Genomic DNA, 72,089 nt, shown 5'->3' on the forward strand with positions numbered 1-72,089 from the left:
GCCCTTAATCCCAACACTAGAGAGGAATATAAGACAGGAGAAGACAGCTCTCAGACACAGTTTCATTCTGAGATTCCTGGAGGCAGGATCACCATTTTGGACTCAGGTAGATGTAAGAGCCAATGGCTAACTGTTTTACTTTTCTGACCTTCAGGTGGAACCCCAATACCTGTCTCTGGGTTTTATTAGACACGCTACACCTAACATGATATAGCTCTCTTTTGTATAAGTACAAATACATTATAAATTTAGAATAGGTGACAATGTCCTTTTGGGAACATTTCTTTAGTGTCTGAAACTTGAGTATGATAACCATTGGTATTCTCACAATTGATGTTATATTACATGATAATGAATTGAGGGAAGAAGACACAAATATCCATACAAATGTATTTTTACAAATACAATAGAAGCGCTCTCGTCAACCAATTTTCTGATCATGCTCTTTCCAAGTCCCTGACTATTCAGCCAATTCATTAGCTACAGCCCATGAAACAGTGAACAACATCTGACCATTTCTCCTTCCAAACGAAATATATGACCACATGTAATGCCCGAAGCTCTGCCAGATGTGAAGGTTTCCCTTCATCAGTGTCTTCCAGGGCTGTCCCTGAAAGGGGTTGCAATCCACAGCTGTTCACTTCTGGGTGTGCCTACACAGCATTCAGAAACATTGGCAAACCAAGCCCTAGTCTTTTTCTTCCTCAACCAATTAATCATAAGGCACACCAAATATGATTATGGCTGCATACTTTGCATTGTAACAGGAGTAAAAACCATCGGCATTTGGGCAAGTTCTTTGTGGAACTTGCTCATGGCTTCAGAACCAGCTTGCGCCTGATCATTGTATACTATTTCCACTTGCTAATAGACTGCTGCTGTGCATATCCCACTTTAGGGCTTGGTGGGTCTGACAACACTCAGCTCATGATGGGAAGGAAGCTCAGGCAACCTAGAAACTCGGTGGCCCATTGTCAAATGTTCAGTTCTCACTAAAGGCCCCATAGTAGACCAAGAGCTGTCTTCTGAAGGAGAATCGTTGTTTGTAGATGATGGTAGAGCCTTGCTTCAAAATCCCAAAGGTCTATTCTGTGAGTCATCTACAGGAGCCTGCCAAAGGCTCCAAACAGCATCCCTATCTGCCACTGCCACTTCAAGTACCACCATGTCTACTGGATTATTTGGTCCAAGTGGCAGAGCAGCCTGCATAGTAGCCTGAACCTGTTGAAGAGCCTTCTCCTGTTTCAGGCTCCAGACCAACCTAGCAGCTTTCTGAGTCACTTGGTAAATGGTCCAGAGTAACACATCCAAGTAAGGAATGTGCTGTCTCCAGAATTCAAGTAGGCCTAGTAAATGGGCTTCTCTCTTGATGGTGGGAGGGGCCAGGTACAATCACCTTTCCTTCACCTTAGAAACAATATCTCTTCATGCCCCACACCTCTGGACTCCTAAGAATTTCACTGAGGTTAAAGACCCACACATTGTGGTTGGATTTATTTCCCATCCTCTGACATGCATATGTATTACCAGTGAGTTCACGGTGGTTGCCATCTCTTGCTCACTTTGTCCAATAAACACAATGTTGTTAATACAGTGCATCACTGTGATATTTTATAGAAGAGACAATCAAATTGCTTCTGGTTTATGGACAGGTGCTGAAAAGTAAGCATTTTCTAGGTCAATAGCTGCATACCATGTCACTCCCTGATTGGGTTTTCAGTAGTCGACTGTCATTCTCCACGATCTCCATGTCTTCTGTACTGGCCAGAGAGGAGAGTTAGTGGGGGGTGTGGGAGGAACCACCACTCCTGTACCACCACTTGATGGTGGCACTAATTTCTGTAATTCCTTCAACGATGCGATACTGCTTTAGAACCACAATTTTCCTTGGCAGAGACAACTCTAAAAACTTCTATTTAGTCTTTCTGACATAAAAGCCCTCATTCCATTGGTCAGGGAACTAGTGTGAGAATTCTGCCAACTTCTCAGTACATATATCTCAATTATACCTTCTTGAACTGGGAGAATAATCACAGAATACGTTTGGAGACCCACTGTACCTATTCTGAGTCAGACTTCAGACAAAACTCAAGCCCGTACTGTAAACTAGAGGACCATAATATTTCTTGGAATCTCCCAGAATCAGCATCAAGTCAGAACCAGTGTCCAATAGACCCTGGAAAGTCCGATTTTTTCCTTTCCCCCAGTGTACAGTTGCTCTTGTTAAAGGACCTAGGTCACTGGGGAAGGACTGAAGAAAGACTAACAATCAAACTTTTAGGTTGTTTATGAAGGTCCCTCCTCGGGGGAACCTGGCTGTCTCTTTATTCCAGGGGTTCTGGATCTCCAAGACTCAAGTCTGAAAACTGATTCATAGATTGAAATTCCCCTCTGCCATAATCCTTTGTAGCCTTCCTTTCATTTGCTTGAGAACTTTTCCCAATATAAATCAAATAAAAATTCAGTGGACTTCTTATCTATTTCATGCCTGGAAACACCATGATTGATTAGCCAGTACCAAAGGTCCATACGAGTCATGCCCCCATTAAATTCACTTTGCCTGTGATGACCATTTTAGCCCATTATGATGACTACAATCGCTTTGCTTTTGACAATTCAGTACCCCCACATGGCTCCTGCTACTTCAGAAACCAATTGAGCCCACTGCATTTAGTTCATCCCACTGAGCAACAGTGTCTTTAACCTTAGGTCTGGCACAGGAGAATGGCAACAAAAACTTTTCAAATGTGCAAATGCCGGTTCACCTTTTTGTGTCTTATAGGATTAGTGAAGGGTATGTCTTCTAGGTCTTCCCACTTGGAGCATTAGGTTTTACATAGCCTACCCACTGAAGTATTGCAGTTTCCCCAAGCCTTAAAACCCCTTCACCAACACTAAGCCTATGGCTGTCAAGAATATCCAGCTCCTCAGTAGATCATCTTTTGTCAAACACTTCGGGCAACCATTAAAACAACCTTTTGACACCTTTGTATAACTGTGTGAGTTTCCATGTTAAAACCAGAATCTCCACTCAGAGGGCCCATGTCAATAAATTCAACTTGATCAAATTTTATGTTTTTTCTACCATTATTCCACACCCTTCAAATCCATTCCCACCCATGTTCCCGAGACTTCTGCTTGAATGAGTTAGCAAACTCATTACACTCTTTAGTAGTGAAGAACACATCCTTGTGGACTACATTTTCTACCTCCCCTCTAGGAGCCTGCTTTGCCTTAAGTCTGGTTATAGGTCTAGAGGCAGCTATGATTGGGCCTAAGAGACAGCAGTGTTGTCTTGCCTGGTGTTTCCTTTAGAGGAAGTCACTGCTGGTTTAGCAAACAATGAAGGATTGATTTTTCCAGTCAAAGGTGAAAAAGACCATACTTAAAAGGGTGAGTTGCAGAGACTACTTTCTTGGGTGAGATAAACCCATGAGAATCCAAGGGTTTTGAGTTCTCAGCTTCAGTGGGGTTCTCATACACACATCTATCTTAAGTTACAGGTTCCTGCTCTTTACTAATTTAATGTCCGTTAACCATGCACACCCTTCAAGGCTGGAATTTAAATTTTCCCTGTAATTCAGCCAATCATATAATAATGGCTTCAGTTTGAATTTCAGCAACTATTTTTTTCAGCTCTGTGTATGTTAGAGAGAAGGTTTTCTTTCAGGGCACACTTAGAAACCTTTGGATGGTTTATATGCATCTGGAGGCAGGCATTTTTATCACCAAGTTCATTGTTCTCCTAATTACATACAGATTCTGAGATGCTCGAAATTGGTTAATTTTATCACAGAGCTCATCTCTATCCTTTGTCTATTTATCCAGAGATGCTAAGAACAGCCAACTGGCATCATCATTTTTCTTATTTTGCCTCAAACCATCTAAAGTTTCATACACAGGGTCACCAAATCCATTGCTACTTACAGTTGGTAAATCAGGATGATCAAATGTATTGATCTCTCTAAGTTTGAAATATAGTTCACATCATGGGCTTTTGGTGTTCTTCGAGTTCCCAGGAGACGATCCAGTAACTGGAGAGGCTTTGGAAACTGTAGGTGTTGGCAAAATTGAAAGGTCTGTTGCAGATATTTGAAAGATTCATTCTCCCACTTCTGTTGCTCTAGAACCACATCTGTAATAGGCAGTGTCTCACCTGGTCTTCACTCTATGCTGGAATCTCAAAGAAGTAGGATCTAATGCCAGTGAAGGAGTGAACTTGCTAGCAAGGTGAGGATAAGTAGGCAAAGAGCAAAAGCTCCCTTCTTCCATGAATTTATATAGGCCTCCAGAAAAAGGTTAAAGGTCTGTATCTTCCTGCCACAAGGTCTGGATTAGAGGCATATCTTTTTCCAGATGGAAAAATCTGAATTAAAGATCTTTCTACTGTCTTCGTTCTTCAAAGATTCAGATTAGAAGTAGATTAATTCAAATTAAGTCTAATAATAATAATGATGATGATAATGATGACGACAATAATAATAATAATAGAAATACCTTACAGGTGTGCAAATTAAGCAAAAAAAATTCTCCCCCGTGTGCCCTACAATTATTGGCTTTAGTTCCAGATGTAGTCAAGTTGAAAAGCAAAAATACCAATCACACATATCTACCTCAGAGTAAAGGACTGTATGCTAGAATGGAGGAAGACTTCTTCAAATGGTGGGTGGGCTAGGGGGTCACTGTAGAGAAAAGTGAGGGGGCTGCATTTGGGCTGAGGTTGAAGAGGGCACTAGACTTGGAATGAAAAGCAGTGGGTGTTGGATTGCTCATGCAGAAGTGCCTTGGGGCACTTGAAAGCATGTCTAGGAAAAAGAAATTATCATTTGGAACATCAAAAACAAGGTATATTGTGGAACAGTATACTCCAGATGCTTGGAAAATACACAGAAACTCTCTTTTACCCACCCTTGGAGACCAATCTTGGATATATAAGTGGGTGTCATGTATGTATGTATGTATGAATATATATAGGTGTCTGTGTGGGGTGTATGTATGATTATATATGGCTATATGTATGTACATGTGTGTGTTGTGTGTTATGGTATATATGTGGTGTCAATGTGTGGTATATGTTTGTGTATATGCATGTGTGTGTGGTGTGTAAGTTGTTTGTATGTGGGTGTGGGTGTAAACTAGTATAAAGCGGCAGAAATATTTGAAAATGTTGGTATAGTATTGGTGCTGTTCTTGCACCCTGAGCTGCCTTCTGCACCAGTGATTTTTGATTCTATCAAATACAATATCTTACAGATTGACCAATAACTTGCCTTGGATTCAAAGACAATAAACAATTTCAAGGATGGTACTTTAAAACATTAAATTTTTAAAATAAAGTGAAGCTTATTTTTTTTAAAGAACTCTAACCTAATATATTCGAGGGAAACTGATTGGTAGTTTCATTTCTTTCCATGCCCTGGTCCCGCTCATCTCCACAGAAAACTGTATCCTCATTTTCTCTACACCCACAATCTTCACTGAGGGTTCCGATGCCGCATGGGGGCAATTTCAATACCTTAGTGTTTTAGAAGGAGCTACCCCAGTCCACAGGCATTGCTCACGTCCCCAAGTGAATGTTTCCTTTTCCAGTTTATGAATAAATCAGTTTACTTAAGAGATAAAAGAATGGAATGATTTTTTTTAAAGAAGTAGTAAAACACTCAGCACTGGGGTCTGGGACCTAGCCAAGGAAGAACTGGGTCCAGGGTTCAGGCAAGAATTTTTTGTCAAGGATTATTCTCTCCAGCCCCCATGATGCCTGTTTTTGTTTGTTGTTATTGTTTTGTTTTGTTTTGTTCTTGGGTTTTTAAGATGGGATTTTTCTGTAACTTTGGAGCTTGTCCTGGAATTCACTTTGTAGACCAGGCTGGCCTTAAACTCACAGAAATCTATCTGCCTTTGCCTCCTGAGCACTGGCATTAAAAATTAGTGTACCTATTATAATATCTAACAAAATAGACTTCAAATAAAAATTAATCAAAAGAGATAGAGGACACTTTATATGTATCAAAGGAAAAATGTACCAAGATGACATTTCATTTTTTTCTTCTTTTAATTTTTTTTTGAGACAGGGTTTCTCTATGTGGCTTTGGTGTTTGTCATAGAACTAGCTCTTGTAGACCAGGCTGGCCTTGTACTCACAGAGATCCTCCTGCCCCTTCCTCCTAAGTGCTAGGATTAAAGGCATGAGTCACCACTGCCTAGCAGGACAAATCAATTCTTAACATCTGTACCCCAAACAAAAGGACACCTTCATTTGTAAAACAAACATTACTAAAGCTTCAACCACACATTGAACATCACACACTACAGTGGAAGACTACAATACCTGACTCTTAGCAATGGGCAGGTCATCTAGACAAAACTAAACCAAGAAATAATGAAGCTATCAGATGTTATAAATCAAAAGTACCTAACAGATATCTTCTGAACATTTCATTCAAACAGAAAAATATATACTTCCTTCTTAGCACCTCATGAAATATTCGCTAAAATTGACCACATACTCAGTCACAGAGCAAGTATCAACAGATACATGAAAATTGAAATAACCTCCTATATCCCGTCAGATCACCATGACTGAAGCTGGATTTAAATAAAAACAGAAACAACAGAAAGTCTGAAAACTCATGGAAACCAACCAACTCCCCATTGAACAACTCTTGGGTCAAGACAGAAGAGAAGAAAGAAATTAAAGACTTCCTAGAACTTAATGAAAAAGAATGCACACCTGAAAGTTCTGGAACAAAAAGACACAAACACACCCAAGTGGAATAGACAGCAGGAAATAATTAAACCAAGACTGAAATCAATAAAATAGAAACAAAGAGGACAATATAAATAATCAGTGAAATGAAGAGTGATAAAATCAACAAGATAGACAAATACCCACACTAACTAAAAGGCAGAGAGACTATCCAAATTAGCAAAATCAGAAAGGAAAAAGGTCATCCACTATGATCAAGTTGGCTTCATCCCAGGGATTCAGAGATGGTGGAATATATAAAAATCTGTCACTATAATCCACCATATAAACAAAGTAAAATAAAAATAAAACACATGATTATATCATCAGATGCTAAAAAAGTCTTTGACAAAGTCCAGCATACGATCATGGTAAAAGTCTTGGAGGGATCAGGGATACAAGAAATATAATTAAACATAATAAAGGCCATTTACAATAACCCTATAGCCAACTTCAAGTTAAATGAGAAAAAATCAAGGCAGTTCTGCTAAAATCAGGAACAAGACAAGGCTGTTCACTATCTTCATACCTATTCAATATAGTACTTGAAGTTTTAGCTAGAGCAATAAGACAAGAGAAGATAAGGGGGATACAAATTGGAGAGTGAGAAGTGAACGTATCCCTATTTGCAGATGATAATATGCATAAGTCACCCCCAAAATTCTATCAGGGAACTCCTCAGCTGATAAACACCTTCAGTGTAGTTGCTGGATATAAGATTAGCGAAAAAAAAATCAGTAGCCCTCCTATATACAAATTCCAAATAGGATAAGAAAGAAACCAGGGAAGCAATACTTTTTGCAATAGCCACAAGTAATATAAAGTATCTTGGTCTAACTTTAACCAAGCAAGTGAAAGACCTATATGTTAAAAATTTCAAGTCTTTGAGAAAGAGAATTGAAGAAGATATCAGAAGATGGAAAGATCTCCCATGTTCACAGATTGGTAGGATTATCATAGTAAAAATAGCCATCCTACCAAAAATACTCTATAGATTCAATTCAATCCCCATCAAAATTCCAACACAATTCTTTACAGACCTTGAAAGAGCAATATTCAACTTCATATGTAAAACCAAAACAATAAAAACAACATAAAATACTCCTGTATAATTAAAGAACCTCCGGAGGCATCACCATCCATAATTTCAAGTTGTACTATAAAACTTAGTAATAAAAACCAAATGAAGTTGGCCTAAAAATAGGTATGCTGGTCAATGAAATTGAATTGAAAACCCAGATGTAAATTCTTACACCTATGGACACCTGATTTTTGATAAAGAATCCAGAAATACACAATACAAAAAAGAAAGCATCTTCAACTAATGGTGCTTGCCCAACTGGAGGTCAGTATGTAGAAGAATGAAAATAGATCCATATCTATGACCCTTCACAAAACTCAAGTTCAAATGCATCAAAGACCTCAACATAAAACCACATACATGAAACCTGATAGAAGAGAAAATGGGGAATAGCCTTGAATACACTGGCACTGGGGACAACTTCCTGAACAGAATACCAATGGAACAGGCACTGAGATCAACAATTAATATATGGGACTGCATGAAACTGAAAAGCTTATGTAAAATAAAGGATACTGTCAACAAGACAAAATGACAGCCCACAGACTGGGAAAATCTCCTTACCAACCCCCATCTGGCAGAGGGCTAATCCAAAATACATAAAGAACCCAAGAAAGTATACACAAACAAACTAATTCAATTTTTAAATGGGGTACAGATCTAAGCAGAGACTTCTAAACAGAAGATTCTCAAGTGGCCAGGAAACACTTAATGAAATGTTTGACATCCTTAGCTATCAGGGAAATGCAAGTCAAAATGACTTTGAGATTCCATCTTATACCTGTCAGAATGACTTAATATTAAAAACACAAGTGACAGCTCATGCTGGAGAGGATGTGAAACAAGGGGACCAATTCTCCACTGCTGGTGAGAGTGCAGACTTGTACAAACACTTTGCAATACAATATTGTGGTTTCTCAGAAAATTGGAAATCAATCTACCTCAAGACCCAGCTATACAGCTCCAGGGCATATATCGAAAGGACACCCCATCCTATTATAAGGTACTTGTTCAACTATCTTCATAGCAGCTTTATTCATAATAGTCAGAAACTGGAAACAACCTAGATGTCTCTTAACTTAAGAATGAATAAAGAAAATGTGCTACATTTACACAATGGAGTATTATTCAGCTGTTAAAAACAATGACATCATTAAATTTGCATACAAATGGATGGAACTAGAAAAAACTATCCCGAGTGAGGTAAACTAGACCCCAGAAAGAAAAACATGGAATGTACTCACTTATAAGCGGACATTGGCTGTGAAGTAAAAGATAATCACGCTACAGTCCACAGACCCTAAGATGCTAAGTAAAAAGGAAGGCTTGAGAGGGCCCCAAAGATCTCTCTGAGAAGGACAAATAGAATGGACTTCCAGGCTGGACTGGGAATAGGTGGGGTCTGGAACAGGAGGGATCAGGCAGGGGAGAAAATACTGGGAGAAACAACTGGAATTGGGGGCATTTCAGGGGCAAGGTGGAAACCTAGTGCAATGGAAAAGCCATGGAACCTACAAGAGTAACCCCAGCAAAGAGGTCTAGAAATGGGGACACAGAGGTTGAACCAGCCATCTTCTGTGACCAGTCATGGCCTCATCGTGTCTGATTCATTACAACCTCTGTGCTATGCTCACAGGGAGCCTTCAGTCCATGGGGGAGAGAGCTTGGAAAATGCAGCTTCTGAGCAGACACACATCATCCGTTTGATCTGTTTGTCTGCCTCCTCAGCGAGTCCGAGATGTTCTTATCCACAGCCAAAAAAGCGAACACCATGTAAGAAGTGTTTTATTTTTTAGTGTGTGCATGTGTGTGTGTAACATGAGGGGCCTGCTAGTTGGGGTTTCTGTCCTACCCAGTTCCCACAGCCATTTAGCCCCAAAAGAACCACACAGAGATTCTGCATTAGTTATTACTGATTGGCCTCTTAGCTCTGGCTTCTTGTTAACTCTTATAAATTATATTAACCCATTATTCTTATCTATGTTAGCCAGATGGCTCAGTATCTTTTTCAGTGAGGTAGGTCACATCCTGCTTCTTTGGTAGTCTGGCAGGACTGCGAAGAATGGGCTTCCTCCTTCCTAGAATTCTCATGTTCTCATCACCCTGCCTCTACTTCCTGTCTGGTTGACCTGCCTATACTTCCTGCCTGGCCAAGTAGTGTTTATTTAAAACATGATTGACAGAATACAGACAATTCTCCCACGCCGTGTGTGTGTGTGTGTGTGTGTGTGTGTGTGTGTGTGTGAGAGAGAGAGAGAGAGAGAGAGAGAGAGAGAGAGAGAGAGAGAGGGAGGAAGGGGGAGAGAGAGAGAGAGAGAGAGAGGGAGGGAGGAAGGGAGAGAGAGAGAGAGAGAGAGAGAGAGAGAGAGAGAGAGCAGATGTCCCCAGAGGCTAGAAGACCATGTTAGATTCCTTAGAGATGGAGTTGCAGGTGGCTGCGAACCTAGCAATATAGGTGCTGAGAATCAAAATTGGGTCCTCTGGATGAAGAGTAAATGTTCTTAACCACAGAGCATCCGTACAACCTTCAAGAGTCACCTCCTATCCAGCACCCTTTCAAGCCACTTTGAATCACACACACCCCCCTCCCGGCTCTTTTGTAGCCTGTAGACACACCCTGTCCTCACAACCCTTGAATTTGAAATTTAGTTTGGATTTTCTTCCTGTGGAGGAATCTTGGTTTGTGTAGCCCCAGTTCCCACAGCATCTTCATGTCTCTGACCTCCTTTCTAGGGCAACACTTCTGCCTTTCAGCACCACGGTTTCCCCCTCATCACAATGTGTTTTAGAGACACTATTAAACTTCATGAGCAAAGTACTCTGCTATTCATTCTGATTCCTCTGGTAGAATGGGAGCTTCATGACGAGCAGGATGGGGACCTTGCCCTTCCCATGACTTCCTATATAGCTCTTTGTTTGGCGTAGCTGCTAGTATACAGTGGCATCCATTTGTAGATGGTTGGCTGGATAATAGGCAGATGACAAGCCTTCTTAGACACAGTAGCACCATAAAACCCCATAAACACACTCTATCTCCCAATTAAATTCCAGCATTTTAAAGAGAAGCATAATTAAAAGGGGATGGTGAGGCAACTGAACCGAACAGCACCGCTTTTCCTGTGCAGATACAAGCAGCTGCACTGATGGAGGACCAAGGCAATATTCCCAGCCAATCCTAACTTAGAATCACTTACACAGCATGAGTGAGGGACCACTGACAGGAGCGTAGCTGACCCCTAAGCAGCTGCCTCACCCACCCCATCACTGTTGGCGGCCTTGTGGGGCCTGCATCATAGAGTCCCTCTCTCAGTTAACTTCCTGCTTCCTTTATGCTCCAAAATAGCCGAAGATCAGAAGGAAGAACAGGAGGAAGAAATGGATGGAATCTCAGGTGAGGGTCCGGCAACCCTCCTGACTTAATCCCAGCTCCCTTACCAATACCGTCGGTATGGCTATCAAAATAGTGTTCTGCTTATTTCATTGTCATGGCTACCAGACCCAAACTACCCCTACTCTAAGATGTCAGCGAGATGATCTCACAAGGTGCTAGTGGGGAAAAGCCACAGTAGAACACACTGGCACGGGGAGACACACCTTGAATTCCTTCTGCCAGAGAAGCCCGAAGTGGCAGAAAGCATTCTTGGTTTAGAACGAGGGATAGCGCCATTTCCACATAACCCCTTGTAGTTCCCATGCTGAATCAGGAGTCACTGTGCCTTCTGGCCTCTACCCCCAGGTTCTTAGAGTCCCATGCACACCATGCTTGCCAATTAGAGGGAAAGCTCTATAAAATTCAGAAGTGAAATTGATTTCAAATGCTGTACAGCAAAAGAATAAATATGAAACACCAGGACACCACTGTCATGGAAACCTTTTTATGTCTGTAATGGCATTTTAATGTTTTTGCCAGGGACATTTGGGGGTTTACAGCACTGTAATAAAGCAATAAAGCATATACTCTCTCATCTGCTTAACCAACACATAGCTACCATGCTTTAAGCCATTCTTAGGGGCCACTGGAATTAAATTTGCTAATGTTTTTGTTTTTACTCTTTATTTTAAATGAAATATATTGTGAATCTACTACACCAAGAGGTGAAAGAGATTGGAACTGGAATGTTTCTCTGGTGTACAGCAGCCCTGGCTCTTATCCTAAAAGATTGTTTTGGAGACACAAACTCTACAGGATTCTTAAGTCAGGAAAATACAGTAACATGGGAAAATCAAGCAAGGGCAAGCTGAGGGGGTGCTGAAGAGACGGTGCAGCTGGGAAGTAGATGCGCTGCTCTTGCAGAAGAATGGAGCTCAGTTCCCAGCAGCCATGTCAATGGCTCACAATATTCTGTAACTCCAGCTCCAGAACCAGGGACCTCTGAAGGTACTCAGGTACTCTCTCTCTCTCTCTCTCTCTCTCTCTCTCTCTCTCTCTCTCTCTCTCTCTCTTTTATTTATTAAAGATTTCTGTCTCCTCGCCGCCAATGCCTCCCATTTCCCTCCCCTTCCCCAGATCAAGTCCTCCTCCCTCATCAGCTCGAAGAGCAATCAGGGTTCCCTGACCTGTGGGAAGTCCAAGGACCACCCACCTCCATCCAGGTCTAGTAAGGTGAGCATCCAAACTGCTTAGGCACCCCAAAGCCAATACGTGCAGTAGGATCAAAAACTTATTGCCATTGTTCTTGAGTTCTCAGTAGTCCTCATTGTCTGCTATGTTCAGCAAGTCCGGTTTTATCCCATGCTTTTTCAGACCCAGGCCAGCTGGCCTTGGTGAGTTCCCAATAGAACATCCCCATTGTCTCAGTGTGTGGGTGCACCCCTCGCGGTCCTGAGTTCCTTGCTCATGCTCTCTCTCCTTCTGCTCCTGACTTGGACCTTGAGATTTCAGTCCGGTGCTCCAATGTGGGTCTCTGTCTCTGTCTCCTTTCATCACCTGATGAAGGTTAATATTCAGGAGGATACCTGTATGTTTTTCTTTGGGTTCACCTTCTTGTTTAGCTTCTCTAGGATCGCGAATTATAGGCTCAATGTCCTTTATTTATGGCTAGAAGCCAAATATGAGTGAGTACATCCCATGTTCATCTTTTTGGGTCTGGCTTACCTCACTCAGGATAATGTTTTCTATTTCCATCCATTTGCATGCAAAATTCAAGAAGTCCTTGTTTTTTACTGCTGAGTAGTACTCTAATATGTATATATTCCATACTTTCTTCATCCATTCTTCCATTGAAGAACATCTAGGTTGTTTCCAGGTTCTGGGTATTACAAACAATGCTGCTATGAACATAGTTGAGCATATACTTTTGTTGTATGATAGGGCCTGTCTTGGGTATATTCCCAAGAGTGGTATTGCTGGGTCCAGGGATAGGTTGATCCTGAATTTCCTGAGAAACAGCCACACTGCTTTCCAGAGTGGTTGCACAAGTTTGCATTCCCATCAGCAATGGATGAGTGTGTCCCTTTTTCCACAACATCTCCAGTTAAGGCTATCATTGGTGTTTTTTATTTTAGCCATTCTGACAGGTGTAAGATGGTATCTTAAAGTTGACTTGATTTGCATTTCCCTGATAGCTAAGGAAGTTGAGCATGACCTTAAGTGTCTTTTGACCATTTGAACTTCTTCTGTTGAGAATTCTCTGTTCAGCTCAGTGCCCCATTTTATAATTGGGTTGATTAACCTTTTACGGTCTAGTTTCTTGAGTTCTTTATATATTTTAGAGATCAGACCTTTGTCAGTTGCGGGGTTGGTGAAGATCTTCTCCCAGTCAGTGGGTTGCCTTTTTGTCTTAGTGACAGTGTCCTTTGCTTTACAGAAGCTTCTCAGTCTCAGGAGGTCCCATTTATTCAATGAGGCTCTTAATGTCTGTGCTGCTGGGGTTATACGTAGGAAGTGGTCTCCTGTGCCCATGTGTTGTAGAGTACTTCCCACTTTCTCTTCTATCAGGTTCAGTGTGTTCGGACTGATATTGAGGTCTTTAATCCATTTGGACTTGAGTTTTGTGCATGGTGATAGATATGGATCTATTTTCATTCTACAGATTGACATCCAGTTTTGCCAGCACAATTTGTTGAAGATGCTCTCTTTTTTCCATTGTATACTTTTATCTCCTTTATCAAAAATCAGGTGTTCATAGGTTTGTGGGTTAAAGTCAGGGTCTTCTATTCGATTCCATTGGTCGACTTCTCTGTTTTTATGCCAGTACCAAGCTGTTTTCAATACTGTGGCTCTGTAATAGAGTTTGAAGTCAGGGATGGTAATGCCTCCAGAAGATCCTTTATTGTATAGGATTGTTTTGGCTATCCTGGGTTTTTTGTTTTTCCATATAAAGTTGATTATTGTCTTCTCCAGATCTGTGAAAATTTTTGATGCAATTTTGATGGGGATTGCATTGAATCTATAGATTGCTTTTGGTAGAATTACCATTTTTACTATGTTGATCCTTCCAATCCAAGAGCAAGGGAGATCCTTCCATATCTGGTGTCCTCTTCAATTTCTTTCTTCAAAGACTTAAAGTTCTTGTCAAATAGATCTTTCATTTCCTTGGTCAGAGTTACCCCAAGATATTTTATGCTATTTGTGGCTATCGTGAAAGGTGAGGCTTCTCTGATTTCCCTTTCTGCTTCCTTATCCTTAATGTATAGGAAGGCAACTGATTTTTTGGAGTTGATCTTGTATCCTGCCACATTACTAAAGGTGTTTATCAGCTGTAGGAGTTCTTTGGTAGAGTTTTGGGGGTCGCTTATGTATACTATCACATCATCTGCAAATAACGAAAGCTTAACTTCTTCCTTTCCAATACGAATCCCCTTGATCCCCTTAATTTGTCTTATTGCTATTGCTAGAACTTCAAGCACTATATTGAAGAGGTATGGAGAGAGTAGACATCCTTGTCGTGTTCCTGATTTTAGTGGGATGGCTTTGAGTTTTTCTCCGTTTAATTTAATGTTAGCTGTCGGCTTGCTGTAAATAGCTTTTATTATATTTATTATTATTGTATCCCTAATCTCTTTATCATAAAGGGATGTTGAATTTTGTCGAATGCTTTTTCAGCATCTAATGAAATGATCATATGGTTTTTACACACACACACTCTTAAAGACAGAGAACCAGGAAGCACTTTTAAGGAGAACCCAAAGGATGAACTCGTACAGGGTCCAGTACTTGATCATAAGGACCCCAGGTTCTAGAAAGCTGTGGAAACAATAGAAGCAGATGTGATGGGAGACATCAGAGAAAAGATAAATAAAGGCTTCTGAAAATTCTCTTTCCACAACAGCATCAAGAGCTCAGATGCTGGGCGGTGGTGGTGCACACCTTTAATCTCAGCACTCGGGAGGCAGAGGCAGGTGAATCTCTGTGAGTTTGAGGCCAGCCTGGTCTACAAGAGCAAGTTCCAGGACAGGCTCCAAAGCTACAGGAAAACTCTGTCTTGAAAAAACAACCAACCAAACAAACAAAAGAAATCAGGACAGACTACCTGAATCAATTTTTTCAGGACTCTGGGAATTACTCAAAAGCAACCACAGGAAGGAATCTGAGGAGCAATTCATCAAGAACAGTGTCTAATGGTGGCCAGGATAGTCAGTGCTGGGGCATTTCAATCTGCCTGAGTCGTTGCCCTTGGACCTCTGGTGCTGTATGATCTCTGACATCAGAAGCATGGCCGCTGCTGAGCGAGCAGAGCTGAGTGCTCCTTAGTGACTGGCTGCAGGGAATTGTCTGGTTGTTAAGACTTGATTTGGCGAGACCTGGCCCAGTGTTCACAGCAAGCAGCCTTTCCCCAGAGGGTGTGTGTCTGAAATGTCAGAGGGCTAGTTTTCATTCCTGAGCAGTTTCATGGAGTCATCAGGGGATTTGAACACCAGTAGCAGGTTTGGGGAATCTGGAAGGTGATATGTGTGTCAAGAAAGGCCTGGGGAAGCCCTGGATGCCATCTTTGCTTGACCTAGAGGCTCCAGGTAAAACAGAAAAGAAAGCTAATGGAGAATTGTAAGCTCCTGTTTAGAGTTTTGAAAACATGTTCCAATACACACACACACACACACACACACACACACACACACACACATCTATGCTTGCACACACATAGGTATACACAATACACTCACATGCACATGCATATACACATATACACACAGGTATTGTATACTCATGAACATACATAGTGCACATTACACATACACACACAGAACCTCAGCAAAAACTGGTTGGATTTTTGGTTTGAGACATTTCAGGGAGTGGCTGTCTTCTAAGATAGGTCACTGGGACTTAAGTGGACACATAACCTAAAAAAGAGGGTGCAGACTAAAAAATTGATTCAGGAAAGTCAATAGACAAGAACATTAATTATAACAAAACCAAGAAACCCTGGGGAGAAGAAGATCAATTTCCAGATTTACTACTTTGTATTATGTATAATGTGTGGTTTTCAAAATGAGGATTGTAAGAGACACAGAGAAACAAAAAATATATATAAATCAAATATATGGAGGAAGAAAAGGCAGGCCTGGGAGGGAGCCCAGACCGTGCAATTCTGGACTTCAGATACTTAAGTATGTTCAAGGAAGTAAGTGACAGGCAGCATGGCTAAACAATTTAAAATCAAAGTAAAAAATGTGTATGGGAAGACAGAATATCTATGACTGTAAAAACCTAAGGATTCTGAGTTGAACGATGTGCAGCGTGAGCTTGGAAGGTGACCAGGGAATGGAGATCTGAATAAACAGAAGAAAGAGTGAAGGAGATGGGTTGGATTACTCACTCTACACATGGAAAAGAAGCGACAGAGCCTCTGAGATGCATGGAAAACCCTTGGAAGACTCAGAGACTCAGGGAGACCTGAGAGACTGGGAGAGGATCACTGCAAACACCAAGATCTGCACAATAAAGGTGACCCACTAAAGAGAGGAAGTGGTGCTGAAAGAAACAGTGGCTGAAATTCTTCAAATTTGATTTAAAAATTTCATTAGTCTATACCAAAGATGCCAAAGGAATGTACTTTAAATTAGGTAAAAAGTAAGATTCTCACCTACACAAATTATAATAAAGTTATCAAAAGTAAGAAATAGAGACTGTTTTATCATTATCGTCCCATGCTGAAGACTGAACCTAGGACCTTGAGCATGTTAGGCAAATACTCTGTGACTGCCACTTCTGCAGCCCAGGAGATAACTCACCTTGAAAGGGTCCAGAGAGGCAGGGGGTTCAGTGTATACCACGGCTCTTCAGCAAGACTAAAAGGACTAACAACCAATTTCTCAGGAGCTGCCATAATATTCAGGAGACAGTGGGATATCAGGTTCAAAGTTTTGGCAGAAGAATCTCTCAACCAAGTAGTTACATTCCACAAAATTGTCCTGCAGTTAAGAAGTGAAAGCATCCCTAGATAAACCCTAGCCAGCAAGAAATGGACCTTATATAAAGGAAACTGAACTTGAATCTCTCCGACTGTAAGGAAAGACTTCCAAGAGTAACTGGAATACACTCATGTCTGCGTGGATAACAGGTAACAGGTGGTGCAAATTACATTCTTTCCCATCTGATGTGAAAATGAAAAGAGCACCGTAGGAAGTGGAAGCCATAGAGAGATCTGTGTCCATAGGCATGCCATTCACACAAGATGTCATTTGTGTGATAAAGCTGGACCATGAGAAGAGTGGCAAAGCTATGTGCAAACAAAGTCCCTATCTTTACACCATTGAACTTTCATTGGTTTTCACCAATCAAAGCTACAAATGAAAGAGTAAAATCCAGAGAACTCACAGACAAAAGCATAGCACTAAAACTTAGTTATCGGAGATTCAGCAATGGTTCCACAATTAGAAGTAACCGAGGAAAATATCTGTAAATTGGCACCGAAATGTAAACTGTTGCACATCAAGGGCACTGTCAAGAAAATGAAAAGATGTTTCACGGAGTGGGAAAAATATACATAGATCACATATCTGGTGCATGCTAAGGGATAACAAATATGGAACTGGTATAAACCAGTAAGAAAATGAGCAATTACCTAATAAAAACTGAGCCAATGTTTGAATACAGAGTTTCTAAATAAGCTAGGGGAATGGTAATGAACATGAGAAGATGCTTAACACTATTAGTTATTGAAGAAATAGAATTAAATCATGATGAGCTAGGACAACGGTGAGAGGTCGCATGGACCACAGCAGTGTGAGTGAGATGGGGAGGGATGTGGAGTGATGGGGACATTCGTGCATTGCTGCTGTGAACGTGAAACTTCAGTCACTTGTAAAACAGTTTGGAAGTTAATCAAGAGTTAAGCATAGAGCTACTCTACGATGAAATAGTCACTTCTAGGCTCATTCCCAAGAGAACTGAAAATATACCATAAAACACTTGTAGGGCCAAGTGTGCTGGCCCATGTTTTAAAACTCAGAACTTAGGAAACTGAGACAGAATGATCGCCAAGACTTTGAGGTCATCTTGGGCTAGCCTGGAATACACACCAAGATCCTTTCTATAACAACAGCAACAAATGCAGGGTGGGTATGTCGCTCAATGGTAGAGATCGGACCTGGCACATGCAATATCCTGAGGTCACTCTGCCACACAGCAAGCAAGCAAGGAAACAAACAACATTTGAAAACATTCAAGAAAAACATTAAGCTGCTGTGGAGGTGAATAGTTTTAATCTCAGAATTGGGGAAGCTGAGGTCAGAAGCTACAGACTAGAAGGCCAACCTGGGTTACATAGCAAGCCCCTGACTCAGACCAAACAAGCAAGCTAAGGCAATGACAGTGGTATGATTTAAAATAGCCGACAATACATCAATGTGACGTCCATCAATTCCTTAATAGAGAAGAAAAATGTGGTATCTCATGCAACCAAACACCCATATACACAAAAGGAAAGTCTTGACACATGTCACAACATTAGTTTTGAGAACATGGCACGAAGGGAAAGAACCTAGATACAGTGAACCACTTTGAGGACAGAGTAACACCCACTGCACTGCTTACTTTAAGAGCAGGTCTTGTGTGGTGAGCAAATTGCACCTCCTTGAAAAGGCATTTTGTGTAATGGGGCTCATTACTGACCAGGGCCCAGCACGCATTCCCTGAGATGGCCTGATGCATCGTGGTTGAGTCATCCACACAGTGCAGAGATGAGCAAATCTGGTTCACTTAGAAAGGAAGACTGAATGATGTAATCAGATAAAGATGGAAGTGGTGTGTCCTAGGGCAGGGTAATCAGTTCTGATGCTAATTTTCATTGATTTGATGTAGTTGTGTGGATTCTTGTGGAAACACTGCCATGCTCCATCTAGCCTTGCCAGGAAGTGGTCATGATGGCTCCAGGATAGTGTTTTTGTCTATTGTGTGTGTGTGTGACATAGAAGAAATGTTCATGATGACTTCACAGTAGTGCTTGTGTGTACCTTCGTGGAACTGGTCATGGCTACTCCTGGATTGTGCTTACATGTGATTTACTGTGGGGTACTCTGTCTGAACCTGTCTATGACCTGGGGCAGGTATTTTTTAAACACCTAATAAAAACCTCCTCAGGCAGGTGTGCTGAGTGTTCTTCAAATATCATGTAGATTTTAGAGCTCTGTAATTGTTAGATATAACTGCCCAACAGACACCTCCTTCTCAAATGAAATGCATACTTTTCAGAAGGAATTTTAAAAGCAAGTAATGCCAGTAGTGAGCATGCACAGACTGAGCTATTTGAGCTAAGACATGTATAAATAGCTGTGGTCGATGATCTTGCCTTGTTCATTTCTAAATCCAGTGCTCTCCCTGCTAGCATTTAATTATGCACTGTACTTGGATAAAAATGGGCATTAGAGAAGATTGGTTTTTAGGATGGATTTGTTGGGACCTAAATATGGTTTAAATCTCTGTGTCTGCATTTGGAAAGCCAACAAACTGCAGATGAATGCTCATTTCTCGTACAAGTGCACTGGGTTATATTTGCCCATGTATTATGTGAAGACGGATCTGTATGCCATCAGTATAGGCTTCAACACATGGCAAGAGAGATGTTGAGGCCTTCTAAGAAGTCTCTATTTCCAGCCAAAGTGTCCTACAAATGTTCCCTTACTCACTTGTCTTATCTCACTCATCCTGGAGAATATGAACAAGTCCACCAGCTGTTGAGGATGGATTTTAAATTCTCTTCCTTCTCTATGTCTGCAGTAGATGCTTATAGATGGAAATTTCTGTTCTGCCTGCTCCCAGAGCCATTCAGTCCCAAAGAAACACAAAGAGGCTTATATGAATTATAAACTGTTTGGCCTATTAGCTCAGGCTTATTATTAACTAGCTCTTACAAATTAAACTTACCCACAATTAATTTTGTCTGTTTAGCCGTGTGGCTTGGTACCTTTTCTCAGCAAGACATTCTCATCTTGCTTCCTCTGCATCTGGCTGGTGACTGCCTCTCTGTCTTTCCTCTTCCCAGAATTCTCTTGGTCTAGTCTTCCCACTTATACTTCTTGCCTGACTGCTGGCCAATCCACATTTTATTAGACTAATATGAAAGATAAATCTTTACAGCATATACAAGCATTATCCCACTGAGCAGGTGGCATTTCCTGTGAGGGTGTGTATAAGTTTTATAGATTATAGATTTATATAAAAACTCTCATTTCTTTTAAAGCAAAATGACACCAACAGTAACATAGAGACATCGAGAAAGAAGATAATTTAAAATCAAGCAGCCAGTAGACTTGCTCTTATCTATGTGGTAGTTATCATATGCCCGAAGCTGGGGCACATTTTGTAAATATTAATTCATTTGATTTTATTGATAGCATCATCGTTACTTAAGTTTTAGGATAAGACACAGTTGAGGTGGAGAGAGGTTGAAGAACTAGTTCCAATTATGCACAAAATTAGTAACCAATTAAAGTCTCACATCTAGGCTGTCTTCTGAGATACTTGTCTTTCCAGCCACTGTACTGTACCATGTCTCAGAATGCATACTAGCTGGGAAGATACTGCTATGTAGTTGACTGCAAGTATGGTTTGTTGCACCAAATAAAATGGCATAGTTTATCTGTAGCTTGCATTTTGTGATGAACTTCTCAAACAGCTTTTCAAAGTGCCATGACCATCATGCCACAACCTAATAGTTACGAAGCCATGACCCTGAGTGTGGATCTATTTGTCCCAGAATAAGTACTTTTCTGGTTGTATTGTCTTTCTGCTCAATCAAGAATGGGTTTTCTTTCTACCTCTATCTATGCTTTTGAGCATCTCCTTTGTCCTAGAGAGCCCATCCTTCATCAACCTTTGACATTTGTTCCATAATGTGGACTTGTCTAATGACCAGAAAGTACTCTCTGTTCATGTGGCACATATCTTGGTACTGGTGGAGTCATCCCACCCAGTAAAGACAGCTGAGTTTATTTATTGCCATGGTGTGCCTTCATTATGGAGTTATTTCTTCCAGGAGCTCTTACATGCTTTTACTTCATGTGCCTCTAGCTGCAGGGGTGCACACATAACTCATATGGTATGGCAGGGGTCTGGGGAGAGGGGCATGATTCTATCCTGAGATTTTGTACATTTGAATTGTCTGTTAGGAGAGAACATTCTTTGGTTTCTGGCTACACAGCTCTGAATGTGAAATTGTATGAAACTGACTATAATCTCCTGGAAATTGAAGTTTAGAACATTAAGGAGGAGGAGGGAAGGAAGCAGGGATGGGGAAGGATGGGGAAGGGGAGAGAGAGGAGATGATAGATAGATGCTAGAAAGATAGACATGTAAGATAGAAGATAGAAGATAGGAAGAAAGAAAGACAGATAGAGATAGATAGATAGATAGATAGATAGATAGATAGATAGATAGATAGACAGATAGATAGATAGATAGATAGATAGATAGATGATATCTGCTAAGAATGATTGAAAACCCTGGATTTAGCTGTTTCTATGACCAGTCTTCTCTTCTGGATTTCACTTGTGAGATATCATTCATAGTTCCTGCTTTGTAAACAAATGGCTTTCTGGATTTCTGTTACTTTAAGAAGTTTGACTAACACATATTGACACTACACTACAAAGGCCGTTGACATGCAGGTATGGTCCTGGAAAGGGATAAAGTAGAAGCCCAGGCACATAGAGGAAGCAAGAAAATAAAGTAGCATGTTTCATAGATTGACATGAAGAGTCATCAGTTCCATGATGGTTAGTTTCAACTGTCAACTGGACATAATATGGACTCAGTTCAGAGGGACTCTCAATATAGAACTGAATAAATTGTATTCATTCATAAATAAATGGTATGCTTATGTGGGATTATCTTGATTGTGTATCTTGACCCACCCACTGTGGGTGGCACCATTCCCCGGACTGGAGTCCTGAACTGTAGGAGAGCAGAGAATGCAAGCTAAGCATGGCATGCCTGTAGTCTAGTTCTCTTCCTCTGACTCCAGATATAACGTGACCAGCGGCTTCAAAATCCTGACATATTTATTTTCCTGTCAGCATGGACTGTAGCCTGGAATTGTGAGGAAAATAAGCCCCTTTTCCCTTATGTTGCTTATGTCGGGGTGCTTTTCTCACAGTGGCAGGAAGCAGGACTCAGACAAATACTAATAAGAACAACAAAATGAAGAAATAAAAATGGAGAACAAACCAGGAAGGCAGCTCACAGGCAGAATGTTTGCTAGGTGAACATGAGAGTCCAGTCATGTTTCCTAGAATACACATCGAAAGACAGACATAATGATACACGATGACAATTCCAGGTCTGAGGAAACAAAACCAGGAGGATCCTCGATGCTCACTCTCCAGTCAGTCTAGCAGAATTGGTGGAGTCCAGGCTAGTGAGCCAGAGACCCTCTCTCAGGAAAAAAAAGGGGGGTCAGCACCTTAAGAACAACATTCAAGGTTGTTTTCTAGCCTCCATATGCATCTGTACCCCTCTATACACACACACACACACACACACACACACACACACACACACACACACGCACGCACACCCTAGGATCTAAGTTATAGGGGTCTATTCTTTGTAACACATTGCCATGAAATTCAGAGGCTTAAAGGACTCCAAATTCCATGCATTCTGCAGTATCTATCAGGATCTGGAGTCCTAGCTGGGGCTTTCTGGCTAAGGGTCTCCCATGAAGCTACAAATAAAATGTTGTCTGTAGCTGAGGTCATCTAGAGGCTTGGCCGGCAACTGACAATCCCTTTCCAAAAGAATTCACTTGTGCGCCAATGGCAGAGGCACTCAGCAAGGGGCATCCTGGGCTTTCTCACAACATAGCATCCTGTGTCTTCCCCCAGAGTGCATCATCTATGAGAATATGGGAGCAGCAGTGATTTTTGCCACTTCAGTGATGTTCTGCTATTTCTGGGACTTTCTATGGGATAACAAGTTGGTCTTGTTCCATGCGAGAAGAGACACACAGCGTAGACACGAGGTGGAGACATCACAGGGACCATCTTCAAGACTGTCCACTCTGAGTTATCATTTGGAGGAGACCTTGTAACTATTTTGTATCTATTTAGAAAAGAAGATGGACAGTTGGAGGGATTTCAGTAGGTATAAACTCCATGGAAATGAAATCAGTAATGTATAGGGATAAATGTGGATCGATATCAGGTAGTTCCTGACACACATGGGCAGTGGAAATCAACTTTATAAAGGGTATGTTGGGCTGGGTTGTAGTTATGTGGTAGAATGCTTGCCTAACATGGTGGGTCACCATTGCCACAAACTTAACTTTGGATGAACTGTTGAAAGAGGGGCATTAGAGTGGGTAACTTCAGGAGTCAGTATTACTCATAAGATTTTTGATCTGGTTGTATAGATATACAGACATGCCTTTCTGCATTTGACTTATAAAATGTCTTTCTTTTATAGCTAAGGGGAGCCTGAGTCAGGAAGACTGTTAGTTTCAGGCCAGCATGGGCTGCACAGCACATCCAGGTGAGCAAAGCCAATTACAAGGTGAGACCTTATCTCAAAAAATGAAATAAATGAGCTCCATATAAACACCAGCAGAATTGTGAGGCCCCATCTCCTCTGAGGTCTGGGTAGACTGCGGTCATAGACAATTCATGTCTCTCTGTGATGATGTTTTCTCAACAACAGACTACTATTCGGGTACACCCAGAGAAGCAAACCCACTGCTGTTGCTACTTAGACGCAGCCAGCTAGCCCTGGCTGAGAAAGCAGGCCTGGAGCCTGACACCTTTGCTTCCCTCCAGCTTTACCGTCATATGACATCATCTGATCTCTAGGGGTGCATGCATCCTCAGAAATACATCAATATTAATCTATACCAGTGGACCTGAAACTCTGCACAGTTTCTGGGCATTCAGCCATGTGTTAGACTCGGAAGGAAAAAGAACGCAGTCAGTGTTTCTACATGGATAGAGAGGCTCCATGTATCATCTGTGGTCATTGCTGAGGCCACTGTGGTTGCTCTGCACACTGGAGAGCTCAGTGGACCCTGGCTGTGACCTGATGCCAGCACTCTCTTATTTCTCCATGTTTCAGCATTTGGTGGTTTAATGAGTAATTGATTAAAGAAATAATGATCTCATCTAGCTGAGGCTTCTCCATTAAGTCACCTTCCGGATAAGCTTAGCTGTTTTATTAGAGCTGACGTTACCTTCGCATTTCATTTATTGGGGATTCGAGGATCTGCTTCTCAGATGTTCCCTCTTCCCTGGAAAGCCAGGTAGCCAAGACAGAGAAAGGCAATATCTCTGGGTCCCAAAACCTATCACTAGTCAGGGTTTTCCTTCTGGTCTTTGGACTACTTCCAAAAAACCATAATCGCCTAAAATAAACTTCTGTGCTTAGCTTAAGTGCTCAGAAGAGCAGGGGTTCCAACCCCACTCTTCGCGTCCTGTCATCTCTGGAGCACTTTGACGGAGTGCTGCTGAAGTCTCTCTGGCATCACAAAAGGGAAAGATTAAATCTGGCCCATGACAGTCCAGGACAGACAGCTATTTCCATTAGCCCAAGTTCGGCACTGCGTGCCTGGCTTTCTGGGTGGCTTTTTCTACCACTGCCTCCCGAATTTATGATAATTGAGTCTCTGGGAAAAGTCCTCCCTCCAGCCCACATGTCCTCTCAGCCTCACCTGAGAAGACACAAGCTGTTTTCTTTTGTCGTTTAAAGTTTCTGTAGGCTGCTGCTTCTCTGTGGCATTCACTGAGGGGAAGATGAATGAGAGCTGCTTAGGCACCAACTTCCAGAGGGGCAGAGGATGGAAGGCAAGGTGCAGGCGTTTAGAAAGACACTTAGCTGCAGGCCGCCAGCTCCAAATCTTGTTTCTTCTACTGAATTCACTCCTCTTAGGCAGGGCGTGCAGGTAAACATGTGATCTGGCTTGAAAGACTACAAAACCAAGACAACATTCGCGCAAGCTCAAGTCTGTGGTGATTGCTAGTTACAGGTTGTTTTGAAGACCTGGCTCCCGAGGGTGCAGGAATTTCATCAGGAACTTTGGATTTAAGCTTTCAAACTGGTGACCCTCTTGCTTGGCCTCTCTGTGTCCTCTGGGCACATTACACATGCATCAGGATAGCCAAGGGGTTCTAAACACGAATTTAGAGTCAAGAAAACCTAATCCCAAATCAAATACTTAATTTTATATGTAGCAACTCTGTGCCTTGGATCAATGACTCGATATTCACCAGTCTGCTTTCTCATTGGGGAAGCTCTAAACCTCGAAGGGCTGTGGGAATATGAAACAAGATTTAAACAAGATAATGGGTTTAACATCCTTACCGCAGTGCCTGGAGCGCACTAAGCATTCAAATAGTAAATGTTATTATTGGTTTAAAATATGTACTAAATTTAATGGGCATACATATCACGTGTGTGTGTGTGTGGGATAGGGGAAGATGGCAGGCAGGAAGGAAAGAGGAAAGGAAGGCAGAGAGATAGACAGAAGTTAGGAAGGGAAGGAGTTTTATAGAAGGAGCTGTAGTCCCAGATCCTATTTTGCCTTTGACAAAGTTCTCTTGGATGAGCGGCTGACGGGCTGGACTGAACTCTAAAGAAGGACCGAGTATGCTTCTTGCAGAACACGAGCAAGCGGAAGACAAGCGGTGTTGGCAAGCTACTCTATTACAGCACAGAAACGCTCCACAGCAGGATGTGAAAAGAGAGTGGCTTGAAAGGGACCCTGGAACAATGGAGACAGAACAACAGAGACAGAGTGCAGCCAGGCTTAAGGTGTTGTGAACCCCAGAGCCCTGCCTCAAGCCTAGAGCGCTAGCACAGGCCTAGCCATGAAATTGGTAGAGCCCTGCTCCCTGGATGAAACTCGGGCATGGGCTGGGGGCAGGTAACTTGAGCAATGTACTTGCTTATGAGGATGGGCATGAGGCTCGTGGGTCTAAAAGATGCCTCGGTATTTGTGATTCCTAACGCCACCTCCACCTTCACCTCTCAGTCCATTTACCCTTAATTTTTCTCCTTTGGCCTTTGGACTGAATGGCAGAACCAGAGGCCGTGCTTATGGTGTTTTATGCCTCCTTTTTGTCCCATGAGGGCTGGCATACTGCCTGAAGGAATTGGGGAAGGCCATGGGCATGACACCTGTCAGTGGATGGCTGGAATCCACAGAGGTCAGGTATAGTCCCAGATTTGAGGAAGAGATGCTCAGAACCCAAAGTTTGCTCTTGGGAGCTTTTTCGCCAACCAGAGGCTACAGGACACAGGCTCTGTGGTACCAAATGGTAGTCTCCCAATTTACAAGATTTGTTTGACTGATTCTGTTAGCCAGGCAAACAGGGAGTATTGTATTAGGGATCTGCTGCATGACAGCCTGATCTTCTGGTTGAGAGTATCTCTTGGGCTAGAGGACTTTTCTGGGGAGGGGAGTTTGTGACTAGGCCATTAGAGATCCTCTAATTTTATCAGATGCCACCTCTTCCACTTCCTATTGGACTGAACACTAATTTCAGGCCTTATACCATTACTGTCAAAACTGTAATTGTGGCTGGGGCATAATACATAAGTATAGCATGGGATTCGTGGATGCATGAACAGGTGAAACTGATCATAATGGTAGCAGCGGCAACAAGAAGCTCATATCACCGACCGTGGTCACAACCTGCAGTATTTCTCTTGCTGAGGTGACCAAATCCCCGAGAAGAACCTTAAGGAAGGAAAGAGGTGTTTGGGCTCACTGTGTGAAGATCCAGAGCACCATGGTGGGGAGGCCTGGCAGCAGGAGTGTAACATGTCTGGACACAACGCAGACACAGTTGGGACGCCAAGAGAGCCATGCAGCGCATTCTCCTTCTCATTCAGTCCCGGACTCCAGCCCAGGGGGCGGTGCTGCCAAAGCTCAAAGCAGATCCTCGGCCCTTAGTAAAACCTCTCTGGAGAGATACTCAAAGACACACCCAGAAGTGTGTTGCCATGGAGATTCTAAATCCAGTCAAGTTGTCCATGAAGATGAGCTACCACACCACTGTGTCTAGAGAGAAGATAACCCCCCCACCCACAGTGGGGTCTGTGGCCTTCTCTGGGCTCTCACTGCCTTATTTAAGATTTATGATCACTTTCTGATGCAGATGGGCTCTGCTGGCCTCAGGTAACAGAAAAGCCACTTGGGGAATAAGAAAGTCTCTGTGCTGGAAGAACTAGTAAGCAATGGAACTGGATTTGGAAGCCGGGTCTTTATAAAACTCCAAAGAACAATATTGCTTCATTTTTTCCCCCATAAAGTGCTGGTTATTCTTAGGAAAGGAATGAATACCTTGAGTGCATATTTTTGTTATTGCCTCATGGGCAGTGTATAGAATCATGGTGTGAAAACACCCAGTGGCCTGTTACATGACGACAATAGTTTTCTATTGATACTTGGCATAATATACCTCTGGGTGGTGCTATTCCATGGTTTCATCTAGTGACACTGGAGCACGGAGGGCTGTGGAGAGAGTGACAGACAGACATGGCTGGGCTTGGAAGTAGGATCAGAAGGCCAATGTGTGCCTACGTGTCTGCAGTGGACCCAGAGGTCAGTCTGAAAATTAGAGCTTGTGTTAAGTGGGCTTGGAGAAGCTAAGAATCAGTGTCATATCAGCATAGTGCTGCATAGCCATTCCCACCAAACTGAGATATTTACTCTAACAGGGAGGAGGGAAAAGGGAGGCCTCACGTGACTCAGCAGTTAGAAGATTCTCAGCTGCTCTCTCCAGGGTTATACCAACAGTAAGTCTCTGCTGAAGAAACCACTGCTTAGTGGAGCCCCCTGCAAGCTCCAGGGATGTGGCCGCTGTGGGGCTCAGTACATGCTGGACTTGGGATTGTTGGCAAAAACTCATTGGTTCAGCAATTCAGCTGGGCCTCCAAGCTGGATATGGCTGGACCTGTTTCTTTAGTCCATCCCCGGTGTCCTCGCTGGTATGAATGGACATTTGTTTACAGTTCCTCAGGGATGTCACTGTGCACAAGTGGGGACCTGAGAGGAGACAAAGACCAGGGCCAAAACAGAGAACAAAATCTAGGATAAATAATAATGATGATGATGGTGATGATGATGATGATAATGATGATGATGATGATGATGATGATGATGATGATGCCATGGAAATAAAATGGAAAGGAACCTGAGTTTGGAGTCTTCTTTCCACTCTCCCTTACATTCCCCCTTTCTTCCTCCCCCTCTTTCTCTCTCTATCTCTCTTTGCTCCTTCTTCGCTGATGTCTTTGCAGACACTTCCTTTAGCACCTTTGAGCAGGTACTGCACTAATATGAGAGAAGCACAGATGCCACGTATCTGTCCTCATGGTCTAGTTGCTTATATACCACACAGGGAGATAATACAGAGACATTAACCGGCTAGAACCGAGGAACTACTTATGGAGCTCAAGACAAGCACACCAGAAGCGCTGTGGGAATTTAGAGAGTAAAGGAATCCTGCTTGACTGCGCAGGGTAGGTAAGGGTGAAATCAAGGAAGCCTTCCTAAATGAGGAGTCCTTGATTGGCTTTTCAAAAATAGGCAGGCCAGATGTGGGAGGAAAGGCAATGTGGAAGAAGAAACGGCACGAACAAAGGAATTGGGTGTGGAGATCGAGGGGTGTGAGGTATGGAGTACGGGGGGGGGGGAGTGAGGAGTGTGGGTTTGGGGATGGAGACCATGGTAGCAAGAAGCCGTGGTGGAAAGGTCTGAGCTTGCCGGTGTTTGCTCTGATTCCAGAGAATTTGGTCCTGCACTGCCCTGGAGTTTCCTAGTACAGCATTGTTCAATAATAAGTCTTCCAAAGATGGAAAGGGATATAGAAAACCTGTCCAATACTTATTAATCTGAGGTAGAAAGACTGTGAAATTCTGGGCTCTAACAAATTAAAAGAATGGTTTCAGGAAAGAATACAATGACATTTACATTACTCCATGGCTAATGTGCATTGATTGGATTAAAATATGACATTACGAATAAAAAGGGACTTCCCTTGCAAAGCGCCTCAGAGGGAGGGGGAGGTGGGAGAGAAAGCGAGCAGATAGGATTCCATCTGGCCTGCATGCTCTGGACTTGGTGGGAGTAGGGTCATTGATTTCAGCTCTTTCCCTGAAGGTGCATTAATAGAACACAGTTTTATAGTTAAACAGAAGCCATGTGGGACTTCTTTTCCCAGGGACACGTTCTCTGTGCATGTGCAGTGCACACGCTGCAGGGCCCATCTCTGTGCATTTTAACAGCACAGGGTATGCATGGGCAATGACAGTTTACCCAGTGGGGTTTGCAACTGCAAAATGCCTGCTTGTTTGCACAAGGACCCAGGTTTTATGCATCAGTCTGAGTGATAATCACTGAGTCATAATCACTGTCACCTTCAGAACCCCAAGGCTGAGTCCTGATTTGTGCCAGGAAAGTGAATGGGCTCTCTTGGGCTCGTGTTAACGGGCTGAGAAACTCAAATTTCATAGACTGAGGTTTCTTCTGTTGAGCTCAGAGGGATGCAGGGAAGCTGGTAAATGCTGCAGGTCCATAAAAAAGAAGAAACCTTGTCTCATGAAAATCCTGCTTTCGGTGAAAGATGGTCACGATTCGGACACTAGGTAAACATTTTCTTGAGCCAGAGACTCAGATAAATAAATGTTCCAAAGGAAGCCCGCTTGAACGTGTTTCTTTTTCCTAATTATGTAAATATATATTACTGGCGTCCTCTTTCTTCCCAGCTTCTGGCAGCCCCTGCACTTGAGAAGGTATGTTTTATTCAGGAGAACAAAACAGGCAGGGACCTGAGATATTGGTGAATAACAAATTGGTTTTGACTTAGCCTTTCAGCTCATTATGAATCTTTGAAAATGGTGAATGCGCCCCCCCCCCATGCTCTCCTGTTGAACCCTGGGAGGAAAGCCGAGTTTGAAAGCTGATCTTGAATTTAGAGTCAGAGGATACAGACATTGTGTCCATCTGTCCATCACTCATTTCACTCATCCTTTTGTCTGTCCGAATACTGTCGACACTCTTATCTTTCTGGCTCGGTTCATGAGCTCTGGAGCAAGCCAGCCTGCACCAGGCAGAGCTCCAGTTTAGGCTCTTTCATTGAAGATGGGTGTGATCATGGGTAGTTAATCCCTGAAGAACTGGCTCTCTGTCTATAAAATGAGTAAGATGAATATCTGATTTTCCAGTTAAGAATAAATTAGATGTGTGTGCGAGAAGCTTAAACTTTGTGCAGTGGTTGGGACCGATAGACTTCTAATAAATGATTGCTGTCGCTATTAGCTCCCATGACATTCTTTCATCACCTTCTTCGGGACACCTTCCGGTCTCAGTACATCAGCTCCGACTGATACAGAATTTTCATGCAGGACCTTTACAGTTCTGGCGAGGACAAGGAAGGCTTGTGCGGGACTGTGACTGACAGGAAATGAGCAGACTTGGGGGCTGGTCATTCAGAAGGGGAGGGGCATCTGGTACGCAGCTGTGAGGAAGCCCTGGTGCTGTGGATTTGTGCTGGGGCTAAATGGGTGATGTGTAGGGCTCATATTGGAAGAGCTTAGCAAAGAGGGTGGTTGCGAGCACTTCCCACCTATGTCACTTCTGCTATCTGAGTGGAGCTTGGCATGAGGCTTTCCCTTCATCCATTTTAGCGTTTTAGAGAAAGGGCAGCCCAGGCTGGTTTGAAACTCATTAGGATACCAAGAATAACCTTGAACTCTTACTTTCCCATCCTAGTTTCTATGTCCTGGGCAAACAGTAAGTGACCGAGAGACATTTTCAGCCCTGCTGTGAGGTAAGCTACTTCACTGTGAAGAGATGGACTCACACACTCAAGCTAACACTGATGACTCCGTCCACCAGTTCATCCCTTCGTTATAGCAGTAGATTTGTCGCACCCGCTTGAGAGATGCTACCAATGTCGAAACGAGGACACGAGGGAGACACAAAGTAAAAAACAGCTAGGATTCCACTTAGAGGTGAGGATGGCAGTGGCTGTGGTGGTTATCTTGACAGTCAACGCATTGTGATTTAGAATCAGTGTGGAAACAAAACTCTGGGAGATTATCTGGGTGGGGGTGAGAGGTGGGAAGACTCATCCTGAATGTGGCTTGCTCCATTTGATGGGGTAGGCTTTTGGCCTGAATGGAAAGGAGACATAGGGCTGAGCACCAGCCTTTGTCTCTCTGATTCCTGAATGTGGATGCAAAGTGAACAGCTTTGGTGGCAGACTGCAGCCTTGAAGTACTGACTCAACTCTTCCTTCCTTCCTTCCTTCCTTCCTTCCTTCCTTCCTTCCTTCCTTCCTTCCTTCCTTCCTTCCTTCCTTCCTTCCTTCCTTTTTGGCCTTCAGTTGCTTTTACGAGGCATTTACTTACACTAACAGGAAGAGTGACCAGTGCAATGTGAAGCAGGCAGTGAAGCCATGAGGGCAAAAGCTAATTCAACTCGGTCTGACTTTAAGTTGTAAAGGACTCTTGGACGGCAAATACCATCTTTAAGACCTTGGGAATGCATCCTCTCAAGCCCTCCTGGTGTTTACGTTTTGGTTGGGTCACCTATTGCTAATGTGCTGGGCCTGCCATGCTCTTTCCGTCTTGTAGATCTATGTGAGTATTCTTTCTTCTGTATACTGTGTTTTAGCTGTGAAGTAAGGAGGGGAGGTTTTTTCAGGCACTCGTCTGGTGTCCTAAATATCTTTTGTATCCGGATTGGCCCTGCTTTTCCTAACTCTGGGAAAGTTTCTTATGACTTATTCGAAAATATTTTCTGTGCTTTTTGAGTGATATTCTCTTCCCTTTCTATGCCTGTCACCCACAGATTTGCCTTTTTCCGGTGTCACAAAAACTTTGATTCCCACAGGCTCCTTCTTATTGGTTCCTTTTTGTTCCTTTCCGACTGTTCTGTCTTCCCCTCCTTGTCTTTACACTTGATGCTCTGTCCTGCCCTTGACCCATTCTCTTGCTGAGACTTCCACAGAGCTTTTGACTTGACTTAGATTTTAAGTTTCCAGCTCTCAAGTCAGTTTTTCCCCAGTATTTCTCTTGGCTGAGAAACAGCTCATGTCTTACACCACCTTTCTCGTTTTATCCAGCAGTTTGTGCTTTTGATTGGGAGTTTATCTTACTCCTTAGTGTCTTTGAACCCACTCTTCACCATTCTTCTGGGTTCTCTTTCTGAATGTTCAGCATCTCTATAGGCGTCATTATCATAATTATTGGAAGAACTATGGGTTTTGGGTGCTTGAAGACGCGGAATTGGAATTTACACATTGGATATTTTGCTGTTTCCGATTTTGAGCTGCTTTTGGTTTTTCTGTTGTTTTTTGTGGTTTTTGTTTTTTGAGACAGGGTTTCTCAGTGCAGCTTTAGAGTCTGTCCTGGAACTCACTCGGTAGACCAGGCTGGCCTCGAACTCACAGAGATCCGCCTGCCTCTGCCTCCCAAGTGTTCAGCTTAAAGACATGCGCCACCGCCCAGCAAGCTATTTTCTTTCAGTTGCAGTATTGGAAATACCGAAGTGAGCCTTGGAAATGGCAGAGTTGAGATGCATAGTTCAGAAAATAATTCCTCTGTCCAAGAGCTCAGGGTGTCTGGCATGGACTTTATATTATTCTCTGAATAGACTCTTAACTACAGGAATAATCACAGCTGCTGAATGTTGCCATTATGCAAATGCTGTATTAACCCATTAACAACAATGCTCCCGTGGACTTCAGTAGCTGCTAGAAAAGAAATAAGCAAAGAGAGTACTGAATACATTCAAACGTTAGTAAGAATAGCTTTCAGCTATGTAGCAAGCCTCACACCTAGGAGCAGGATACAGACAAGAGTGAGACTATCAGGAGGCATCTGCACAGGAGTGGAGAATCGATACGAGAAAATAAGAAATAACGGAGAATTGCTGGCCCAGCTGGGCTGAGTTAAAGATGCAGTTTTTGAATCATCAGGCTCGAACAGTCCCCACTTGGAGCTATGAGGGGAGGGCAAGTCAGAGCCACTGGTCTTTGGAGCCTGGTGTCTATACTGTGTGGTTCCGGTGCTGGGGAAGGGGGAGCTGTAAGCCCTTTCCTGTCATTTCCCTTGGACCCACGAACTTCACCATAGCCTCTCCAGGTCCTGTGTTGTGGGAGCTGTGGGTTGCATTCTGCCACTCAGCTCCTGCCACCGGCTAGCTTTACCTGAAATAACAACACACAAATTGTATTCTTTTAAACACTGCTTGGCCCATTATATCTAGCCTCTTCTCTGCTAACTCTCGCACCTGGACTATCCCACTTCTAATAATGTGTGTAGCACCCCTAGGTGAGCTTACCGGGAAGATTATAGCCTACGTTCATCCTGGGTCGGAGCTTCATCGATGGCGCCTGCCCAGGAGAGGGGAGCATGGCCTCTGAGCTCACTTCCTCTTCCTCCCAGCATTCTGTTCTATTTACTCCTCCCACCTATGTTTTAACCTATGAGGACCAAGCAGTTTCTTTATTATAATTAACCAATGACCTTTCTCCATCAGTCCTGTGCTCAAAGTTCCCCCCAAGAAAGGAGCAGAGATTCCCATTGCTGCTGTGGTCCCATGAGCAGGCTAATTCACCTGCGTGTTGCTGGTTTGAGATAGTGTGCAGCTGGACACCCAACAGAAACTTTAGTAATTTGTTTTATTCATCACAAGAGTTGCAAAATCTTGTTAATATATATTATTAAGATAGCTTTGTTGCTTTACACACTTCTGTTCATACCAAGTCTTCAAAGTCTGAGATATGTTTTCTAACTTACAGCCCTTCCCAGTGTGGAATGGCCATGTTGGAAGTATCTGCTCCATCTTCTGAGACACAGACCGTTACTGATCCACAGAACAGATCTCTAACCTGAACCCCTCCAGTATGTGTCTGAACAGTTCCTATCACGTAGTGTACTGAGCTCCAAGCCAGTTCTGAAGGCCAGGGTTTGGGCCCCTCTTCACCCTATCTTCTTGTCTGCCCATGGTCCCTTTGCTTACTAAGCACCAATGAGTGAGGCTCTGGGCGAGGCTAGACAATGCTCCAAACCCTTCATTTTCTGTTTAAGCATCCACTACTCCATATTTTATTGATTTTATTGAGATCTACATTTTTCTCTGCTCCCCTCTCTTTCTCTCCCCTTCCCTTCAACCCTTTCCCAGAATTGTTTTGGCTATCCTGTTTTGGTTTTTGTTTTGTTTTTCTTTGCTTTTTCCATATGAAGTTGAATACTGTTCCTTCAAGGTCTGTGAAGAATTTTCCTGTTTTTTTTTTTTTTTTGGTTTTTCAAGACAGGCTTGAACAATTTTAGCTGTCCTATAACTATTTCTTGTAGACCAGGCTGGCCTTGAATTTACAGGAATTCACCTGCACGTTCCTCCCAAGTGCTGGGATTAAAGGCTTGCACTACCACCACCAAGCCTTTTTGCTGGAATTTTGATGGGCATTGCAATGAATCTGTAGATTGCTTTTGGTAAGATTGCCATTTTTACTAAGTTAATTCTACCTACCCAAGAGCATGGGAGATTGTTCCACTTTCTGGTGTCTTCTTCAATTTCTTTCTTCAAAGATTTAAAGTTCTTGTCATACAAGTCTTCCATTTATTTGGTTAGAGTTACTCCGAGATATTTTATGCTATTTATGGCCATTGTGAAGGGTGATATTTCTCTGATTTCTTTCTCAAGCCATTTATCATGTGTGTAAAGGAGGGCTACTGATTTTTTTTTAGTTAATCTTGTATCCTGCTACATTACTAAACATGTGTATGAGTTGTAGAAGTTCCTTGGTAGAATTTTTTTGGGTCGCTTATGTAAACTATCATATCATCAGCAAATAGTGAAAGCTTGACTTCTTCTTTTCTAATTTGTATCCCCTTGATCTCCTTTTGTTGTCTTATTGCTCTAGCTAGGACTATATTGAATAGATATGGAGAAAGTGGACAACCTTGTCTTGATCCTTATTTCAGTGGGATCACTGGGAGTTTCTCCCCATTTAGTTTGATGCTGGCTGTTGGCTTGCTGGATATTGCCTTTATTTTTAGGTATGTTCCTTGTATCCCTGCTTTCTCCAAGACCTTTATAATGAAGGGATGTTGTATTTTGTTGAAAACTTTATCAGCATCTAATGAGATGATCATATGGGTTTTATTTTTCAGTTTATTTATATGGTGGATTACGTTGACAGATTTTCATATGTTGAACCATCTTTGCATCTCTGGGATGAAGCCTATTTGATCATGGTGGATGATGGTTCTGATGTGTTCTTGGATTCAATCTGCCAGTATTTTATTGAGTATTTTTGCATCAATGTTCATGAGTGAAATTGGTCTATAATTCTCTTTATTAGTAATGTCTTTCTGTGATTTGGGTATCAGGGTAGCCTCATAAAATTGTAGTCTCATAAGAAGAGTTTGTCAATGTTTCTTCTGTTCCTATTGTGTGGAACAATTTGAGGAGTATTGGTATTAGTTCTTCCTTGAAAATCTTGTAGAATTCTGAGCTGAAACCATCTGGTCCTGTGCTCTTTTTTGGGGGGGGGGGAGGGAAACTTGATAACTATTTCTGTTTCTTTAGCAGTTATAAGTCTAATTCATTTGTTTATCTGGTTTTGATTTAATTTTGGTAAGTCATATTTATCCAGAAAGTTGTCCATTTCCTTTAAGTTTTCCAATTTTGTGGAGTACAGGTTTTTGAAATATGACCTGATGATTCTCTGTATTTCCTCCATGTCTGTTGTTATGTTCCCCTTTTCATTTCTGATTTTATTAATTTGGATGTTCTCTCTCTGCCTTTTGGTTAGTTTGGATAAAGGTTTGTCTATTTTGTTGATTTTCTGGAAGAACCAACTCTTTGTCTCATTGATTCTTTGTATTGTTTTCTTTGTTTCTATTTTGTTTATTTCAGCTCTCAATTTGGTTATTTCCTGGCATCTAGTTCTCTTGGGTGAGTTTGCTTCTTTTTTTTCTAAAGTTTACAAATGTTCTCTTAATTCACTAGTGTGTGATTTTTTTTCAGCTTCTTTATGTAGGCATTTAGTGCTATGAACTTTCCTCTTATCACTGCTTTCATTGTGCCCCATAAATTTGGGTATTTTGTGTGGTCATTTTCATTGAATTTTAGGAAGCCTTTAATTTCTCCCTGTATTTTTTCCTTGACCCATTGATGATTTAGGTGAGCATTGTTTAATTTCCACTATTCCTAATGGGCTTTCCGAATACCCCACTCTCCTGCTTTTCTTGTAGCACTGCAGATATGGCTTCCATTGCCCGTCCAGTCTTGCCAAGTGGTTTCAGCCTTCATCCCCCTCTTTGTGTTTATGCCATTGGCACGCAGACCATGGGTTGACTTTTACATTGATACGTTTCAGCTAGCTGATGCTAGTTCACGATTCTGATGTCCAGAGACGGGAAGGCTGTTGCTGGCTGGCTTCCTCTCCTCTCCTGTATGACATTCCTGAGTGTGACGGGTGTCCATACATGGCATTCAGGTGGAGGTAGGAGGACAACTTGTGAGAACTGTGTCTGTCTTCCTACCATGTGGGTTTTCAGGTATTGAACTCAGTCATCAGGCTTGTTAGCAAACTCTTTCACCTTCCAAGCCAGCTTGCTGGCCCTCGGGTCCTCAGGTTTTGACATGCAAACCTTGGACTCTTCACTCACTCCTGTATCTCCTTCCTTTCCACCACTAAATCCCACCTCTTTAGCTTGGTATTAAACTCCTCTTGATTTCTCATAAGGACCAAATAACTGCTCTCTACCCACCTTGGCCTCTCATTTCACTAGACTCTTCTTGAACATTCACTGAGAAGTCTGGACTTAGTTCTCTGTATTAGCCAGGGTTCTCTAGGGGAACAGACCTGATAGAATGAAATATATGTGTATATATTTCACACACACACACACACACACACACACACACACACGGCATTTATTAGGATGACTTACAAGCTGTGGTCCATGTAGTCCAACAATGACTGTCTACTGACAGAAAGTCCAGGAATCCAGTAGTTGTCTCAGCTAATCTTCACTATATGCTGGGATCCCTAAGACGTAGGCTCCAATGCCAGTGAAGGAATGGACTACCCAGAGAGAATGAGCGCAAGCAGGCAAAGAGAGAGCAAGCTTCCTTCTTCCATGTGCTTTATGCAGGCTATCAGCAGTAAGTGTCACCCAGATTAAAGGTGGATTTTCCCACCTCAAAGACCCAGATTAGAAGTGAGTTCCCCACTTCAAATGATTCAATTAAGAACAACAAACAAACAAAAAACTCCCTCAAAGGCGCACCCAGCCAGTTGGATTAATTCCAGATGGCATCAAGTTGACAATCAAAAATAGTCACTGCACCCTCTCTCTTTCTACAGAATGTCTATGGACCTACAACATGAATGAAAGTGTAAAACAGCGCCTGACCTGCTTATTGCCATTACTCACTTCTATCTCATGGTACCTCTGCTCGCACACCCGCGATTATGTTGGGAACCATATTCTTCCAGGCTAAAATATTCCTGAACTTTTGTTTCTTTATTCACCCAGTTCCTTCTCTGTCATCACGTGTGACCTATGGGCCAAGTTGTTTCCACCAGTTTCAGCCTAGAAGAGTAGCGACTTCTGAACAGATTGAAAAGAAGTAAGAACTTAACAAAATAAGCTCAGCCCACATCTCCTGAGAGATGTCTGTGTTTTCTCACACCCTGAGATGCTGCCTCTCCCAGGCTCCCCCAGATGTTTGAGAGTAGGCTGTCCCAGGCAGGATTCCTTTGCCCATAACCTTGCCAGGTGAGAGAAGGTTTCCCACTATTTAAGCAGGACGACATCATTCAAAAAATATCTAGAAAATCTATATTCCTTTTAAAGCGCATTTCCTTGGCCATTTAGCTCCCCAGGTTGAAAGCAGGAGGAAGTGTGGATGAGTTGTCAGAGGAAGGATATTTTAATGCTTCATTTGTTCCATGGGGAACACCCAGTTTGTCCTATTAGTCAGGTGTCTCAGAGCCCTAGACACATATATGGTCTCCTTGGACCTTCTGGAAGATGTACGTGTGAACTGAGAGCTGTTTCTCAGAAATCTCTTCCAAACTTCTTGTGTTATTCCAGTAGGAACAGAAGTGTGTGCTTACTTCCCAAGAAGAACAATTTGCCTCTGGCGATGTAACAGTGGAATTAGTGGTTCCCAAAAGGAAGGAGCAAGGGAGCAAAGAAGATCCACGTGGAAATGACTTTCTTGAGTAATTACACCCTGCGTGACTGTGAGGCGGGAAACACAGATGCTCCTCCCTCAGGAGGCAGCTTAGGGGTTGAATTTAGCTCCTTCTTGCCACTTCACCACTGTGGCCATTAGAACTTATTCAGAATCATGGTTTACAGGAACCCTGTGAGTCCAGGTGTCTCCCAGTTTGTAGCAGTTTTTTTCTGTCTCTGAGTTCACCATTTCCTGTATCATCTGGAGGAATGGAGACTAGACTGTCATTGGTTCCCAGGTGGACTTGAGACACTTCCTCTCCTGCTCCAAGCTCTTCTTTGCCCCAGGAAACCATTTTGTACAACCCCAGCTGGAACCAAGCTCTCCCATGATATATGGCCCCTCCCTTTTTAACAAATAGGTTTGCTAACAGTCTACTTTGAATTATAGGTACTAGGTTTTAATATTATTACTCATTACTTCAGGAAATAGAGTTTTGAAATTACTCGTGCGTGTGTGTGTGTATGTGTGTGTGTGAACGTGTGTAAAGTGTCCTCAGAGGCCAAATCCTCTAGAATTAGAGTTACAAGCAGTTGTGAGCTTCCTGAACACGGGTCCTCTTTAGGAGCAGCACTCATTCTTAACCACTGAAGCATCTTCCCAGCCCCAAAGTTTGTATTAACCAGAATATGTGTAGATCCATTATGACCTTCTTAGATGGAGTATATAGTTCTCCTTATCCCATTCCCCTCACCCCTGCCTCCCTGTCCCCAGCTTAACAATCTCTCTGGACAGACTCTTCGCCACTTCCTGTCCTAACTTCAGTTTGTTCATCCCATCCTTTCTTATCACATAGCATCAACCTGTCTTGATCTCCTTTCCATATTCTTAGACTCCATCCACTTTTGAATCAGACATAAACACATGTGTATATGTTATAGGCCGGGAACTGCACATGACTTCTTTTTTGCCTCTCTGGGATTTTATAACCTTCATTAATATTATGTTTTCTAGGTACATCCATTTTCCTACAAATTTCATGATATAGCTTTTCATTATAGCTGAATACAATTCCATTGTGTCTACGTACTATACTTTCATTATCTATTTTTCGATTGGTGGACACCTAGGCTGGTTCCATTTTCTTGCTTTTTATGAGCTATCTAGTCCATTTATTTGCCCATGGACAGGGATTTTGTTGCTTACCTGCATGCCTGCTCTGCACATAACAAGCGTCCCTTACAAGCTTTGTGGAACTGAGTCCTGAAATCTGCAAATGATGTACAAAATGTAAAACGAGTGTACATCCCGAATACAGAGACTGAAAAGTCAGTCTGCAAACATTCATGGATTTCTACCCCATAAATTATAAAGGAAAATTTATTGAGACTCCACTCTGTCTGTTGCTGTGCTAAGAACTTGGCAAGGTCACACCTGATATGCATGCATGTTAATATCTTACACCACACCACTAATAAGCATAACTAATACATGTTAATTAAAAAGTTGTTAAAAATCCTTATGCATTATCTTACAAAGTCCTCAAGATGACTTAGTGAGGTAGACTCACATGAACCTCTATGTGACAAGAGTTAGATCGAGGTGAAGCAGACTAAGAACCTACACAGCTGGTGAGGGAGGGATGGAGGTCACAGATGGACTGGCCAGACTCAGAGGCAACATGGGAGCTACACACATGCACAAAGCACTGGGTTACAGTTCCAGCACCACCAAGATGGACGTGGTGACACACAGCTATTATTCCAGCATTCCAGAGGTGTAAGCAGGAAGGGCAGGAGTTCAAGGTCATCTTTGGTTGTACAGTGAATTTGAGGCCAGTCTGAGCTTTATGAGATCCAGTCTCAGAAAACAAGGGTAGAGAGCCCTCTGGAGTTATCTATTCTAATTTCCCATGCATAAGAATTGAAGGTGGAGTAAGAGGCATCTGTCCACTCAGCACAGGACTCCTATAGGTTGGGAGGCAGTTACAAGAGGATATGCAAAAGTTCATAGGCCAGTTAGTCTGGTATATACAGAGTGGCAAACAAGAGGCAATGCCAAAGACAAGCATTGACACTTGAGGTTGTCCTCTGACCTCCACACTGTGGCATACAGGCACCCGCACACACATGCACAGAGACACACACTACACATACAGTTTTTTTTAATCCTCCAGGCCATATTTCCAAGTGATTGTGTTCAAACACAATCTATCGATTTTCAAGGGGTCAAAACCTCTTGCACAGTTTGTCAGAGGGAATGGATTCCTGGGGGTAGAATAATTCTGGATCTCAAATACATAACAACCTCGTGTCAGCTACAGCTCAAGGCTGGTTATGGACCCAAGAGTTTATCCCAAATCAAAGGAAAGGCCCTGTGGGGAGCAACTGACTACAAGAAATGTATAATAAAGAATATTGGGCTGGTGAGATGGGGGAGGCACTTACCATCAAGTCTGGCAACCAATGTCAAACTATGTATGCTACATCTTAATGTCAGTATAATTTGCTGGAAACTCACACTTGTAAACATACACACCCATTTTCTCCTGCTGGGGACGCCAGCCCATAGATGATTGTTGCACGCCCTGATCCTTGGTCTTTGTCTGGTCCAGTTCCTCAATTCTCAAGTCACAGTTGTCATCTGTGTTGGAGGTTCCCTGCAGGTTGTGTGGCTCCCCAGAGATGTCAGAAAGCTTAATGCTTTCAGTGAGCTGGTCAGCCAATGGCCAGACAGAAGTGGCTTCTCCCTAGCTTTGGTGACACAGGTGCCCTCAGTGTACCCAATGTTTCACAGTATGCTTTGTCCCAGTCTCCCACCCCGCCTCTCCACAGACTCAGACATGGGTCTATGCTGGGACAGCTGAGCAACAAGAGTAGGGATAACAATATCCTCATGTTAAAAGATGCCTTTCATGACCAACCAAGGTTTTGTTATAGTTTGCCTGCCCAAATCTCTTTCCCAAGAGTCTTCCTAGGACTTTATATTGAGGTATGCCGATGATTTTAAATAGTTAATCTGGCTGGTTTATCTCTGGGTTCTGCTTATGTCAGTCCTAATGGGTCTCATTGATTTCACTTGCTTGTGACCTTCCTGAGGGTCATACAGTGGCCTTACATGTTTGTTGCCAGCACCCACATATGGCTTATGGGTGGCTAAAGGATTAAAGTTGGCTAAATCATTGCCCACAGTGAATTAGGGAGGAGAGTGGGTGTATTGGCACCCCAACATGGAGTTTTCATTAATCAATAGCTAGGTACATGCCCATCCATCACCAAGGTCTTCTGTCTAGGCTGTGTTTTCCACAGGGCAATGTGGTTGCTGTCACCTCCCTGTCATTGAATCACTGGTATGACTGATGGAAGCATCCAGGAGTGAGAGCCACTGAGTTTTCCTGCTTCTCTTTCTTCCTGTCTCTTTTTCCTCAAAGCTGTCCTTTGCCTGGGATGTGACTTCTTTCCGTCTGACTTTAGAAACCTGTGAGCCCATGTCCCCACGCCGCCCTGGTCTTTGTGCTGTGCTTTGTAATATCTTTCAGACCTTGAGGTCAGTGTGATCCTGTAATATCCCACCCATCAGCGTGAATCACAGGCTGACCCATGTGCCCCTAGATGGGGCAGCACTCTGTGGTAGCAGAAATTCAGGTGGTAACAAATTATATGAATCACCTTACAAAGCGGGTGTTAAGAAAGTCAATCTGCCTGAATCAACAGAGCCCGCAAACCTTCTCTAAACCCAGAAAAGGATCTTGTATGCAGGGGATTCTCAACTCATTTGTTTTCATGGATTTCACAAAATCACAGTTTTAGCCTTCATTTCTGTTTAACAGCTGGACTTAATGCCTATTCTGAACATGTCACTGTATGCAAACTGTTTGGTAAAATGACAAGCAAAACAGGTTCGAGATCTGCTTCCCCAGGGTTTATAATCCAGGGCCATGTCTGCACAGCACTGTTCTTGCTGCTCCTTCCAGGGGTTCAGGGAGAGACAGAGCACCCAGGCTCACCTTGTGGTCAGGATCTACCCTTTCAGTAACTAGCAGCTCTGGGAATAACAGTTGACAGCGTCAATTCATCCACCTGGGCAGATAAGTAGATTAAATGTGGAAGGGAGAATCTAGTGACAGAAGAGAGATTGTGGATGTGAACAGACACAGGGTCCTCTCTGTGATCATCATTGATATGTCCTTTTCTGTGTGCTCATCGAGTCTCTAGACACATGCATTAGGAACAATGATGTGGAGTGCAAAGATGACCCAGCTTGCTGAAGGTCCTCGAGGAAGGAGGATCTCAGCCAGTTTTCAACCCCCAAATTTGTCCTACAATCATTGAGCAATGATAGCCTTAAGCCTACCTCTGTGGTCCATGCGACTCTGCCTTTATTCCTTTAATCAATGAAGAAAGAGAGGAAGATACAGAGAAAGAGGTGAAGAAGAGAGAAAAGTGAAGAGAGAAGAGGAAGATGGATGGAGGGAAAGATGAAAGGGTCAGAGCAGATAGATAGATAGATAGATAGATAGATAGATAGATGAATAGATTGTAGATAAGATAGAGACTGATTAAAGAGAAACAATACAAGCACTTTGGTCAGGGGCATCAGGATTTCATTCCTGGCCCTTTGTGACTAGAGCTTAGCTAACAGCTCTAATTTTGTCTCTGTCAAGGGTCATTTAAGCTGTACTGGGAGGAATTTGGTTGCAGTAAAAGAGAGGGTGTGAGGTGAGCAGTCAGGTGCTACAGCAGTGACATAGGCAGAAAATGTGAGGAGGGGGAAGGGAAGAGTGATGGAAGAGGTCTGTGAGGGAAGAAAGGTCCCAGCTGCTCTGTTTCTTCCTCCTCTCCCCACCACTGACTCTCAGATTCTGGCCCCGGGAACATACTCTCTTCCTTTTCCTGCTTGTCTGAACCCCTTCTTTTGAGGATTCCAGCTCGGGGTTCCCACAACTTTAATGATTTAGTGGTGTTTTCATGAGGCTGACCTTAGCTAGCCGAACCTAGCTCGTCTCCCTCAAGAGATAAATGTCCAGTGTACCAGGCAAGCCGAGAAAGGTATGTCTTTCCTCATCATTCCCCAGCTGTCCTCACGCTGCTCATGTTTAGCAGGTGTTCGAATTAGAGGTTGTCTGTGTAGCATCCAGAGCCTGGAATGAGACTGAGAATGTTAGTTCTCAGTGCAACAAGGCATTGCCATCTACTTCTGTTTGCTCATCCTTCAAAGGGGCCCAGTTCACATTAACCACTTCCAAGCAGTTGAGAATAGTTGTTAGGATAATGAATCTACAAACACTTGTAAATGTAAAGGCATTTTCAACTCGCTGGGGTTATTCCTGTAATGTTTAAAATCAATTCAGTACCCTTGAATGAAACCCAACTTGAGAAGGCTTAATGAAAAACGTAACATATGTGGGAAGGATAACTGTTGTATCTCATATGATCTTGTTGGCCTCCAGGAGCTAGAACCGTAGCCTCAGATCCAGGCAACATTCTCTCCCAGACTCTATCCTATTCAATTCTTCTTTTTTCCCCTCTTCTCCTGCCTACTTCTTCCCTCCCTCCCTTTTTCTTTCTTTCTTTCTTTCTTTCTTTCTTTCTTTCTTTCTTTCTTTCTTTCTTTCTTCTTTCTCTCTTTCTTTCTTTTTCATTCTCCTCTCATATATTGCATCCATACCACAGCTCCACAGCTTTATCTCATTCCTCTCCCCCTCTTCTCTCTCCCAATCTCCCATTTCCCCAGATCCAATGTCTCCAGAGAGAAAAGATCAGGCCTCCTAAGAACATCAAACAAACATGGCACAACAAGCCGCATTAAGAGCAGAAACTTACCATCACATCAAGACTGGATGAGGCACCCAGTAGGAGGGAAAAGGTCCCACAAGAAGGCAATATGTCAGAGACAATCCACATTCCCACTGTTAGGAATCCCAGGAGAACTCCAAGTTATCCAGTCATAACATATACACAGAGGACCCAGGTCAAAAACCTACAGGCTCCCTAATCTCTGTGATCCCTTGTGAGTCCTGGTTAGTTGATTCTGTGGGCTATGTTCTTATGGTGTCCCTGACCCTACTGGTTCCTCTTATCCTTTCTTCCCCTCCTCTGCAGGACTCCTTGAGCTCTACCTAATATTTGGCTGTGGGAGTCTGCATTGGCTCCCATCAGTTGCTGGATGAAGTCTCTCTGGTCTCGTTTGGTGTAGGAGGTTCTTCTGTCTTTGTGCTACTTTCATTGGTTAATAATTAAAGAAACTGCCTTGGCCTGATAGGGCATAACTTAGGTAGGCAGAGAAGACAGAACTGAATTCTGGGAGGAAGAAAGCAGAGTCAGGGAGCCACTATGGAGCCGCCAGAATCAGACATGCTGAATCTTCCTGAGTAAGTCACTGCCACATGGCAATATACAGATTATTAGAAATGGGTTAAATCAAGATGTGAGGTTTAGCCAATAAGAGCAAGTGGCTAGAGCAAGTGGGCCAAGCAGTGTTTTAATTAATACAGTTTCTGTGTGGTTATTTGGGGGGTCACTTCTGCATATTGTCATGTCATCTGCAAATAGTGATACTTTGACTTCTTCCTTTGCTATTTGTATCCTCTTTATCTCCTCTTATTGTCTTATTGCTCTAGCTAAAACTTCAAGTGCTGTATTATAGTGGACAACCTTGTCTTGTTTCTGATTTTAGTGGAATTGCTTTGGGCTTCTCTCCATTTAACTTGAAGTTGGCTATAAGATTATTGTAAATGGCCTTTATTATGTTTAATTATGCCCCTTGTATCCCTGATCCCTCCAAGACTTTTATCATGATGATATGCTGAACTTTGTCAAAGGATTTTTCAGCATCTAATGATATGATCAAGAGTTTTATTTTTCTTTCAGTTTGTTTATATGGTGGATTATACTGACAGATTTTTATATATTCCGCCATCCCTGGATCCCTGGGATGAAGCCAACTTGATCATAGTGGATGATCTTTTTGATGTGTTCTTGGATTCAATTTTTGAGTGATTTATTGAGTTCTTTTGCATCAGTGTTCATAAGGGAGATTAGTCTGTGATTTTTTTCTTTGTTGAATCTTTGTATAGTTTGAATATCAGGGTGACTGTGGCCTCTCAGTATGAATTTGGCAATCTTTTTGTATCTACTTTGTGGAATCATTTGAAAATTTTGATATTAGGTCTCCTTTAAAGTCTGGTAAAATTCTGCACTAAAATAATCTAGCCCTAGACTTCTTTTTCTTTTTTTCCTTTATTTTTTTTGGTAGAAAATTGTCCATTTATTATTTTCCAGCATTGTATAATACAGACTTTTGAATTATGACCTAATGATTTTTTTTGGATTTCCTCAATGTCCGTTGTTATGTCCTTTTTTTCCTTTCTGATTTTGCTTATTTGGATAGTCTCTCTCTGCTTTTTAGTTAGTTTGAATAAATGTTTGTCTATGTTGTTGATTTTATCAAAGAACCAACTCTTCATTTCACTAATTATTTGTATTGTCCTCTTTGTTTCTATTTTTATTGATTTTAGTCCTTTGTTTGATTATTTCCTGCTGTCTATTCCACTTGGGTGTGTTTGTATCTTTTTGTTCCAGAACTTTCAGGGGTGCATTCTTTTTCATTGAGTTCTAGGAAGCCTTTAATTTCTTTCTTCACTTCTGCCTTAACCCAGGACTCATTTGGTAGGGAGTTGTTTTCCATAAGTTCATAGTCTGTCTGTTGTTGCTGTTGTTATTGAAATCTGGCTTTATTCATGGTGGTCTGAGGGGCTACAGGAGGTTATTTCAATTTTCTTGTATCTGTTGTTACTTGCTTTGTGACTGAATATGTGATCAGTTTTGGAGAAAATTCATGAGGTGCTGAGAAGGAGGTATATTCCTTTCTGTTTGAATGACATGTTCGGTAGATATGTTCGTTTGATTCATAATGTCTGTTAGCGTCATTACTTCTTTGTTTACATCTACTGGTAAGAGTCAGGTATTGTAGCCTTCCACCATTAATATGTGATATTCAATGTGTGATTGGAGCTTTAGTAATGTTTATTTTATAAATGAGTGTGTCCTGGTGTTTTAGGCATACTTGTTAAGAATTGTAATGTCATCTTGGTAGTTATTTCCCTTGATGAGTATGAAATATCCTTCTCAATCTCTTTTGATTAATTTTGGTTTGAAGACTATTTTGTTAGATATTAGAATAACTGCACCAGCTTGTTCTTTGGAGCCTGTCCTGCAACTAGCTCTTGTAGACAAAGCTGGACTCAAACTCACAAAGATCTGCCTGCCTGGGGTACTGGGATTAAAGGTGTGAACCACCACCACCTGTGGGTTCATTTTCTTAGAAAATCTTTTTCCACAACTTTACCTGAGATAAAGTCTATCTTTTTTTTAAGCCCAGGCTGGCCTTGAACTCATGATCCTCCTGCCTTTGCCTTCTTCAGCAAATCCTACCGGCATGTACCATCACAACGGGCATAAAGTCTATCTTTCATGTTGAGGTGTATTTCTTGTATGCAGGAGAAGGATAGATCCTGGTTTTATATCCATCCTGCTAGCCTGTATCATTTTATTGTGGAATTGAGTCCACTAAAATTGAGAGATATTAATGAGCAATGACTGTTAATTTCTATTTTTTACTGTTGTTGGTGGCAGGGTGTGTATGTGTATATGGTGTGTGTGTGTTTTCTTTCTTTGTGTTTTATGGTGTGACATTTATTATATGTGTTTATGTGGGTGTAGTTAACCTCCTTGGGTTGGAGTTTTCCTTCTAGTCCTTCTATAGGACTGTATTTGTAGATAGATATTGCTTAAATTTGAAGTTGTCATGAAATATCTTGTTTTTGCCATCTATAGTGATTGAAAGTTTTGCTGGGTATAGTGGTCTGGGCTGGTGTCTGTGATCTCTTACAATCTTTAAGTTATCTGTCCAGGCCCTCTGACTTTTAGAATCCCCTTTGAGAAGTCAGGTGTAATTCTAATAGGTCTGACTTTATATGTTACTTGGCCTTTTTCCCTTGGAGCTTTCAATATTGTTTTTGTTTTGTTTTGATCTATATATTTGGTACTTTGATTATTATGTGGCAAAGGGACATTCTTTTCTGGTCTCATCTACTTGATGTTCTATAAGTTTCTTGTACCTTTGTAGGCATGTCCTTCTTTACGTTAGAAAAAATTTCTTCTGTGATTTTGTTAAATATATTTTCTGGGTTTTTGAGATGGGATTCTTTTCCTTCTTCGATTCCTATTATTCTATTTTTTTCCCTTTCACAATGTCCCTGATTTCCTGGTTGTTTTGTGTTATAATTTTTTTCTAGATTTAACATTTTATTTGACCAATGTATCTATTTCTTCTACTATAAGTCAATGACTGAGATTCTCTATTCATCTGTTGTATCTCTTGGTGATTTTCTTAGATTTCCTATTTCCAGAATTCCCTCAGTTTGTGTTTTCTTTATCACTTTAGGTATGAAAAAGTTTCTTTCACCTGTTTGTTTTTTCTTGACTTTCTCCTTCAATTTTTTGTTGGTTTTTTTCCTTTTTTCTTTAGGGGATTTTTTTCATTTTCTTTTTAATGACCTCTATTATTTCCATAAAGTTGGTTTTAGGTCATTTTCTTGTGCTTTGGCCATGTTGGAATATTCTGGTATTACTATTGTAGGATAGCTGGGCTCTGGTGGTGCTATATTGCCCTGGTTGTTGTTGATTGTGTTCTTACACTGGTGTTTAGGCATCTGGGATGATTACATATATATGTGCTGATTTCTGAGTTTGTCTTTGTTGGGTGGGTATTTTTTTTTCCTTTGTCTCCATTCCCTCTTTGGTCTTTGTGGTCTGGATTTCTGGCAACTGGCATGACCTCCAATCCAGTAGGGAGTCTCTAAGTTGGGGGTTGGACTTCTGGTGGCTAGCTAGGCCTTTGGTGCAACAGGGTGCTTCTGTCCAAGTGGGTGGGTGGGATAAGGTGATGAGGATGGGATTGGGGATTGGGGGTTCTGAGTGAGTGGAGGAAGTCCACCGGTGGGCTGCCTATATGTTTTTCTGAAGACAGGTGTGTTCTCTGGTCTGGCACAGAGTCTCTGTCTGAGTTTGTTTATCTGTTCTTCAGATTTTCTTGGCCTTCAGTTTTTCTTCAAACTGTCATGGTCTGCACCTCTTCCTCTGACTGTCCTGGCCTACTCCTGGGCAGCAGAAGTCTGCCTCAACTGGAGGCAGGGGCATGGCAGCAAGGTAGGCAGGGGGTGGGATGGGGGCAGTGGAATGGGTCTTTGGTAGCTGAGTCTAGAACATAGTTTGTTGACTGTGGTTTTCTGTCCTGCCTGGTTTCTGTCCTCCCACCAGGTCCCACAGCTGTTTAGCCCAAAATAAATCACACAGAGAGTCTACATTAGTTATAAACCGATTGGCCCATTAGCTCAGGCTTCATATTAGCTCTTATAACTTATATTAGCCCATTATATTAGCCATATGGTTCAGTACATTTTTCAGTGGGGCAGGTCACATCCTGCCTCTTAGGTGTCTGGACAGGACTGCAGAAAGAGCTTCCTTCTTCCGGGAATACTCCTGTTCTCATTGCCCCGCCCCTACTTCCTGTCTGGTTGTCCCCGCCTATACTCCCTGCCTGGCTGCTGGCCAATCAGCATTTATTTAAAACATAATTGACAAAATACAGAATTGTTCCACACCAATAGTTAGTGAGGGAGTTCGTCAGGCAGGTAAGTCATTCACCTGTTCTTCTAACTGGGGTAGCCTGCTCTTGGGCTGTGGACATCCACTAGAGTTGGGATTGGGGCACAGCAACAGGAAAGGATTGTAGACTGCAGGGGGGAAGAATGGCATGGTGATAGTGGTGAATTGAATTTAGGGAGCAGCACAGCTCTGTGGCTAAGTGGGTAACTCTCCCCTCTTCATCTTCCTAGTTTCCACATTTACACTTGGTTCATTAGGCTGTGCCCATAGGGTTTTTTGGCTCAGTCTCTCTGCCCTTCTGTGCTGCTGTGCACTTACTGCACAGAAAGCTTTTCATATGGCCACAGGCAACATTGGCCCTATATCCCTTTACTTTAGAGAAGCCAGAGGAAACAATTCCCCAGGTGTGGGCTGACTGATGTCAGGTCTAACACAAGCAAAGCACTGTGACTAGGCGAATATGTTGACTATAATTCTAGGTGAATATGTTGATTGTAATTCATTTAAATTTTAATTCTACCCAAGCTTAATGTTTACAATGGAAATCCCCAAAGGAATAGGATTTGTATTAGCAGAATAAGGGGCCCAAAATGCAAGCAGACTAAACCAATCAATCAACCAATTAATTAATTAATGGAAATAAACAAACAACCTATGCCCACCACCCTTGATAATGAGCAATGCTACAAGCATGGACTCATGGTGGTAAAGCCAGTTGCTGTAACCTCAGGGAAGAGACTGTGTTTAACATAAACTACACGCTGCCAACCTGAACCACCTTCTCAGGTGAGCTGCTCCCTGTGGAGGTGCTCTACAGAGGCACGTGGATAAATGGCAGCTCATGGGAGAAGATGGATTTTACTGAAGGAAGTCATGGGAGACAGTCAGGAGTGGCACATCAGACTGTGACAGAACGGCACAAATCAATCAGCATGTGAGAAGTGTGAGACTATTAATGTCCTTCCCCTGATGGAGAAGGATTCTAATTACAAACAGAAGTCAGTGGGATATGGGGAGATTTTGTTTATGATCAGATCTGATTAGACAAATGATGACAAATGAGGAACGACTCTAAATCGACCAGAGTTGAGTTCTGTGTTGCTAGGTAACAACCTAACATGATTTCTGGTAGAATCAAAGAACGGGAGACCTTGCGGGTGCATGATGTTTTCTGGACCTCCTTTCCTTTTCATTTTGAAGGGCTTCTATGTTGGTCTGTGATTTAAAATGTTCTATATGGATTCTCACATTGAATTCAAAGTAAAATATTAGCTTGGTTCCAGCCCTACGATTGGGACTTTCTAAAAGAGATTCCATCTAGTGAATGGGCAGTGACAAGCAGACTTGAAAACAGGATAATTGCTGTCTCCCATGTTTTCCTAGTTTCATTTCTGTAGCTGTGATAAAATACCCTGATCAAAAAAGAAACATATGGAACAGGAGGTTATTGGGCTTAAAATACAGGTTACAGCCCATCATGGTGAGGAAATCAAGGCAGGAACTCAAGCAGCTAGTAACAGCACACCTATAGTCAGGAGCAAGGCGAGAGCAAACACATCCTCAATACTTGCTGCTACTTAGCTGGCTGTTTTCACTGTCACACAGTTCAGAGCCAAGTCCATGGAACAATGTATCCCACATTCAAGGTGGATCTTCCTTCAGCATCAACTGCCAACTGAAGTTGGCACATATATGCCTGACATGATCTAAATAATTTCTCATCTGAGGCTCGCTCTCTCTGTGGTGATTTTAGTGTGTTAGAGGTTGACAGTTAAGAACTAACCACAAACATGTGTTGATTCATATCCTCTGTACCCTGAGCTTCTCCCTCATGGATGAAATAGTGTCATACATTGTAAAGTCAAAGTTTACACAACTGCTGTGTTCATCCAAGTGACACGTGGAAGTCAAAACCAGCCAACATCCAGTAACAGAATAATACAGGAAATATGGCTCTGCTCATGGTGACAAGGGAGGGTGGTCATGTATGAACTGACAGAAAGGGCTGCAGAAGGCTTTAGAGAGAGCCTAGAACCCGTGCTTTCAAATATGCAGACCTACTCTGTGCATAGAGAAGGGCTTTTATTTTGCCTTTCCTTGTGGGAAACACTGCTCTCAGTCAGCAAACATTCCAGGCAAGGCTGTCCACACTCACAAGTGTGGCAACCCACATCCACAATTGTAGCCACCCACACTCACAGGGATAGCTACTCACATCCACACATGTGGCCCCCTGCATAGACAGGTACCAGCCACCCACATCCACAGATGTGACCGCTCAGATCGGTAGGGGTGGCCACCCACATCATCTACAGGGGAACTGTATTCTTTTTGTGGTCATGGAAGACATCCAAGAGCAAAGCTAATTGTAAAATCACCCTTCAGACACCTGCTTGAATCATGTTGAGAGTAGGCTACTGGCCCAAGGAAATCACATTGCCAAACCCAAATATAAGGAGTAGGAAAATATTCCCTTATAGTATGGGACTTTCAACCAATAGATGGTTATACCTCTGTCAATAGACAGTTATACCTTCTTTGCATCTCTCAAGGGTCACCTATTTGAGATTATTTGACATAGTAAGCAAAAAGTCCATCTACTGCACACTCAGGACGTATTCAACTGACTTCTGATGGTTTGCAGCCATGCATGACTTGGCTCTGGTCTGTTGTACTGTCTCCTGATGTTGCTCTCTCCCTCATTGTATCCCAAACACAAGCACCTTTCTTCTTTATAACAAATATCCAAGACCCTTCCTGTCTCAAGGCCTTCAATCTGCTTTCCTGGTGTCTGGAATGTTCTCTCCTCCCAGACCTTTCTAAGCCTGTCTTCGGCTGTCTTTCTGCTTCAGTTTTACCACTGTGAAATATCTATCCCTTCATTTACAGAGGTCTCTCGTTCCCTATCTATTCCGCACCATCTTCAGCTCAGCTGTTTAACATATTTTATTCAAAGGATTTATCGCTGGCTGTTATATTATTGATTATGCATTTGTCGTTCAATAATTATCTTCCTTCTACACTGGGAAGGAGGTTTCGTGAAGTGAGGCTTCTTACCTGTCTTATTTTAATTGTTGCCATTTAGGAGACTGATTGACATGTCGTTTCCGAATGTATAAGAGTGTATATTCGCATCCTCCCCAGAAAACTCTTCCCAAGCCAGGTAAATAAGTACTGAGTGTGGTAATGTCACAGCTCCTTTCTTTTTGCCCATGCATTTGCTCAAATAATATACCTCCACTGTGGGAAAGAGCAAATATGAGTATACAAAATGACCGCTAAATCACTAGAAATCACTGCTAAGAGAGTTAATATGTAGCCTTACAGCTTTTCTTGCTGCAAATTTATGCACACGAAGTTATTTTTATGTGTCCCATGATACTTCAGCTTTGTGGCTGTCATCTTTCCATGTCAGCAATCCCGTATCTACATAATCTTTTATTGGCTCCATATTGCTTTGTGCACAGCTGAGTCTAGGCATCTTGTGCTTAAAGCTCTGTGCATTATCCCACTTGCTCCTTAGGATAAACTACAGAACTGAAACATCTGGATCAAGGAAACTCCTCCTCTTTTCAGGACTTTTGCGATACATGAATCATGGTATACCCATTGGCCACTTGCATATTGAGTCAGTGAGGAATGAAATGACGGCAGTCAGTGGTCCTTACATCCCATGAACCTCAAAGATCTCCAGATCCCAATCCTCCATGGTGGGGAGTGGGACTCCAGCAGAGTTTCCTCTCCATGAACCCCTACATGGCCTCGGAGAGAACTGGAGGACATCATTACAGCTTTATTTGCATGAGTCTACACTTTCTGATTTGTGAATTTAAGGAATAGACTATTACGTGCTAAGGAGCTTTTCCTTTGCATTGTGGATGTTTGTGTTTAGTACCGTGGTTGTTATAGATATTTCGACGTTTTCTGTGTGCCCAGTGCAGAAGCTGTTAGAATGGAGGTATGCATGGAGGATGGAGCACATGAGTTATTTCCCAGTTGTTATAACTCCTGTCCAAAATAGATACGTTATTATTAAATTTCCTACCATCACTATGTGTTTTAAAATATAAGTGTTGTAGTTGGAGACAAGGCACAGCAGTTAGAGCCTTTGTTCTTCTTTCACCAGACCAGGAGCATTTGGTTCCCAGGATTCATGTAGGATAGAATTTGTTTTCTTCTAACTGTATGTATTATGCCATAGGAGTGCCTACATGACGTTTATATTACTCCGTAGCTCATAAATATTTTAATGTGCAGACTTGAAGGGAATCTGGCAGCAGAGTTTCTGGGAAAATGCAATTAGCCTCATCCCTTGTGTGGGTGGGGCTCCACAGTTTTTGGCCCTCAAATAGAAGAACAAAACTTCCAGAGAGCAGTAACCCTAGCTCTGTTGTATAATGTTAAGTATACATAGGTTTTGTACAGCAGAAACACAACATAAAGATAAGAACCCAGGACTCAGATGGAGACACTGATGTGGAAGGCAGCAACTGTAGATTTAACTGGAGAAAGCAATATGAATACAGCAGATGGCTAAGCAGTTACGTTGTTTTTAACTTTCCCCCTTGAGGTGTTGGTTTAGGAGGATAAAGCCAAGGCTCATTCAGGGGGGGAAACACAAGCCCGAGGACCCAAGTTCAAATTCACAGACCCATGTGGTGGAGAGAATCAATTGCACAGATTATCCTCCGACTTTTACATTGGTGCTGTGGCACAAGTGCCGCTATCCAACAAATAAGTAAACGTTAAAAAAATAAAGATAAAGAAGGGGAAGGGCTTGCATCCTATCTCAGACAGGCCTTGTCTTGCTGTCACCTTGAAGTCAAGGTTTAACTATCAGTGTCTCTTGCTCATTAGGTTAAGAACTGTTTTACCCCTGGGTCGACTTCTGATTTACCAGGGATCTCAAAAATCAAACATTTACAAGGAAAAGTTAGGATGGATTGAGGAGAGGAAAACCTGTCCTAGCCACCTGTCATCATCGTGGAGATATTGAAAGCAAATCTTCATATTTTTTTTCATGGTGAGGTATAAGATTTTAATGTTACGTCTCAAGCAGGGGAGGTGACTCAGTTGACAAAGCACTTGCCTTGCAAGCATGAAGTTTGATTCTGCATAATTCACCTTAACAATAAATAAATAAATAAATAAACAAACAAACAAATAAATAAATAAATAAAACCTGGATGTGGTGGAATGGTGGTACAGATTTGTAGTTCCAGGACCTGGGAGACTGAGGTCCATACACCAGCGAGTCATCAAGTCATGCCTTGTTGCCAATCTACAGGCCAATGAGAGAGGATGTCTTAAAAATCAAGTTAGATGACACCTGAGGAACGAGAGTTGAGGTTGACTTCTGGCTTCCACATGCGTGTGCACATATATGTACCTTCAGAGGGATAAACACACGTGAAGTAAACAATACATAAAATCTCTCTATTCTATTCTTAACCATTTCTTTTCATTGCACGCATGTGCATGGATATGCACGCGTGAGTGCAGGGGCCAAAGACGTTGGTTCCCAGCGGAGTTGGTGTTACAAGCAGTTGTGAGCTACCTGATATAAGCGCTGGGAGCCAAACTTGGGTCTTGTGTAAGAAGAGCAACTGCTTAATGACTGAGCCGTCTCTCCAGCACACCTCTCTACTTCAAATCAGACACCTCTCTGGATTGTACATATACCCATCAACATTCAATTTCAATAGTAGTCCAAACATATAGTCAAGAGAGTGGTAAATACTTCCCTTCAGTGAAAACATTTATGATGTACCCCAAGACCCATAGGAATCAAAGTATATATTTTACCAAGCAGTTGGCAACAGTGCTAGGCTGAGCTAGCCTGGTTCCCATGAGGAAAAGTATGGTCAGTGGTAATGGTACTAATATGTCTCATCTGATACTGACCTTTCATCCTTTGTGCTTTGATGTTAAGCTACAGCGCTGGACCATGGCTGAGACTTTATTGTTGTGTACTCCTTACTTTCACTCCAGTCTGTCACTTTTCCTACACCCTGACTTGCATTAGTTATCTTTCTGGTTACTCTGACCAACTATCTAGTAAGAATAATCTCACTGGAAGAACAGTTCATTTTTGCATATATTCGATGGTATGTATTCCATCATGGCAGGGAAGTCATGGGGGCTTGAGTTTCTGGTGTCTGGGTCACATGATGTAGACAGTGAACAGGAAGTCAGGTCAAGCTAGAAAGTCTCAATTCCCCCCCCGCCCCCGTGGACCCACTCCCTCCATCAAGGTTCCACCTTCTAAACGTGGGTTGGGGACCAAGTGTTCAAGCTGGTGCACCTGTGGAGGCTTTTATATCCAAGTCACCACAGCCTCCTTCTTGCTACATCCGTTTCCTCCACCTGTGAATTATGGGCCTTCCTAAACAGATTTAATCTCCAAAATGATCCACAGAACTCATAAAATGAAAAATTCCTGCATCTGACACCTGGAGAAGCTGACTCACAGGACCTGAGTGGTCATTTTGAGGGGCAGGGAGGGAATATGTCTGAAGGGACCACGTAATTCTAATAATTGGCCGTTCATGAATGACTGAGCCTGATGGATCTTTAAAAGGCTCCTTGTGGCTTCAGTGCCATAGATTTTTACCATGCGTTCTGTTCCTGTTTTCCTTGTAAATACCCCTGAGATTGCAGCCTATTAAATCAATAACAGCATCATCTGAACAAACTGAATAGCTTGTTTTTCTTTTGGCTGGAAGGACACTTCACACAAAACCTGGGGGAGGAGTGAGACGGAAGAGAATGGGACTTCCGGAGCAGTCCTCCTCCAGGAGGTACCACAGAGTCCAGAGGATCCGGAGTGACCCCTGGTTTTAACTAAAAAAACAACGGGAAGCTGCCTTTAATCAATTTGGAAATAAATGGAAGCGTGTGCCCGAGCAGCCGCTCTTTGAAGGGATGTCAGAAACACTTTCAATCTTTTATCTTCGTGAAAACAGCGGGAGGAGCGCCACTGGAGTCAGCCCTGTAATTTCTGAGCAGTAATTATACCCGTCACCACTTCCGACAGAGGGATATAAATAACCAGCTACCTTCCTCTTTCTGCCTCTCTGTTGCTCTAGTCTTTCTCCAGCCACAGACCCTGGTGGATGACGCTCATGTCCACGCAGAACACCGAAGCTCCACAGGCAATGCGCTTCTAGACAGAAGGCCAGAGTCCCCAAAAAGCCACATGCACTTGACTGGGAGATGCTCATTGTTTTTTTTTCACAGAATTCTTGGTTTCTAAGCTTTATGGCAAGTGACAGGAAGAGGCAGGCACTAGGAAGAGGGGTCTGGTTTCTATTTTTATTTTGATTTCACTCCCAGTGGGATGTGCACGTGTGTGAATGCCTTCTGCACTGTGTGTTATTACACCCACAAACTGGTCACTTCTGTGCTCCATGGGCTCACTGGGAAGAAGCTGGAAGCTTCTGGGAGGTAGATTAACCTGTTTAGATGCTCTTCTCAGGTAGAGATAGATACACAGGCACATAATTGTGCTCCAAAGTATTCCCTTGTGCTATTCCACTAATATCCTTCCCCAATCTCACACTCTTTTGACTTTGCTATGATTTGGAACATAAATATTTCAAAATAACTCACATCCTTTGTGACCAGCCTGTGCTATTGTTGAAAGCTTTTGGAGCCTTTAGGAGGTGAGGCCCAGTGGGTAAAAATTAGGGCACTGATTTTGTTAAAGGGAATATTAAGACTCCCTCCCTCCCTCCTTCCTTCCCTCCCTCCATCCCTCCCTCCTTCCTTCCCTCCCTCCGCCCCTCTCTCTCCCTTTCTCTCTCTCTCTCCTTTCTGACCACCATAAGATGAACCACTTGACGGCACCCCACATTCCTGCCATCATATCCTGCCACAACACAGGTCCAAAGCAAGATGACCATTGAATGAAACCCTCCCAAACCACAAGCCCCAAATGAATCTTTTGTTTTTCTTGGCTATTTAACAGTAGTCATAGGAAGTTTGCTAACACAGACCTCTTTTACAAAAGAATTTGTCATAAATTGTTTCGTCTTTTCTCTTAGAAAGGAGATCTGTGAGACACGGCAGAGCGATCTGAAGCCAGATGTAGTAGCTCAGATTCTGGTTTGTCTGCTTACTGTTGACCTTGAGTGAGAGAATACTCTTTGTCTGTCTCCATGCCTGTGCAGTAGGGTGTGATAGCATCTGTCTTAGAGATTTACGGGACTGCATATGTACAAACCTTGTATTAGCTCCTAAAATTGTTTCCAAACTTCAGTGCCCTCAAACTTTCATGAAAATGAGAATATCATGGCCCCAAAGAAGGCTTTCTGATTTCATAGGCCCAGGGTCTGATCTGATGGTTTACATTTCTAACTAGTTCTCCTATGTCACTGCTACCGCTTCTGGACGGAGACCACACTCTACAAAACGCTTTCTAGTGACTGACGATTTTAGCTACTCTAGTCTTACAGTTTAGTAAACATGAACTATTAAGTGTCTTTTATAGGCCAACGTGCTTGATACAAGGACAATTAAGGTAAATCGTTCCCCTTATAAAAGACACTGTAGTAGAGAACAAGTGTCTTTTCCCATTCTCTTCCCACTGTTGCCAGAAGGGAAAATTAAGGCAATTCCATGAGCTATGAGCCAGGCTTTAAAGGCTCAATGATGCAAACCAGGACAAAGGCAAAGATTAGTGAAATGTTGATGCTAACTGTGCTCACATCTGTGCTGCGTGCTGTGGGCCCTGCGAACACTGTTCTGATGGATGCCCAGAGGTGGAGCTAGTATTTAGGAGATGTGTGTTGTGCTTATGGTGGGGATCTACTTAAAAAAAAGATTCAAAATTCGAAGTAATTTTTGTCAGCAGAGCTATGGGAGGTATGCACACAAATTCTTGTCTCAATATTTATTTGCAAATTATCCTTCACATGCAAGTTAGAACACACTGTATATATTATGATTATCAAACAATCAAATCATTAAAATATTTAAAAACCGTAAAACCAATATAGCCAGGTCAGGGTGAGAGTCACCCCAGCATTCAGAATACTGCTGTGAAGATTGAGAGCTTTAGGGTAGACTGAGTTACATAGTGAGGCTGGGCTTGTAAATTTGGGGGTGGACTGGGCTACGTAATGAGTAGCAGTCCAACCTGGGCTGTTAAGCAAGTCTTTTCCAAAGACAACCCTGTAGTTGGTTCTCTCTCTCTCTCTCTCTCTCTCTCTCTCTCTCTCTCTCTCTCTCTCTCTCTCTCTCTCTCTCGGATTTTTCCTCTTTGGAGAATCAGTTTCCTAATAAATCCATATGGAGCTTCTTCCTTCCTATGGATGCCCAGCACCAGATTAGACCCTTCCCCAGGCCCCAAAGCTAGAGCAGGTAGTCTACCTCTAGAAGCCATCTTCTTGGAAGAAATGACATGTACTCTAAGTTGAGTTTTGATGTAACTATGCTTCCTTGTGCACTGGGAAACATTTTTTTCCTCAAAGTATGCTGTGTTTAAGCTCACTGGGAATAAAATGCCTGGCACTGGACTCTTTAGAATTTTGATCCAGGTTGACAAAGTCAATCCCAACCGAGTTTTCATTCTCACCTCCTCACGGATCACTGTCTGTCTTGATACCTGATATTAATTATCATTCTAAAGTTATACAAGTATCTTTATATTATACAACCAAAAAGTGTGTGTGTGTGTGTGTGTGTGTGTGTGTGTATGTGTGTGTGCACGCGTATGTGTGTGCAATGAAGAGTCCTGGTATTCGGAATCTATAGCACAGTTGGCAAGATCTCCTGACCTAGAGCTAAGATCAACCACAAATAATGCCAGCAATGAACAAAGGGCTGGAAAGAGTTGACACAGAGTCCTTTGTGGTCACAGTAGATGACAGCTGGAATAGAGTGGCCAGACACTGGAGATTCTCTTGAGAATCCTACATACAGGGAGGTACCTAAAAAAATGACCTGGACAAGCTGACAATTGTCAGCATGTAACAAAACAGGGATGCGTTCCAGGTACAAAAGGAGGGTCAGTGGCCATAACCCCTGTGAGACAGAGCCCAGGATTCTCCCTCCTGTGTCTGGAGTTCTCTTCCCCTTGGGAGAGAAGACATGGCCTGTCTGGCTCTCTCACCTTGGTTGCAGTCCGGGTCATTTCATAGGTGGTGTTCCTCTATGGTCACCTGTGTCTCCAGCCACCCTGCCTCAGTCTCCTAAGATCTTACTATGTGACATTGTGGTACATTATTTGGCTTTTACAAATGTTCCTTATGTCAAATGCAAACCTTATTAAGGTAAGGCCTTACCATCTTATTTGTCTAACCTCAGAAACTTGCACGGCACACAGTAGGTTCTTAGTAAGCATCTATTGAACACATATGATCGAAAGGGATCTGTTGACAGGGTTGTAAGCTGAGATAGCTGAGTAAGGGAACCATGTGTGCAGCCTGCCTTTATTACCATGGAAACACAAGTGGGTTTCCAGCACTCCACTTAGCCTATGTACATGCTACCTGGAGGCCCTATATGACTTAGTTTTATCCTTGCTAACTTTTAGTGTTTGCTTTGAGAATAAAACTGGGGGTTCTGAAGAGACCACCATCTGTCACCCAGTCCTTCCATCATAGCTCTGCAAATGACTGTCTCTCACAGGAAAGTGGGGGCAGCCAATTCACAATTAGGGTCCTTCATCTGAAAGATGACTTAAGACAGCACATACCCACAGAACAAATCCAAGCTCTCAGGAACAGTAGAGATAAACTTATATTCCCTGGCCAAGCATAGCTGTGCACCTGGAGGTTTGCTTTGGTTGAGACCCTGAAGGACATTGTGCGTGTGTGTGTGTGTGTGTGTGTGTGTGTGTGTGTGTAGAATTGCAAGCATGTACCACCACATTGGGCTTTTAAGCTTGAATTCCAGGGATCCAACTCACATCCTTGTTCTTGCATGTTGAGTACTTTAGTTACTGGCCCAAATCCCAGCCCTTGAATTTGCTGTTTAAATTTGTAAGAGAGATGGAGAACCCTAGGAGTACAAAATTATCAGGATGGCCCATTCAGACACGATTTGAACAACAGGAAAGTGAATAAAGAACAAAATTGAAGTCATTTATTTAAATAACTTTTACTAAGTGTTAATCGTATGCCAAGGTTTGAAAGTGTTACTGTCTTTCCTGGAACAAGAACACTGAGGGACAAGACCATAGTGGCCTGCCTCTGGAAACAACCGGTCAGGAACTGGTCCTCACACTCCTGAGTAGGGCTGTAAAATCTGCTCAGTTCCCTCCTCTCCACGTCTCTCTGAGATTGACGGCTCCATTGCTCAGGATGTGGCCTGCTGTCCCCTCCTTATAGAGCTCTTCTTATCATGGTGTCCACCTGCCCCTTCACTGCCATAAAAGAGCCCCTTTAGTTGTCACCTTTCTGTCATCGCTGAAAATACTGAGGTGAATGGTGTCATCTCTCATTCATGTATCAATTGATCAACTATCTATGTGCCTGTCATACACCTATCTTTTTATCTGCATCTACCTATCATTTAATAAACATCTTTTATCTATTGTGTATATATTATCTATCAATCTATCTACTATCAGTAAATCAATCTACTGTTTATCTAACATCTATGATCATTTATCTATGAATCAATTTATCAATCATTTATCATCTATCTGTTAATCTGTCACCTATTATCTGTCTATATATTGTGGTAATTTGAATGAAAATGACCTCCATAGGCTCACAGGGAGTGGCCTTGTTGGAGTAGGTGTGGCCTTGTTGGAGGAAGTGTATCAGTTATAGGGCTTTGAGGTTTCAGATGCTCAAGCCAGGCTCAGCATCACTCTCTCTTCCTGCAGACTTTGCAGAGGGATGCAGAGCTTTCAGCTACTTCTCCATCACCATGTCATGTCACCATGTCTGCCTGCATGGAGCCATACTTCTCACTGGGATGACAATGGATTGGATACCTGAACTGTAAGCCAGCTTCCAATTAAATGTTTTCATTTATAAGAGTTGCTGTGGTCATAGTGTCTCTTCACAGAAACAGAAACCCTAACTAAGATGGAAGTTGGTACCAGGGATGGGGTATTGTTGTGATAGGCTGGACCATGCTTTTGTTTGGAAGACTATGGAACACTTTCTTTGAACCAGAAAAGTGATTGGACACTTTAAGGCACCTTTGTTAGGATTCATTATGCTAGCCCCTCTCACCTGGCAGGATGCACCCAGGCAGTACCCTGGCCAACCCAGGGTCCTATAGCTACTATGTCACTACATAATCTGTACACAGGTGCAAAAGTTCCCTTTAAGAGATAAGCTCTACCAAATTCTGATTTTTCTTTTCCTGTTGCTCTTCTGAAGAGGAGGGCTGGTCCTTGCCACTTCTTCCTTTGCCTCTTTTCTCTATCTCTTTCTCTCTTCCCTCCCCAGCTCCCTTTACCTCAATAAAGCTCCCATGAAGCTTTGCCTGTATAGTGTGTCTGTCCCTCACCTGCCCTGGGCTCTCACCCACTGCATGGCCCCTTGGCCTGCCAAGGTAGCTCTCCTGCTATTTTACAACAGCCTTAAGGGGCCGTACTAGTAGGAACATGGAAGACAGTGGTGATGAATGTGAGAGATTTCAGAGGAAAAGAACCAACCAGATGTTCATCCACAGATGGATGGATAAGGAGAATGGCCCAAACATACCTGGAATTTTGCTCATCTGTAAAGAGAGTGAAATCATTACATTAACAAGGAAGTGGATAGATCTGGAGATCATTATGTTAAGCAAAATAAGCCAGTCCCAAAGACACATTTTACATCTTTTCTCTCATCTAGAGAATCTGGATTGAAGTGCACATGTGCATGCACGTGTGTGTGCAGGAAATGAAAGTGGAAGTGGGACTACGAGAGGTAAAGTGGTGGAAGAAAAGGTAATGGAATGTATGGAAGACAAAAGCAGAAGTGGAGGAAGGGACCCAGGAGGTTGGGGTGAGCAGATAAGAACAGATTATCATGGCATACACACATGAAAAGATCTCATTGAGCTAACTAAAAATACTCAAAAATAAACCAAATACATTAATGAGTTATAGAAAGATGATTTCAGAAATTAAATGGCATGTCACAACAAAATTGGAAATTTCTCCTTGTGGGAGGCATCCACTAATTTGGAATTGCTTTTATTGCTTTAAAAAAATATCAAACAGCAAAGACAGACTGCTGTCAAATCCAGGGGATACACAGTTGGATATACTGCGTCAGGAGCAAGAATGGGCAGAAAATACCCAGGGGCAAGAGAGCGGCTAGAGAGATTATGATAATGATCCTTGCTAAGCATTTGTTTTCTGTCCTGTTTTGTGATAAATGAGCTACTGTCTCTGGAGCGTGGTGGGCATATGCAGTGTGTTGAAATAATAGGAGCGGTGGGGCTGCGTCCCCTGCACCCAGCAGCCCACATGGCTAGCTTAGCTTATGCCCGAAATAATTACATGGACACTGTATTCTTTTAAACACCACTTGGCCCATTATATCTAGCCTTTTCTCGGCTAACTTTTGCACCTGGACTAGCCCATTTCTTACAATCTGTGTAGCCCACGATCTGGCTTACCAGGAATGATCTTAACCTGCATCTGCCTGGAGTGGGAGAATCATGGCGACTCCTTGACTCAGCTTCTTTCTCCCAGCATTCTGTTCTGTTTACTCCTCCAACCTATGTTTTAACCTATGAGGGCCAGCCAAGCAGTTTCTTTATTTCTTAACCAATGAAATCAACAGATTGATATATGATACTCCCACATCAGCAGTGTCCTTTCTTCCTGTTTGAGTTTTGCTACTCATCACACTTTTCTTTCTCTCTTTTCATACTTCTCACTCCTTATGATCTCACAGCTGTGAGTGGAGTCCAGGAGATATTTGCTGAGAGGCCCTGCCTTGGAAATGTTCAGGAAGCTAAGGTTGAGTTGGTTGGGATTTTTTGGGTTGCTTTGATCTGGGTCTGTTTTTAGACAAGAAATCTCAGCAGACTCACTTCTGAGGTCACTCAGGTGGTTCGTTCAATGGCACAGTGAAATATCCAATGAATTTGATCAATGAGCAACAAGAGAAAGAACCCAGGATGGAGACACTATTATAACTTAGTCTGTGAAGTTCTATCTCGTGTCTACCATATCTGCTCATTAGAAGGTAGGCAAATGGTGGGCTCTACATTCCAGAGTCTAGATTGTACCCAAAAGGCTACCCCCTATTATTTATAAACTTATTTTCTAATAGAATAAAAGAGGGGCCAGAGAGATGACTCAACAGTTAAGAACCTTTGCTGCTCTTGTGGGTGCTACAGTCAGTTCCCATCATCCACATTAGGCTGCTCTTAGCAGCCTGCAACTCCAGCTACAGCAGATCCAGTGCCCTCTTCTGGCTTCTTCAGGTACTGCACTCATGTAGTGGCTACACACACACACACACACACACACACACACACACACACACACAGAACAACATATTGTTCTTCCTACAGACTATGAATGGATGACAGATGTCTGAAGGCAATTTCCAAAACCTGAAGCTATCGTCATCTTAGGCCAGACCCAACTCTTAGCCTTGATTAAATACATACTGGACTCATGAGGTAGCTTTAGAAAAGGTTGACTACTGGGTCTGGGTCTTATGCCCCAAGATTCTTATGGCATCTATGTGTGATAAAGCTTGGAAAATGGAATTTTCCAAAAGCTCTTCTGGTAAATCTAACATGTGGTCATCACTGAGAATCGCTGGCCTAGAGGACTATCTTAGAAGGTATTTCCCATAACAGGCAAGGTCATTTAAAAAGACCTCCATAGCATACTTTAACAGCAACCACTTTCGGATCTGTGACTCCCTGGTGACCTCTCTGAGATAAGCTAGTTGTGAAATGTTTTGGAATAGTCAAATGAACTGTTCTGTTTATAGAGTTGTTGGCACCGAACCAGTTTAGTGTCTGCCAAAAGTCAGGCCAGTTCCAAAGCAGCTGTGGTTTGAGCCCTTAACTTTCGACAACAGTTCAATAGCATGGCTGGTGGTTGATGGAGGACACTTCTGGCTCATGATAATAAACCCTCATCAGAAATAATATCAGAGGGCCCTTTGGTTATGTCATTATAGCAGGAGAACCTATGATTGGCTTATCTAGGAGTCGTACAGAGGCAAGAACATGCCAATGCCAAAGAACCGACCCCTGTTTTACCCCAACTATTATTTAATCCAACAAAGTATTTCCCCATCTGTTCAAACTCTCTTGATGGGATTACTGAGGAGGAGAGGAGAAGAGACAAAAATATTGGGTCCAATATCTTCACTGAGGTTTGTTTATCTTGTTTTAGGTTTACTTAAAGGTGTGTGTGTGAGTGTGTATGTGTATGAGAGAGAGAGAGAGACAGACAGACAGACAGAGACAGAGAGAGAGAGAAAGAGAGAGAGATGTGCTTGCCTGCATGTATGCTTGTTTGTGTGTGTGGGCGCACATGTTTTTGTGCAGATGGATAGATCTCATATCCTTCTTGGTTGTCCTCTATAATAGTCATTGAGGCAGGTCCCTTGATAAAGCTGGAATTTGCAGATTCAGCTAGTTTAACTATCCAGCTTGCTGTAAGGATGCCCCTGTATTTCTGTCAGAATTTCTGGAAGTGAAGCTATGCCATCATGCCTGATCAGCATCTTTACAGGTTTTGGGTATTCAAAATCCAGTCATCACATTTGCAGAGCAAATTCTTTATCCTCTGCCATCTCCCAAGTCCCTCCGCTGAGTTTTTAAGGGACAGTTTTAAGAGGGCTCATACTTCTTCAGTGAAAGGAGAAAAGAGATCACCATGAGGGCAAAGTGATCTAACACTTACCTTTAGACAACCAAAGCACCCAGAAGGTAAAGAGAAATGTCTAAAGATAGACGTTTCAGATGCCTTGTGTGCATGCGCCACATCCAAGAATTCCAGCAGCAAGATGGATGCACAAGCCGGCTTCATGGATGTGTCCTGCTACCAAGAGGGAACCAGAAGGTCAAGGCCTCAATGCAAAGTGATCGACTCTCATCTTATTGGAATTGTAGCTACTAAATCTGGATAGTGAAAAGCAGTGTCTACTGCTGCCACTGCCAAGGGGCTCAGTTACCTTACCGCATGCTCATAACTATGATCCTATGGAATTAGGACCTACATTCTAAAGTTTATCTATGATTGCTTGAATTTTACTTGGGTGGAAACTGAGGCAAAGAGTAGATACTTGTTGGGTAACACCCAGCTAGACTGAGGTAGGGTTAGTAAATTTTCAGTCTCTCAGACTTCATACATAGGTTCTTGGGATGAAAGAACATGCTCCAGGAGGTTAGTAAGTACACCGAGCTGCAGAAACACGCCTGTGGCCTGACTTGGAGGTAATGTTTTGTCTGATCCTGTGACCCTGAGTCACAGGTGCAGAAGGATTTAAAGATTCAGAAAGCTCAATTCTTCTGGTTTCTTGGTAGCTCTTGGCCCCTTGTTTCTCACGCAGAGAAGAGCAAACACAGATGCACACATTGTGGTTGTAGATTTTCCCAGAAGTGATCAAGACAAACCTGGAATCTCCTTAAGCTGAGCTCTCATGTGTAAAGAAAACTGACAGGAGAAACTCAGTCTGTCAGGAACCATGAAGGAAATCCTCAGCGTTTTGGCGGAGGGGGGATCTAGCATTCGCTAACGTGCTGTGTAGACGCTGAGGCAGGAGAAAGTGTGTGCCATGCACAGGTCCACTGAGAAAGCAGTGAGATGTGAGTCATCCCAGATGGGTCATAATGGGTGAAAGGTAGTGACCGGAGGACTTTAGGGAGATGGAGCCACTGAGTCTGGCCCTTACAAGATGGCTGGAGTTTCTGGAAGTGGGCAGGTGGAACAGTGATACCTGTATGTCTACCCAACCTTATATCCAGGGATGTCCATTTGGTGGCATGACATTGGCCAATAGTGAGATGAGTTACACCACAGACATTGGTAAGCACTACAAACAAACAGGACACACACTGAAGGGGGTAGGGGTAGGAATTGAATACCTTACATTTGAAAAGACATAGACATTTCAATAGCCGCTGAAGAAGTTTGGTAACTCAGGATACCAGGAAAAGAAATGGAGGTGAATGTGATGGTATGGATGAGAATGGTCTCCAGGTTCATATATTTGAAAGTTTGGTCTCCACTTGGAACCACTTGAGAAGGATTAGAATGTGTAAATTTATTGGAGGAGGTGTGTCACTGGGGGTAAGGTTTCAGGAGCAATGCTGTTGCCAGATTTCCAGTTAGTGATCTCTCTCTCTCTCTCTCTCTCTCTCTCTCTCTCTCTCTCTCTCTCTCGTCTCTTTCTCTCTTCCCTCTCTCTGTCTCATACTTCAGGATATGTATGTGGGCTCCAACTTCTTTAACTGCCTGATGCCATGCTCACAGTAATAAGGATTCACCCTTTGAAACTAGAAGCCCCAAATAAGCTCTTTCTTCTCTAAGTTGCCTTGGTCATAGCGTCTCCTCATAGGATAGAAAAGTCACTGTGTTGGTGAGTGAACTAGCAAGATCTGCAGATGAGGAGATTTGGTTTCATCTTGAAGTCCTGCCTGTGATGGGGGAGTGTCATATATCAATCTGCTGATTTGATTGGTTAAGCAATAAAGAAACTGCTAGGCTCATTTGATAGGCCTACCCTTAGCTGGATGGAGTAAACAGAACGGAAGGCTGGGAGAAAGAAGCTGAGTCAAGGAGTCGCCATGATTCTCCCACTCCAGGCAGATTCAGGTTAAGATCATTCCTTGTAAGCCAGCTCGTGGGCTACAGCAGATTATTAGAAATGGGCTAGTCCAGGTGCAAGAGCTAGCCTAGAAGAGGCTAGATAGAAATGGGCCAAGCGGTGTTTAAAAGAATACAGTTTCTGTGTAATTATTTCGGGTAAAGCTAGCCGTGGGGGCGGCCGGGTGCCGGGGACACAGCCCGCAACTCTTATTACTACAACAGATGGCGCCCAGATGTGATGGACTAAATCCACTTAAAAACCTGGGAAGGCCTACAAATAAGGAAGAGAGAGTTTAACACAGATTTTTGCTGTTTGTTGGTGGCGTGCTGTAGAGAGATTTCCTGATTCGGCAACAGCAGCATAAAAAACGCTGCGTCATTTTAAAGCGTGGCTTCCTGGGGCTGTGCTGCCAATGTGAACTCTGGCTTTAAAGCATTTCAAAGGCTTTTTAGGGGACTAGATGTTTCTGTTCCCGCTTGGGATCGGAAGGAGAGTGCTCTGAGACCCCACGGATGGATGGCTCAGCGCTCCCCACCTGTACCTGGGCAGCAGGCCGAATCAGGCTTAGGCAGGCAGAAGAGCATGGCGGATTCCGGCTCTGTGTGTCAGATTTGGCCGTAACTTGGATGAAAAGAATTTCTGTGCTGCACGGTCAGTCTCAGAATTAAAGTGCTGAGTGCTGCTCCTACCTGGCGGCCCCAGAGCTAGCACAAAATGGTACGTCCTCCATTTTGAAATTTTTCTGACTCAGCAGCAGGAAAAAACTGGCTGTTTTAAAATGCTGGCTTTCTGGGCTGTGCCGCCATTGCAATCTCTGTCTGGCTCCTGCGGGAAACAGAGCTTTTGAATGGAGCATTTGGAGTAAAGTGCTACAATTTGTTTGATGGCAACTAGACTGCTATATGCCTAAAAGGGGGACATTGCATGCCGCAGCTCATAGGCACAAGCAGCTCCGCCATGCTATTGGTGCAATGTGCAAGGATCAGAGACACGAGTGGCTCCGCCATGTTGGACTGAGCGGGACCAGCAGGTAGTACCTGTTTATGACCTAGGAATGTCACAACTTAGATGCTTTTTTTTCTTTTTCTATTTATTTATTTATTTATCTATTTATTTATTTATTTATGATTTCTGTCTCTTCCCCACCACTGCCTCCCATTTCCCTCCCCCTCCCCCAATTAAGTCCCCCCCCTCAGCCCGAAAAGCAATCAGGGTTCCCTGTCCTGTGGGAAGTCCAAGGAACCCCCACCTCCATCCAGGTCTAGCAAGTTGAGCATCCAAACTGCCTAGGCTCCCACAAAGCCAGTGCGTGCAGTAGGATCAGAAACCCATTGCCATGACCCACATTGGAGCACAGCTTAGATTCTTAAGTGCCTAATGATTTAAAGGCGCAAATCAAAAGTGCTTCTGGATAGTAAAAAATTGCAGATTCACAATAGGACAGATTCAGACCACTAAATGAGTCACACTGTTGGATGAATGTACGTAGGCTTGAGAGAGAGAAGAAAAAGAATATAGAAAATAAAATTAATGGTTTAAAAAAAAAGGTAAAGTCTTTAAAGAGACAGAGTACAGATAGTTGTAGATTAAAAGAAATAAAGAAAAATAAGCCATGTAAAAATGGAAAATTCACAGAGAGTCTGGATTATGTACATTGTGTTTTCTTTAAAATTTTTGACTGTGAAGGAGCTAAGTACAGAGAGACATTTCATTACATGGGCTGCCAAGCTAAACCAGAATGGATATAAGGGTATTACGATTTCAAAATTTGGGTCTAAGGATATGATGCTTTGGAGAGGGTCTTCCTTTGTTTTTACAGAGGAACAGACCCTGTGGATTGCATCTATCCCGATATGGTATGATAGACCACGACCTCCTGAAAAGTTTCTGTGAACATCTTCAGAAAATTGCTTCGCTCAACTGCCAACTGAGATGAAACTAGCACACAGGTTATACCATGAAAGACCTAATTAACGACGCCCCCATTCAGCAGGAAGCAGTTTGGAGAGAAAAAACTACTCCCATGTTCCCAAAATATTGTTTATAAATGTTCTTTTACATTTAAAGGGGGATATGATATAGATATGAATAATTTGTATTAGTATAGATTTTGCTTTATTGATAGAGATTTAAGGTCAATTTTGTTATATGTATATGCATATTTCTGCTATTGATTAAGATATTGTGATTGTGTAGTTCATTAAAAAATGTAATGTATAATTAAGAAATATAGGTTAATGGATAATCATCAGTAATAGTCAAGCTTGTAGTCATGTTAGTTAGATTTTCTAGATATATAGAGATACATTTCAGTTAGGTAGACTGCAGAATATGGCATTTTAAATGTTTTAATAACTTAGGGCTTTTCATGACAAAGAGAGACGTCTGCTCCTGGCAGCACCAGCTACTTCGAGAGGAAGATGGGCATTGAAGAGGATCCTTATGGAGCTTGATAGCCATTTGGGCAAGAAACTGCTCTTGCCTGGACTCATGCATAAACTGGACACAAAGAACCCGCAGAGAGAGGACTGCTGAACTTGCCTAAAGGTGAGATGGTCTTTCGGGGTTCATGACTCATGAAAGAGTCTGCGAGACATTATGCAGGATACAGCAGAAAGTGACTGAACTGTCTTTGGAATTTCCTGCTTGATGAAAATGTCTGCTGGATACTTTGGGCCTGAAGGCTGAAGATGGATGCCCCAACGGTACAAAAGAACTTTGGGGACTGATTGTCCAGGAAGCGAGATGTCTCTGTTATTTCTAAAGTTTTGGACTTCATGTTTGCTAGGTAATATTATATCCTTCTGGAGTCTTTGATGGAGTTGAAGAATGGATAGATAATTATAGTTTTCCATTGTTATGATAAAAGATAAAATAGATATAAATATTGTAACTGTAATTCTTGCTTGATAACTGTTTTGTTATATGTAATCTTACTATGTTAAAGTTAAAGCCTTCCTTTTTTTGTTTAAACAGAAAAAGGGGAAGTGATGGGGGAGTGTCATATATCAATCTGTTGATTTCATTGGTTAAGCAATAAAGAAACTGCTAGGCTCATTTGATAGGCCCACCCTTAGCTGGATGGAGTAAACAGAACGGAAGGCTGGGAGAAAGAAGCTGAGTCAAGGAGTTGCCATGATTCTCCCACTCCAGGCAGATTCAGGTTAAGATCATTCCTGGTAAGCCAGCTCGTGGGCTACAGCAGATTATTAGAAATGGGCTAGTCCAGGTGCAAGAGCTAGCCTAGAAGAGGCTAGATAGAAATGGGCCAAGCGGTGTTTAAAAGAATACAGTTTCTGTGTAATTATTTCAGGTAAAGCTAGTCGTGGGGGCGGCCGGGTGCCGGGGACGCAGCCCGCAGCCCGCAGCTCTTATTACTACAACATGCCTGTCTTGGTTACTTTTCTCAATGCTGTGACAAATACCTGCTCAAAGCAGCTTACGAGAGAAAGGGCTTGTTGTGGCTCATGGCTTGCAGGCACAGTCCATAAAAACAGGGGAGTCACAGCATCAGGAGCATGAGGCAGCTGGTCACATTGTCCCTCAGTTAGGAAACAGATGAAGATGAATGCTTGTGCTCAGCTGGCCTTTTCCTTTTATTCAGTTGGAGACCCCAGCCAATGGGATGGTGCCACCCATATATGGATTGGTTTCCCTACCTTAATCAAGTCTAGAAGCCAACTCTCTCAAACATGCTTAGAGGTTTGTTTACATGATGATGTTAGAGCCAATAACATTGACAACCAAAATTATCCATCACAATGCTTATTAAAAATGTTGCTATATGATTCCATCTGTGTCATAATTTGAGAATCACAGGGCTAAAGTCACAGCCAGAGTTACAAAAGGCCAGGAATTAGAAGCATGAGACCAACAGGGAGGCTTTGGTGGTGAGGAGAGTATTAGAACTGGCAGAGGCCAGGGCATGGAAGTCATACATGAGAAAATGGAAAAGACAGAAGCAACATAGTGAAAGAAAACAAACTGCATGGGAGACACAGTTAAAAAGCAGGGGGTTTGCACACAACGTCATTAAAGCCTTGTGCTCTGGGGACAGAGGAATGATGGTTGTATCTTCAAGATCTGGAAAGACAAGGGAAAGTGTATGACCAGTGAGAGATCACACTCTTGGTGTGGACATTCTGAATTTGAAGGTATTTGGAAAATTAAGAAATTCTAGTCTAGATCCCCCCCCCCCGAAACAGATATGAAGAATGAGAAGACTCCTGACATTGAAAGGTCACGGAGCAGGAAGACACAAAGGACTTTTTGTGTATTGGAATTTTGAAGTAAAACATGGACCTATTGTTTCATCTGCTATCAAATTCTTTTTATCTGTGAACATAGGTATGTGTGTGTGCTTGTTGGCTTATGTGTATACACACGTATGTCAGAGGTCAACCTCAGGTTCATTCTTCTGGTGCCATCAACCTTGTCTTTTGAGACAGTTTCTCATTGGGACCTGGTATTTCTGATTCAGCATGAGTGACTGGCCAGTGAGTTCCAGGGATTCATTTGTCTCTACTTCCTCAGTGTTAAGATTACAGATGTGTGCTCATGCTCCAGATGCTTGCAAGGTGCCTAGCAACCAAGCTCAGGCCCTCATGCTTGTGAGCAAAGCCTTTACTGAGTCATCTCCCCAGCTCCTCCTTTATGGTTTTATGTGTCTCACCAATGACAGGTCATTTGCTGATGGCGAACCATATATCCTACTTAATCTGACATTTTACTCTTTTATGTTTTTGATCCATATACTTATAAATGGTATCCCTTTCCTCTTTCAGAAGTGTCCCAATTTGGGTGACAAACGGTATCAGTAATTATGTGTTACAGATGCAACTGGCAATCAACAGGGCAGCGATGAGCTCACATTGATCCTAGCCAGAAGGAGCTCATGTTCCTTGTGTTGTAGGTCATGGAAGTCAAGTAAAGTTAGGAATTCTCCCCTCTCCTCGGTTTCAGTTGGGGGATCCAGATGTTCCTTTGCACCTACACTGTAATGCATGAAGAACACTAGCGATGGGTACATTCTACTACTGTGGCAGTTAATGGAGACTGATGGAAAGGAAAGCCGGCCAGATCTGGGCTCAGAATGATTTCCATGCCTCTCTGGCCCGCTCCTGTCTGTAGTATCCTGCTCTGCTGCAGAGACTGCTAGAAAGTTTGAGTAAAATCATACAAAGGTGCATGATATCACAATTAATAGTTCATGAAGTCATACACTAGAGTTTGAGACAGCAGTCAGACACCAGAGAGCCAAAAATTGGGGGAGGGAGAGGA

The sequence above is a fragment of the Microtus pennsylvanicus genome, chromosome 11 (genome assembly GCF_037038515.1).
Source record: "Microtus pennsylvanicus isolate mMicPen1 chromosome 11, mMicPen1.hap1, whole genome shotgun sequence".
In the NCBI taxonomy this organism is placed as follows: Eukaryota; Metazoa; Chordata; class Mammalia; order Rodentia; family Cricetidae; genus Microtus; species Microtus pennsylvanicus.